General features: G+C 36.1%; 2 protein-coding genes across 4 annotated transcripts; one reads left to right on the top strand and one right to left on the bottom strand.

Annotated features, from left to right (window-relative positions):
- Positions 1-12,881: 12,881 nt before the first annotated feature.
- On the top strand, positions 12,882-37,115 carry XKR6_2 (XK- protein 6). 2 transcript variants are annotated; one of them, XM_035729404.2, is made up of 8 exons: positions 12,882-12,951; positions 14,042-14,183; positions 15,777-16,071; positions 20,386-20,567; positions 23,427-23,635; positions 26,193-26,818; positions 29,059-29,162; positions 29,703-29,959. In XM_035729404.2, exons 2-8 carry the CDS (start codon positions 14,044-14,046, stop codon positions 29,710-29,712), a joined length of 1,566 nt encoding a protein of 521 aa, XP_035586505.1. In that variant the 5' UTR covers positions 12,882-12,951; positions 14,042-14,043; the 3' UTR covers positions 29,713-29,959. The 2 variants fall into 2 exon arrangements, with proteins under 2 accessions (XP_035586505.1, XP_051070852.1); XM_051210832.1 differs by lacking the exon at positions 29,703-29,959 and adding exons at positions 34,866-35,393; positions 35,592-37,115 and having other exon boundaries at positions 12,882-16,071; positions 23,427-26,818.
- On the bottom strand, positions 31,698-56,967 carry KHDRBS2_2 (KH domain-containing, RNA-binding, signal transduction-associated protein 2). Of its 2 annotated transcripts, XM_051210831.1 has the most exons (8): positions 56,648-56,967; positions 56,243-56,613; positions 55,858-56,206; positions 55,560-55,777; positions 40,329-53,735; positions 38,191-38,497; positions 37,307-37,452; positions 31,698-32,721 (listed from the first exon to the last, which is right to left on the bottom strand). In XM_051210831.1, exons 1-4 carry the CDS (start codon positions 56,760-56,762, stop codon positions 55,668-55,670), a joined length of 945 nt encoding a protein of 314 aa, XP_051070851.1. In that variant the 5' UTR covers positions 56,763-56,967; the 3' UTR covers positions 31,698-32,721; positions 37,307-37,452; positions 38,191-38,497; positions 40,329-53,735; positions 55,560-55,667. The 2 variants fall into 2 exon arrangements, with proteins under 2 accessions (XP_051070851.1, XP_051070850.1); XM_051210830.1 differs by having other exon boundaries at positions 38,191-56,206.
- Positions 56,968-57,286: the final 319 nt, after the last annotated feature.

The raw sequence follows: 57,286 nt of genomic DNA, 5'->3' as shown, positions 1-57,286 counted from the left end.
GACTGAACAGACACCCAAGGTAATTCAGTTAAAGACTACGTCCTCACCTTCCTTTCAATTAATGCCCTTCTGGCCAGACAACATCGAAGCCTGGTTCTGCTCCACAGGCCGACTTCAATGAGCACGGCGTGAACGACACACGCGCACAATTCCTCGGAGTAGTCAAGGCACTACTGTGCGAATTCAACAGGTACGTAACACCCAGTATATTTACTAGTGATGTTTCTGAACCACACGAGACACTGAAACGGTCTATCCCTAAACACGGATATCTAACCGATAGACAAAGGTTAGACCAACTCTCCAATAACAGTGACCTGCAACACGGTTCTGCGACAGATATGTTGCAAAGAATGAGAGAGGTGATTGGCCAAAGAACCTTCGATGATGGCCTATTCAGACAACTTTTCTTATCCAAATTTCCACAACAGGCGCAAGCTGCGCTGGTCTCGTTTCAAAACGAGGCCGTAGACGAGTTGGCTGCATCTGCCAACTGCACCTTAGAAGTCATCAAATTTTCTAACGTCAAGGTTTCTTCAGTCAAAAAAGCCTCAAACAACACAGAATGACATAACCGAGTTATGTCATACATTTACACGTTATCTTAAATTTTGTAATGACCGTACATACCCCGCGTAGAAGCACCTCTCTTAGAAATTGCAGAAAACCGACAGGCACTCGTTAACGGCAACCATAACCGGCCAAAAGAGCCTTCAGTTGTACGTCGCAGATGTGATAACGAAAGTTCGCCACCTCTTCGATACTGACGTAGAAGTTAACGATCTTCGCTCAAATTCAAACGATCGGCCTCACGAATCGGTTTGAAACTTATAGGCGGCAAACGGGAAGCCAATCGCCACATATGATAGAAGGTACGCTTACCTTAACGTGGGTTCACGCAAACCCATTCACTGGATTTTTGGTGTTGCAGATGTTTCTATGCCAATCATTGGTATATACCTGCTACAACACCACAATCTACTCATCGATACGCGCAAACGGAGGCTAGTAGACGGAAACACTAATTTGTCTGTTTGCGTAACTTCATTTTCCGGTTGCAAACCCATCCACTATATTTGCCTTGTTGGAAGTACTTCTATGTCAATCATTGTTATAGACCTTCTACAACATCGTAATTCATTCATCATCACGTGCAAATGGATGTTAGTGGATGTCAATATTAAATTACCTATGTACGTGACTTCATTTTCTGTTTCTATATATTACCCCTAGTCACTACTAAGCAAACAAACGCCCCATACTATCCACGGATACTCGACAATCACCCTCAACTGTACCTAATGCGAACAAAATTGCCATGTGTAACCAGTAATGTTGCATACTACATCACAACCACAGGACCAACTGTATTTTCGAAAGCGCGCCGACTGGCTCCCAAAAAATTAAGGTTGGACAAAAACGAATTCGACAAAATGATAGACTTGGGAATTATTCTGCCATCGAATGGCTCATAAGCATCTCCTTCATTTATGCTTTCTAGAATAAAGAGCAACGATTGACGTCCAACTGGTGATTATCAGTGGCTGAATATGAAAACCACACCCGATCGTTACCCATCGCAAAACATCCACGACCTGACAGTTACCCTTGAAGGTAAAACTATTGTATAGAAAATCGATCTGGTTAAAGCATATAACCAAATTTTCATGGCTGTAGACGACATCTCTAAAACTACTATAACTACCCCTTTCAGAATCTAGAAATTTTCGCGTATTCGTTACGATTTAAAAAATGCTGCACAAACTTCACTGAGATCCATCAAAAATATTTTTTGGGGTCTCAACTTCGTACATGAGTATGTAGAGGACTGCTTGATCACGATTTTGGACGGAGAATCTCTTCTCCAACATATAAACCTTGCTTACGAACGACACCAAGAGCACTTTATTCCTATGAACATTTTGTATTCTGTTTGATTTGATTATTTCTAAACAGCTTATTGATGTATAAGTGTTGCGAAGAAATCATTTCGGGTTTCTTCAGATATGTGGTTATACGCATGTTTAAATAACGTTTGCACAATATTCGTCATATTTAAACAAGTTCTGTAAGATACAGAGAAACGTAGAATCGATCTTAGAGTTTGAATGTTTAGATGATAAGAAAAGAAACAAAATGAAATAATCGAACAAAATTTCAAACGTTCACCTTTGAGTTACATTCAGTTAAATAGATATTGGACCTTGTTTGAATAAATCATTGGTAATCACGCTGATATTTCGTTGGTGACACAAACAAGTTTCGGAATGAAACTCATCAGCCAAACTTTTGAGACGGGTTAAAGTTTCACTGCAACGGGGGTTTACCGGAACTGTGTATCCGCATACTTGAATAGCGAATAACAAAGAAATTAAGGAGTACGTTTGTATGAGTTATCCGAACCATAGAATATTCTCTTTATGGAGCAGTTTGTGGGATGATATGATAAAGGGTGGACGCCGAAAAGTAAGAAATACCATTTTTAAGCCGATTGATGAAGACGAGGTTTGGTTAAATGCGTCCGTTACACAGAGGTTCTTAATTGAGTTGTTGACATCTTCGGTGGTAATAGTTGTTGTCAAAATGCCCCGAAACAGCCCTAGTGAATATTTTCTCCAGTATACAGACCTTGTTTTCGAACGACTTCAAAAATACGGCATTAACATAAGCATTCGAAAATTTCAAATCAGAACCGACTCCCTAGATTTTCTCAGATGCATTATTAATGCTTATAGCATCCGTCCCCTAAGAACAGTAGCGACCTTCCTGGATTACCCAGAACCGACCACAATCAAATAACTACGCATGTTTAGTGGCCTAGTAAGTTTCCATCGACAGTTTATATAGAATGACACGTTTCTCATGAGATCTTTAACTGGCCAACTTCGTGGAAAGGCGAAATCCATCATAGAGAAAAAAACATACTCTAAAGTTGAGAAAATTATTGCAAGAGTAGCTAACCTTGCATATCAGGGCACCGAAGCACCCATTAATATTTCAGTAGACACATCCGACTCGACAATTGGAATAGTCTTATATTAATCGGTAAACAACACCTAACAGTCTTTGACATTCTTCTCGAGACGGCCGCAAGACAGTGGGTCGATGTATAGTATTTTCCGAAAAGAACTCATAGCCACGTATTTTGCTGTACTGAAATTTCAAAATTCCGTGGAAGTTTGGAAACTCAATTTGTCTACCTACCACAACACTCCTAACTCCTTCTTATGCTCGTCACAATACAAGAACTGAAACTCTTCCACTCGTGCCACTCGGTATTCGTATGGGGTACGCTGGACACACTACCGCACAAGACGACACTCCGAAATCAGCATTTTTTTCTCATCTATGTAAGTGGATCTAAGTTCGTACAAGAACCGGCTTGAAAACGCCACGCGTTCAGATAAACCTGTTCTGACTCAATCACAGTCAACTGATGTTTCAGCATAGCCTGCCTTGAGAATTAGTATACACACTTTTGTACGCCGCAATTCGTTATGACGACCTCTAGAAATGATATACGAAGTAGTTTATCGTAAACCTAAATACTGTATCATCGACAAAATTGGAAATAAAAATAAGGTCAGAATTGACAGTCTTAAAGCCATGTATTTAAAAGGAAATACTGATAGAGTTAGTTTGTCGCCTATACATTCAAACAACATGAATTTCACGATTACGACAACCCACCCGATTATCATCAATCAGGATAAAATGTCGTTGCTATCTGATAGCCGGCTCAAAATAAGACACTTCGTAAGAGGAATAAGGATCCCGAGACACTAAATCGATTACTGAGGGATGTTAATTGTTTATTCCCATTCCTTTTACGTCCTACAACTGTAAAGTCATGCACTTTTTTTATATCGTTGTGTTAAAAACCAAAAACCGTCATTTATATAGTATGCTTATTTATAAGTTAATGTGTACATTTTTTTTAAAGAAAAACCACGGAAAAAATATTTTATGAGAAAATGCATATGCGCATATATTCGAAGTTTTTCGCGCATGTTTGTCTCTTTACGCAACTTGGAAGAAAAATCGACATACACTTATATTTTCGATTTTTTCTTTCCCACTACAGCTGTTCGAAACAAAAGCTGACGAAGAATACAACGAATCAAAAAATTCTTTTTAACTTTTTTCATTATTATATTGTAACGCATGAATCCTAACACAAAAATAAATAAATAATAATAAGTTCCAGGTCAGTATGTGTTCATACTATGAGTATCTGCAACGTTGTATTTAATGCAAAACACAAAGCAGCAAATATATCCTCGAACTGAATTTCTGTAAGTCACCAAAATCAATTCCAACCCTGTTGGTGTTTTTAGACGTAGCCCAACTGAACACGCTCGGTCACGCATCCACACTAAATCACGAGTGGGTTCGTCATGCTACGAATCCCTTGCAACTACTAGCCACCTTAGATGCTTCGATTGTATAAATTTCACGGGCAAAAAAGTTGTCAAACTCTGGATATCTGTGGCAACGTCAACCCCTGCAACCCAACCTGTTACGCCGTACATCTACGTCCTTTAGTTCGCAATGAGACAAACACAATTGACTCGTTTAGATACCCTCGGAAAGTTGAGACATATCATTTTACCTTGTTCTTACGAGTTATTATTGTTACCAAGCGCCAGACCTCTCTTCTTATGACTGGAACAAGGTATGCTGGAGTCGGAAGGTTCAACTTTATATGAACACGACAGTTTACAGTAAACCAGTCCAGCACCAGAAGTAAAGTCATTAAAAGACTTAGCCATGGCAGAACTCATTGAGAGTGCCAAAAGTTTCACCCAGACTGTCGTTAAAATCCAAACAGATTGTAGAAACAGGAACAGATCTCAAGTGTCCAAACGGTCTGGACAGTTCTGTTGATATCACTGGAAGTTTGGCTCCGAATCAACCAGGTGCAGTCATCCATGTGCCTGGTCTAAGCAATATCCCAAAAATATGGGAAAAGAATAACCCCGATACAGGTCGGGGCTATCGGGGTGTGCATCAACAGTCGATTGTTTTATGTTAGAAACAGAGATTCGGGCTTGAACGTTTGGGTGGATACTGGTGCTCCACTCAGTGCCATTACTCAGAATGAAAAGGAGCTGGGTCGGAAAATGTCCCCAGTTAAACTTCAAGCTGCCAACAAAACTAAAACCGCGACTTCTGGTCAGAAAACACTGACGATATGTTTGGGGCTTGGGAGGCGACTCCACTAGGTGTTCACCACAGTGGGTCCAGGTCTGACTATAATGGGAATGGACGTTTTAGAAAAATATGAATTTTTAGTCAACACTATGAAACGACGTTTAACACTCGGAGAAACATTGAATTACACAAACGCCGATAAAGGTCATGTCGCTGCTCTAAATTTGGTGCTAAATCGCCGGTAACAACTCACGAAATAACCAAATGTAACCAAACCAAACCCCCAACTTTGCAAAAGTGAGCTAAAAGTAAGTCGCACAAACAAAACTGAAGGTGCCGTGTTTTAAGAGTGTTTCCATAGCAAGGTTTATATACTGGAGAAAGAATTCACTAAAGCTGTTTGGGGCATTTTAACAACAACTATTACCACCGAAGATATCAACAACTCATGTTAGAACCTCTGTGCAACAGGCACATTTAACCAAACTTCGTCTTTGTCTAACGGCTCATAAATTATATTTCTTACCGTTAAATCTGTCGAAGCGTCTAGATCACACAATTGGGATACTCACGAAATCAAAGTTCACAAAACAGCAATTTGTCTAAAAGACAGTTTTTTATTGAATAATAGTCACAAACTATTTACAAACCTCATCTTGTGAGGTATCTGCGGCGTTTACCGCTCTGTATGTCTGAAATAAAAAGAACTTTGGTAGTGCAAATAACAGCTGATAGCTGTGTCCAAACTCGACAAAAGTTTATCAACAAGTAAGAACGGAACCAAAAGCAAACAATACGGAAATTGTTGCGTCTAAACAAGGATCAAAAGACAATACAAAGACTGAGGATTGCTGCTACAGGCAATGAAAGTAATTGTAGTGATAAGTACAATAAGTGTTATGGGAATATGTAAACATTTTAGAATATTACACAGCAAACTTGAGTTACGACATACGCGTAGATATTGTCAGAAATACAACTGTTTACTGAATGAGTAGTATGAAACAATACACAGAAGAGTCGATGGGGAGTGAATAACGACAGTTAACGTGAAACTGAGTTGTTCCGGGTCATCGTTAGCCAATACTAGAGATCTATCATTAAGCATTATTTCTTATCCAGTCAACTAAGTGTTAAGTGTCTCATAAGACATGGTTTGTCCACTAGATAGTGCACTCAAAATTCTACGTACACTCCTAATTAATCTTTCCCATATTCTTCCACTTGCGTAGGGGTATTGTAGTGCTGTTCCATGTTCCATCGAATTACTTCTTTGGCCACTCTATTATCCTTCAATTTTGGCAGTTCAAGGCGTGGGACACTGGCAAATTTCAAGACAGCCATTCTATATTTGCCCAGGATGAAACTAAATCTCGTTTCACTTGCGTCCTACTCCAATCTCATATAGATTAAGGCTTCATAACCGCTTTCTGAAGCATCTGAAGACAGATGTAAATATGTTTGTCCTTTACCACGCTATTCAATATTTGAACATCGTGGTATCCTTAGGGCTCTAACATCTGTGATTCCTTCCGACCAAGTTTCCTAGCTTGAGCGTAAGTGATAGAGGTGCTAGAAGCCCAAAAGGGTCATGGAAAGGTGCTCCATATGATAGAATACCTCTCTTAGTGGTCGGACAGTCAGAGAGGTTAACGTCAAGCCGCCACAATGATAGAGGCCATCTTTAAGCGAGTCACTGTTCCTGAAATTCCCACTTTCTTTGCTACGTCACTTAGTAACTATGTCTTTTCCGACCCGTTGTCTAACGAGGCATACATCTCCACGTTTCCTGTAGAGCCATATAATCTAGTAAGTACAAATCCCAAATATGTTCCGTTTGAATAAGCGGAGTCGCAACATGCCCGTTTAATTCCATGGTGTTTTTGTTTGCGACTTTCGACGTCACGCATCATGGGTTGGCGACGGTTTGTCGCTCATTGACTAGGCTTTAAGCAACTAAAACACAGCCTACACTTCTCCAGTATTTCTAGCCTTTTTGTGTAACCCACTGACAGTAAGTGCGGACTGGAAAAGACTTCGTGAGCATTAGGACAGATAGGACAATACATTTTTTCATTACACGACAAGGTATGGACCTTAGCTCGATTAGCTAGTTAATGTCGTCTGAGCTTGGTAGCTTCCGCTTGCCAATTGACTATCAGTATTTGCAACCACCGACACTATCTCTTTTAGAAGCAGTAACAAGTCGTCGAAACTAGTTTCTACCCCCTTCAAAATAGCGTCGACCTCTTTCGTCAATTTAAATTATATGTTTCGTGATAGTCGCTTTACTATTCATTTTATATTGGTGGAACAGTTCAAATCTGCATCTCGTCTCATTTGCGACACGACTACCTTACAATTGTCCACATGTCTTATTAGCCTCTTTAAACCAGCTATGTCGTCCTGATGTAATGACAGACCGTTTGTTAACCCTGTTAACAATTCTTTCACGATGTCATGCGGTCTGCTGCCTATGTGGTATACTGATCGCTTTAATGTAACATTCTCTTTCTGTTAGCGAGAAATAATGTTCGATGGAGTCTTTTCTTATGCCTTCACAATAGCGTATCAAGTGCGTTAGTCATTGAGTATCATCGTTCGCTCGATTAGCAATGTTCACTTTGAATCCTTTCATAAACGTCCACAAGTTTGGAGGATTTGCATCGCGTTTGATAGTTTCAATCTTAGATAAGCTCGCTGTCATGGACAGTGACCTGGTAGTATATGCGTGCGCTATAAGTTCAACCCCACTGCTCATATCTGTATTAGTATGTCAGTGACCAGCTATAACTTCAGGTGTCATGTCTTTGGATCGAGATCCAGACAGCCCAGTAGTCCGACTCACGTTTTTGTGTCTGTCTCATTTCCAACAGCCATTTACAAAGCTGAAGATGCCTAATCTCTAATTTTAATTTTTATGAAAAATTTTGAAATCATGTAAAAGAATTGTATCTACTCTACCTCTTTTATCTTATATTATGCACTTCTATCCTACACTAACTTTTCTCATAGGCTTATGTTTCTCAAGCTCACTTAGGAGTATTTCAAAAGCCGTGCATAAATTGTGGTCACGTCGTAACGTCTCATTCATCTGATATTTTTGCAACTGATCTGCGAAGATATTAAATGATCAACGAAAAATTCGCATATGACAGGTTCGTCTGGTTAAGACGGACGAAATACGGTTCTTTGATCTCCTTGAGCAAAACTGTGAGTATGTTTAAACGTGTTTCTCGGCCTGAAAATTTAAAATGTTTGTTCAGGACTGGTCGGCGACAACATCTAGAGTCTGGGTACAGTGGGTGAATTAGTTCAAAGCATTTGTTCCATGGCTACACTGGTGTTTATACCAAATTCATGAAATCACCATTATTGTCACTTGGCAAAACCTTTCACACATGTATAAATAACAACTCAAATATTTTTTCTGGTATAACTGAATATTTTTTCAGTCTATCTTTCTCTGTAAAATAAACTGATGGTCAGTGTTTTGTTTATGGAATGTTGAGAGCACATCTGAAATCTTAGGGTGCAAAACCAAGACATGAATAATGTTGTCCTGATTGTAATACGTTTTAGACAGATGTCAATTTATGTACTAAAGGATCGTGCAGTGTTCATTGAGTAATGAGTGTTGGAAAAGATAAGAACAGAAGAAAAGTGGAGTCAATAACCAAGCAAACGCACACAGTGCACTTACATTTATTTGGGAAAACAATCGACAGAACTAGGAGCAGATGGTTTAACTTGATACACCTAAGTTTTTATAACAGTGGTGTAAACTAAACGCTTCTTTGTCTCGTGTACATATAACATATTGAAACGCGGCCAAAATTTCGATGATGGAATATGTAGTTGTTTGTTCTATCGTATGAAGAAACAATATCATTCGTTGTAATTATCAACTAAAGGCTTCACACAATTTAATAAGAAATAAATCCCTGTCCACACAACTATGCCATGCTGCTTTTGAAGTTTTTCTCCAGTATTTCCAACGGATTTTGGGAAGTAACCTATGTATCCATTGTTATGGGGTTTCTCGCCAAAACACCTACAAAATCTCCCACTACGAGGAGATTAGAGACAAATATGTATTCAACTTTAACGGTCATATACGTTAAAAGCCATTATGTTAATTAGTTAGATTTGACTGTCATTATTGTGGTTATTACCAATATTACTCGTTGATGTTGAAAAATTATAACCACTTTGTCTTCACTGTGAATCCATGAAATTCAGAGTCAATCATTACAATCGTGTTAATTTATATTCGGTTGGTGATAATTGTGGACAATGGCGTACAAAAACACAGAAGCGAACTAGGTTTGAGAATCCATAGCTCGTCCTGACTTAACGTACCTCTATACCCTTTTTCTCATGTCTGAGTGATTAAGAGGCAGAGAATTTCGTGTATGATCACAAGTTTCGTGTACGAATTTACTGCTTCTGCACGCACTAAAACCATCGTTCCCAATATGCTGTGAAACCGAACTAATATGGTTCGTCCTGTGCGTTAACTGAACCAACATTTCTATGATAGTCGATCTTTGGGGGAAGCTGGCTTGACGACTTAAGTTAGGCGTATAAGAATTAGCTAAAAACCTCTTGGTTTGGTCGAAACTTGTACTAGGACCTTTTAAGTGTGTCATAAGCAGCCGCAATAAGTTTTGTGTATGGTTCATAAAGCCAACTTCGCAACTACAACATTGAGTACCTCGACTGTTAGCAAACTGCCACACAGATCGCTTGTATGTCTTTAGTGAACATGATAGATGAACTACTAGTTGGGATTAGGAATAATAAGCAAAACAGAATAAAAATAATAAGTAACCATTAAAATCAAAATGGATAAAATCAAGTCCCTTTACACAAGTCCATCAGTCTTCAAACGTTGCTGAATGCAACTTATATTCAAGAGTCGTCAACGGAAAACTTAACAAAGAGAATCTCGCCTGTCGGAAATAGGAAAGCCGAGGACACGTTTAATGGAGAACTGACTAGTTACTGGTAGCAAAATATGGCGAACGTTTGTTATGGGTTAGCTTGGGGTAATCTTAAAAAAGCAATGTTTGAAAGGAAACAAAATCGAAAAGTCATTAAGACTCTGTTACCTCTGTTCAAAGGGTTGGTGATAAGAAACTCTTCGTAACAAGCTTTGAAAATGGCGATGAATGAAATGTATCGAACGGTAAGTCCATGAAAGTACTCAGTGATTGTGGGTTGTAATGGACAACAAAACTGATGGAAGTCAAGTAAGTTGATGCATAAGGTTAAACAACTGTTTAGAATACTCGAAAGTGACTGCCTGCAGGAATGTTATCGAAAAAGCCGAGACTGTAATCTTCTGAACTAGGTTATTGGGGCGATGGCTGGTGTACTTGACAGTTACCTAATATCTATCAAAACCTGAGTGGAAGAACAACATGAGGCACAAAAGTGAAAACGGTGACAAGATTAATAGCAAGGCAAGCAGGGTGTCTTTACGAGTTAACTAAAGGGGTCTTTTGGAAATATCGTTCGGTTTTGACACCTACGTTAACGACACGTTTTTACGGTTTCTTCACTCTGGCAGTTTTTAAAAATTTAGGATACCTAATGACGTCAAAATATATTCATGTTTTTAATTCAACAGAAGTTGAACAACAAGATTTGTGATAGCGTTTGATATTAAGATATGTACTGAGGAACGTGAAAAATCTGTATACTGTAGTTGAATACTACTTATTTAGCCAATGCCCTCAACAGTCAGCTTGATTTGTTGCGTCATATTTATTATTAGGCGTGCCGACTGTCCTTATTTATTTTGAAACTGACTTCGCCATTAGAAATGGTGAGTGCAGGATCAGGGTCCTGTCAGTCTTGTAAAAGTACTTTGCAGTTCGAAGGTGCAAAGCACACACAGTTCCTAAGGGAGCTGACTAAGCGAGGATTGTATGGCTTGGATATCATCGCACAATAAGACAATATCATCTGCATAATCAACGCCGAGAACTCTTTCTCCAGACAACAGATCCATACCACCATTACTTACATTCATCAGAGCTGTTTCCAGAATGTCATCGATGGCAAAGTTGAAGAGGAATGGTGAGATTGGGCAACCCTATCTAAGCCCACCGCTCGAATGGAACAATGGAGAAAGGTGGTTGTATGCTCTTACTCTGCCAGAAGTGTTTGCGTATGTGGCTTTCAGGATGTCAAAATCTTCTAAGGCACACCCTTCTTCACTAAACAATCGCAGAGAACAGTCCTATCCAACGAATCGAAGGCAGCCTTGAAATCAAGAAAACCTATAATTGTTGGCCAGTGATACTTTAAGTTGGGTGTCAGCTCGGTTTGATATTTAGTCGCTAGAGAGGCTGCGACCAAGTTAGTGACATCGATCTTTTGGGACGCTGAATTTGTTGGCCAATGAAAAATAATGTAATGATAGTGCAGACCAGGGCCTGATCAGAGTCCAGATAGGTACTCCAAAAGGAGAGGCAGTCTTGTACACAATCACGCCAGCGGTAGCTGATCGCGATGTGATCAATCTGAGTCCAGGCTTGAGATACAGAGGGAGGACGCCAGGTGGCATGTCGGCGATGACTGCGCCGGAAGTAAGTGCTAGCTAGAAACAGGTTGTGGTCTGTGCACAGTTGCAGTAGACGGTCCCCGTTATCTGTCCTTCGACCAACAAGTCCCCATCGGCCACCTAAACGAATCTCTTCTGCGCCTAGACGCCCAAACTCAGCATTCAGATCTCCGGATAGTATTAGAGTATCTGTCGAACACACTTTCTACAGAAGAACTGTTAGCTGGTGGTAGAATTTATCCTTGATTGCATCCGGGCTGCAATCTGTCGGGGCATAGGCGGAGATGACGAAAAGACATCGTTTCTCACACCGACGTCTTACTTCGATGGAAATTTCTAATCGGACAGCACGTAGCTGACAGTTAATGGGAATTCAATCGATTAGTGCTGCCTCAGCTCTAGCGCTTAGTGCGAAACCGACGCCAGCAAGACCAGACGTGGATACTAAAGGGTCCCTTAGGGGGCCACACCCCGAGCCCTTGATCTAAAGTTCCAATCCACAAGAAGGTGGAGCAGCATTGTGAGATGCAGTCCCACGCTAGCCGGTGATCAACAATAGGTTCGTACACCATTCGTTCCCTCAAGACCCTGAAGCCGATGTGCAGCACTCATTTGGAATCAGGGTTTTACAACTCCCCTAAGGTATCGTATATTCACCTTTCGTCCTCTCAAATTCGTAACAACACCCTCGCCGCAAAAAAAACAGTGAGAAGGACTTTACTGTTAGTGGCTGTATACGCGTGGTCATGCAAGATCACTTCGAGAGGGAGGATGATCTCTCTCTATCAACTGTACTGGTTCGGCGGTTAACGAAATCTCGTAACAGATGCATAGAGTTCGTCCAGCTTTTGCCGATTCACAACTCTTGTGATACGCATATTGTCTCCTGCTTATTTCACGACATTTTTATGTAGCTCCGGAACAATCTGTGAATTAGATGGTCTGTGTAGATTGCAACTGTCTGATCGTGTGTTTTAGAAGCATTCGTCGTGTTTAGTAATAACCCGAGGTAGTGCTCAGGGTAGGCGTTCGGTTCAGGTAAAAAGTTGACTAATGTGACTATAGACTTTCATCTATTGAGGCTGTTCAGACATATGTTGTGCAAGCCTGGCCTCTGTCATCTCTGGTCTGTTTTGCTGGCTGACATTGGATTAATTTTGGAGGATATTAGTGGCGCCCAAACTGAGTCTTGACATCAATCTTAGGTTACTAGTGTGAGCTATGTAAATAGAATAGGATTGTAGATTGGAATCCAAAGTATGACCACAATTCATAAACTCAAACGCTAACTAAAACAGCCTTGAATCGGTCGCAATGGAGCAGTTACACTCGTTATTCGTTTTCCAGTGCATATTGAGTCAGATTGCAGAGTAGTCGTTATTCATCGTTTCTCCCGCTTTTTCCAACCATGCCCATATTTAGCTTTACATTATTTTTTATATTGCTTTCTGTACTTTTGTTAATTCTCGATAGGTGCACTTAATCGTAGGGTAGGGACTTTGGCGGATACATATATGTATACCAAGTATACATATACTTGTCTCAGATCTTACGTTTTGGATGACTGAATGATTGAAAATCCCTGTTAAAGAGTAAGGGGCCTTCATTTGTGATAGCTTTAAGTCATTACAGTCATATGCAGTATATACCATCACCATTAGCATTAATTTTAGATTAAAATGAATTAAAGCTAACTTTACTGGCTTAGTTAAAGTCGTTTTTAATCTTGATTTGTATGTAATACAGTACTACCATAGACAGACACCATTAGTGTAGAGCCTGGCACATATATATCTTGGCTAAAGTCATACTACATTAGCACGGCGTGATGGGAGTAATTGAGATCGGAATAGTGTAGCAGCAAATGATAAAAAGACTACAAAGTGTATTTTCAAAAATTTTTAGGAGCTCATGTCTTTTCATCTGATCACCTGAACATAGTCTGGTTCTGTATTACATATTAGTATGCTTTAAATTGTCTATTGTTTGCCAAAGTTGTTATTTTCTCTGCCCATAAAGTAACTAGACGTCTTAAGAGCCACCCATTCAAGCGTTTCATTCTGTCAAAGTTTATCCCATTTTATCACACGACTAGTGAGTATTACTCAGTTATATCGAGCTGCAAACTCTATGCAGTATCAGCGATATATACATACAGATTTTTAAGCAATAAGTCTGCTGTTCATATTTCGAATGACACCTGCCAGTTTTTCAATTTGTGTGCTTAATGAGAAATGTATACTCTTGTGTAACTTCATCTGTTTTTAGTATCCAGAAGTACTTCATTTTTACTATCACATTTCTATCTCCAAGTTATGTTTAGGTTCAATCGAAATGAAAATGGATTGCCCAACCTACATTGTGTGCAACCATCAAAGGTATTGGTTACAAAATGGTCTTGGCAAGCAGTTCCCATGTGGGCTAACTTCCCTGTGCAACATGACGGTCAAACAATGTATGCTTTCACTCCATTTAAAAAAAGTGTTCCAATGGTATTTCGATTATAAAAACAGAAAATACTTGTTTACTTAAAGCAGAAGTAAACTAAGTAAACAGAATCTAAATATAACTACAAATTACACGGCTTATATCAAGGTTCCAAGCAACCAAATAAACCTCTCGACTATTATGCCAGTAGTATTTCCGGCGAAAAAGCTTAATCTTTGACATTGGCATCGCAATTGTAAGCTTTCTAAACCATCTAAGCATCAAATATCTCTTCACTGACTGTAGAATACGTAAATGATGTACAAGTATTTCATTCGCTCTATGATATACCATTCATTTTGTTCCAATTAAGTAAAACAGTCTGCTGATGTGTAGATCGTTGTCCATGTAGCAAGGTGCGCAGATCAATGGAAGTGGTGTTAATCCAGTGAATAATTCTAAGTTTTGGCGTTTCCGTCTACCTTTTCATAATAACTGTAATCCACTTTGTTATGGTGATCTAGATCACAATCGTCTCACTTGCAGTACAGAAACTTTTTTATCTTAGAAGATGGCAACATGAGTATTTGCTGTCGTTAAGTCGGAATCATTCCAAAAATACTTAAGGGATACTTTTTTTATTTTCAGAGTAAATTTTATGAAAGATTCTGGAGAAAAAACTTCAGTTTAAACTCCCTTATCATGTTGAAGTAAAATATAACCTAAGACTATTTTAATCGTCTTACTAAAAATATATTCGAATATAATCGGGAATCGAGGTATTCCTAAAATAAATACACTTTAGTGGATACTTGAATTTTGTATTTGGTCATATGAGTAGTGAAAGATGCACTTTCAGCTTAATCCACAAAGCAATTTACATCACAAACTTGAATCACAGATAATACTGAATGATACTCTAGAAATATTTTGTACCATATCGACGGAAAAGTAAGTGAAACGTTAAAGCACTTTTGCACATCACTACAACTGTACAGTTAGCCAGTCACATGTAACGTAGGACCTGACACAGACGTGCATGTTTCGCTACATTACGTAAATACAGGGTATTCCAGAGTAGTATAAGTAGTAGCAGTATGTGATAACAGAAAAGGGGATCAGAGAAATGACTCGATAAAATAGGGATTCATATGATTGAAATTTTTTTTTAAAGACAATTAGGTAATTTAGGATCTAAACGAAAACGGATGGTAAATGTACTAACGCCATTGTGAACAATTACGAGCCATTTAACCCAGTCTCTAACTATTAGTTGCGATAATCGCACGAAACGCACCCAAACCAGGTTGTATGCAGCTACCTACATAGTTCAGATTAACTGTCAATGATTCCGTGGACTGACGACACATTTGGATACTACAATTGTACTGTTTAAATCATACGTTTATTTCAACTATGTGGTATCCTTATAACGTCACTAACCATTATTAGAGATGTAACCAAAATAGGAAGGTGATACTGATATGTGTCAGGAGTATAAATTTTACTACGGGTTTTTGGAATATCTCCTTTCATTGATATTTTACTTCCGTGTTTAGATACCGACTTTCTTAATTCAGTGTATCAACTAAAACTCATCATTTACATTACATTCCAGCAGTAATCTCATGGGGAATAAGAGCAAAGTGGAATCACTTACTGTTTGTGATATTACAGATGCTTCGATTTCGAAACAAAATTCTTTCGATGAACCATCCAGTTCCTTTGTTACTCCACACTCAAGTGCTCCTCCATTGTCTACTGTTGTTCAGCCTGAGGATGAAATAAGACTAGTTGAGTTTCTTAAAGTTCATGGATTTCGGTGGTATCAAGTTGTGATATTTCTCATTTCTATAATCAGTTACCTCGCAGACATTGCATCCGATGCATACTTGGTTTATACGTATTATATTCAGGTTAGTATGATGTCATTTTAGTCACGTGATTCACTTTCATAAAAGCGTTTTCATCTCATATTTACACCTTTTCTTCTGACAAGTAATTAAACTATTTTCTATACCTTCTTACTGTTGGAAGTGTCTTTCTTTCTACGAACTAATTCTTTGTTCTTGTACTACGTCCTTGCATGCGATCTTTCTTTTATATATTACCACCACCGAATTAACCACTTCTATAAATCCGGTGTTCATCTTGTTGTGCTAATGAGGTATGGCAACTTGGACCGATGCACATATGTGTTTGGTCTTACGTTGTAGCAGACTGCCCTTCTTACTATGGCAGACAATAGTCTAGTGGCGTTAACTTGAGGAAATTTCACCTCATATATGGATCACCAATCTGCTGTCTAGTAGTAGAATCGCGTAGTCGAAATTAGTTGAAAATATTGCTTACCAGAAATACAGTGTTATTTAGATCAGCGTAAAGAAAAATTACGCCTGTGGCTCTTCTAGAGTTACTGCCGGTCCCATGCCCAGGTAAAGTAAGACGGTTGGGCATGGGGTTGGCAGCCCCATCCCGTAGAAAAAAATCCTGCCAAAAAACGTCAACCAGATTAAAAAAATTAAACCTTTGAAACTCTTCTCTAGGGATTGAAGGGAGAATTATGATGCCTCAGGATGAAAGCCGAGATTCTTCTGAAGTCACGAGGCCGATACCTCTTCTAACAACCAGAGCAACATTTTTCACAGGTACATGGAACGTCCGGATAATGTGAGGACCAGCCAGATAACAACGGAAGTGAGGATATACAAATTGGCATTGCTGGAAATCAGCGAAGCCTATTGAACTCAAGCTGGACAGCTAAGGCTAGATACGAGAGAGAGGCTGATGTACTTCATACGCGCAGGGAATTAGTCTGATGCTGTTCAAAGAAGTACGTAGTGTGTGTATAGGATGGGAATCTCACGGATCCAGAATCACCAAAGCATCATGCAAAACAAAGAGAGAGGTCACTACGATGAATGTTATCTAGTGATATGCACCCACCAATAATAGTAACGACGACAATAAAGATCAGTTCTATGAGAGGCTGCAATCAACCATAACGAAGTACTTAAGAAAAGAACCGACTATCCTGATGAGAGACCTAAACACCAAGGTCGGAATGGACAACACCGGATATGAAGATATCAAGAGACGACATGGACTGGGAGAGAGAAAAGAAAATGGCGAGAGATTTGCAAACCTATGTCCATTCAACAACTTGGTTATAGGTGGTACATTATTACTACACAAACGCATACGTAAAGCTACATGGGTCTCACAGGATCACACCACAGCGAACTAGATAGATCATATTTGTATCAATAAAAATTCAGAAGGACAATGGAAGGCGTGAAAACTAGGAGAGGAACTGACATGACTTCAGATCATCACCTGGTTATGTCCAGTATAAAATTGAAGCTAAAGAAACACTGGACAGCTGGGGAAACAGTATTACAAAGGTCCAATACAGCCTTCCTTCTAGATACTAACAAACTGAAAGAATTCGAGATAACTCTCAACAACAGGTTCTACTGAAAGAACATGGAACTACTATGGAGGACAACATCAACGTGTCAGGAGGTGATGGGCCGCAACAAGCATCATCATAAGGAATTGATCTCTATAGAAACACTGGACAAGATCAAAGAAAGGAAAAACAAGAAGACAGCAATCAACAACAGCCGAACACGAGCAGAGAAAGTCAAAGCACAAGCTGAGTACACGGAAGCAAACAAGCAAGTGAAGCAGAGCATTAAAGCTGCCAAGCAGAAATAGGTGGAAGAACTAGCAATGATAACGGGAAAATCTGCTAGAGAAGGAAATATGAGACAGCTATATGACACAACGAAGAAACTAACAGGGAAATATGATAAGCCAGAGAGACCGATCAAGGACAAAAGAGGCAAGACAATCACCGAGATTCAAGAACAGAGGAACAGACGAGTGGAATACTCCAAGAAACTGTTGAATAGACCCGCTTCATTGAATCTACCGGACATCGAAGCAGCACACACAGACCTTCATATAGATGTCACTGCACCAACCGGAGAAATCAAGATGGCCATCAGACAAACCTAGAGCGGGAAAGCCACAGGACCTGACAATATATTAGCTGAAGTCAGATATTGGAGTAACTTCAAACATGTTCCACGTTCTATTCAGGAAGATTTGGGAGGAAGAACAAGTTCCGATGGACTGGGAACAAGGACACCTCATCAAGATTCCAAAGAAAGGAGATCTGAGCAAATGTGAGAACTATAGAGGCACCACACTGCTGTCAGTACCAGGGCAAGTCTAATAGAGTGTTGCTAAAACGGATAAAAGACTCAATAGACGCCCAACATCGAGATCAACAGACTGGATTCCGTAAGGATCGGTTGTGCACAGACCACATTGCCACGCTACGAATCATCGTCGAACAATCTGTTGAGTGGAACTCGTCATTATACATCAACTTCACTGACTATGAGAAGGCGTTTGACAGTGTGGACAGGAGAACCTTATGGAAACTTCAACACTATGGTATACCTGAGAAAATCGTCAATATCATACGGAGTTTATGCGACGGACTACAGTGCAAAGTGCTGCATGGAGTACAGCTAACAGATTCATTCCAAGCGAGGACCGAAGTCAGATAAGGCTGATTACTTTTTCCGTTTCTCTTCCTTTTGATGGTCGACTGGATTATGAAAACCTCGACATCTGAGGGAAAACACGGCATACAATGGACAGCTCAGAACCAATTAGAAGATTCGGACTTCGCAGATAACCTGGCCCTTCTATCCCATACACACGAGCAAATGCAGATGAAGCCAACTAGTGTAGCAGCAGCCTCTGCATCCGTAGGCCTCAACATACACAAAGGAAAAAGCAAGATCCTCAAATACAATACGAAGAGCACCAACCCAATCACACTTGATGGAGAAGCTATGGAAGATGTGGAATCTTTCACGGACGAGGAGGATCTGATGCAGAAGTAAAGGCGAGGATTGGCAAAGCAAGGTCCGCATTCCTACAACTGAAGTACATATGGAACTCAAGACAACTGTCAACTAATATCAAAGTCAGAATCTTCAATACGAACGTCAAGACAGTTCTACTGTATGGAGCTGAAACTTGGAGAACTACCACAACCATCATCAAAAAGGTAGAAGTATTTATAAACAATTGTCTACGTAAGATACTGAATGTCCGTTGGCCGGATACCATCAGCAACAGCCTACTATGTGAGAGAAGAAACCAGCTTCCAGCTGAAGAGGAGATAAGGAAAAGACGTTGGAAGTGGACAGGATATACATTGTGGAAATCACCAAACTGCAATGCGAGGCAAGCCCTAACTTGGAATCCTGAAGGGAAACGGAGAAGTGAAAGGCCGAAGAACACACTGCGTCGGTAACCGGAAGTGGACATGAAAAGGATGAACGGCAACTGGAAAGGATTGTTCAGGACGTGGTTAGATGGAGAGTGCTGGTGGGTGGCCTATGTTCCTTCCTGAGGAGTAACAGGCGTATGTAAGTTAAAGGAAAATAATAATCTCCTAGGTTAAACAGTTTGTGAGTCACTTGGGATTATTATCCAGTTTTGTTTTGCCTGTTGAACCTGTTACTGATGACTTCATCTCCACACGCTGACTTTTCAGTATTAATTGATTGCTAGGTTCAAACTAGTGGAAAGGATGAACAGCAACTGGAAATGATTGTCCAGGACGTGGTTAGGTGGAGACTGCTGGTGGGTGGCCTATGCTCCTATATGAGGAGTAGCAGGAGCAAGTAAGTAAGGAAGATAGGTTGCCGTCAAACCCTACAGCCTTTAGAGTAAACGATTGGCCAAAAACACGTTATAGCACACACGTTTACCGACAAATCGTTAAACTTTCTCAATATGTGAATGAATCAACCAGAAGGTTTAGGATTAACGAGATATATGATGTTTCAGTTACAAACAAACGACTTACAGGTTGGTTTGTGGACATTGCTTTCACAGACGTCAGTTGTCAATTTTATTGATTCTATTTCGATGAATGAACGCGAATTCAATAGTATTTTTAAACTTATCAGAGAAAGTCTGGATATAGATTTTTGATGAACATAAATGTACTAGTAGTTTACCAGATATAGTACTCATATTTATAGCGTTTGGTAGTGTTTCTTTAACTTCTAAATAATGAAGCGCCTTTGTCAGCATCTGAGTTATTCATATAAAATAACCTTTTGTTCAGAAATTTATTTACAAGATATTTTCTATAAACGTTCGATCTAATTTTTGTTTTTTATTTATCAATATAGGAAGATTACTACTGGTCTAGTTTAACAATGATTTTCATGGTTGTTCCCGCTCTCTTGATGTCCAGTTTCAGTCTTGCGTGGTATTTCATTGACTATAAAGTTCGAGTTGATCCTCCGCGCAGCTATCGAGCATGGACGTTTAGACTGTTGTTTCATGGACTCCAGTTGGCCCCACTGGTGAGGTTCGTTTACTTTGAGCCATACTTTCCTTGTTTGTATTTCATTTGATAAAGCGATTGAGTCCATCAGAGACTGACTTTTTAATGTTAAAGAATTGGAGTAAATATGCTATGGTTTATTCACTGTATTCAGGTTATTTATTCTCCGAACCGGAGATTCAGTAATGTCAGTTTAGAGTTGTTTGTATTGGAAGTACTTTATTTTTTGTCGTCAGTTTATGATATGTTCGTTCTAAGTTAGTAATTGTGATGGTTGGCTCTTTCTTGTCTTAGACCTAGCAAGCGAGCTGCTATAACTATCAGTCGTAACTCAAAATCTAAGTAAATGTCAATTCTGGTTCAGTTTTATATTTACTTATCATATGATGTGTAAGATTTACTATACCAAAAATTTAACGTACTGTGGTTGTGTTGTCATTTAGATTACGGTTTTTATTATTTTTATTCTTGTCATTACTTTATTATCTTCCGTATACTTTCTCGTAATAGTTAAAGAACTTTTATCATGGAAATTTGCTCAACGTGAAGATGGTTTTATCACAAACTGAAATAAGTTAAATGACTTTTGAATATCAAGGAATATAGCCTAACTACTACTTCCTATTTTAGAATTCATTTAGTATATAATCAATGATCTTTTGGTCTCAGCAAAAACGGTGTAATTTAGCCATTAAGTTATATTTCAGTGTTTCATATATTAGTTTCCCACGAGAGCTGAACTTCTTAAGTTCAAGCCCGTACAGTTTCGCCGTTTTTCAGACTAGCATAAAACGAATTTCAACTCTTCCTGATTTGTATTGGTTCCATATCTAGTGTCAGTGAGTGACAAATTGACCACAAATTAATAGGTTTTCAGGAACTGTTATTTTTTTGGTTAGGCACCGAAAGTTATTAGGTGACTAGTGATTCTTAGAGACACTGGACAAATCGATGCTAGTTTGTTTAGTGGTTTTTTGTTAGTTCTGCTATGATATAGATAGTTTCTGTTAGTATTTGTTTTGTCAAAATATTTGTCATTTCGGTTTAGTTTACACTACTTTTAGCTACTTCCAAATGCACTGATACGAAAATTTCTCTCTTCCTCTCGAAGTATTCTCATATAACCATGCGTCCAAAGCCCCTGTCATAGAAGGCGTACTCACTGCTTTCCTGTGGTGGGAGTGTCGTGTGTGAAAGTGAGGGGATGAAAAGTGAACATCTGGTGCTCCAACCAGCTTGGTAGGTACAGATGGTTCACTTAGGGAAGTTGTAAAATCTTGATTTAAAATCAATGTGTTAGCGGTATATAGATTGGATTAAAATACGTTCCGTGCAGGATTATGTTATGGCACCCTGATGGGCTATTTTTTATCTAATCATCGCTAGTGGATACTTAGAGAAAACTCTAGAATCTTCTGATGTAAAAACTATAGATATCCCAACGTTTCTCTTATTATGACTCCTACTTCAATCCAACCATTTTATTTGGAATATAATTACGTTTCTGTTCCACTGTGTTCTGATTTTGGGACTTGTAGAGTGAAGTAGTGTCCAAGAGTACTTAACAATAGGAGTAGCTGTGTTTGTAATAAGAGAAATTATAAGTGGCGACGAGGAAAAGGAAAGTGCTCTCAAGATGCCAATATCAGATGACCTGCTCAACCGAATACTATAACAACAGCAAACACAACTTGATGCACAAATGCGATTGTTGGAGACTGTGACGCAACAGCTTAATATCCACTGCTCGATTTTACACGCTATTTCAAGTACTACTTATGATGCGGATTGATGAAATCCAGAATCCTAAGAGAACTGAATAGGATCATCGACTGCTACGAGATGGCATCTAACGTTTTTCAACTTCATTGTAGATTAAACATCTTCGTCAGAGGTTCGAGAAGTGGCTCTCTAAGAAAATCACCATCAACTTGTGCACCCATGGAGCATAGCATTTCATGCACAAACGTTCATTCAAAATCGTATGGTTCTTAAAATTATTGTACACTGCTAATGTGGTGTGGCAACTCGAACTGATGTACGTACGTACGAAGTTCTACGTTGTTACTGACTGACTGACTGACTGATTGTACACTGCATTATCTTTGTATAGCTTGATCTGTGTCGTAATTATTATCTGTATGAAGAATAGTCTAAAGAGAGTTTGAATCTATTTATTGCCTCGCCTAACTCCTCGTTGCCTTTTGAAGTATAAGTACCTTTAATGTGTCCTTTGTCTAATAGTTTGATCATACATGTCAATTTATTTGTTAGGTGTTTTTACTATTGTGTCGATGACTTGTTATTTAGGCAGAGTATCAAATTCTTTATTTAGTTTGATAAAGGTGAGTACTAGCACTTGATTTGTGTTTAGGGTAAGTTGTATTATGTGTCTAATTGTCTTTGTTTCATGCTTGGTAGCTAAGTGTCTTCTAAAGCCGGATTCGGTAAGTGGAAGCCGGTTATCCGTTAATTGAGATGGCCTGTTGCAAACAATACCAGCAAATAGCTTTTCTATTGTATCCAATGAGATGCTACGGTAGTTATTGGTATAGGTCTTTGGTCCTTTATTTCTGTTTATACTAATCACATTTGCATCTAGCCAGTGGTCTGACAATGTTGTGATTTCTCCAAATTTGTTCGTTAATAGTACATTGTTTAGTTTGTTACCCTCATGTGTGATCATTTTGGTTGTTATGATATTGTTGCCAGGGCTTGTATATTTTTTCATCTTTTGTAGACTTTGTTCATATTGTCATTGTTGGTGGAGGGGTCTTGGGCTGTGTTTAGCAACAAGTAGATTGATGTTGAGTCCAATATACGACTAACTTAAGGTATTACAGTGATTATCTCCACTTTTTATGCTTGTTTTTTCACTTCTAGGGCAGCTGATGCTATCTACTACGGTATAGCAAGTCGACAACCCGGGTTAAGTCTTCGTGTAGCTGCACAATATACGCAGTTGATGCTTTATGAAGATGCTGATTGTGCTATGCTTCGTTTGATTGAATGTTTCACTGAATCCGCTCCACAACTTCTGTTACAGTTGTACATTATTTTAACGCAACCATATCCTGCACCTAAATTTCAAAGTATGTTTCTGTCCTAGAATAATGAAGCTAATAATATTTTAAATTGATATCATGAATGGATGAATGTTAGATCACCGTCGAAAACCTGGAAGCACTGGACGGCCGTTTCGTCCTAGTATGGGACTCCTAAACAGTGCGCATCCACGATCCCGCACGCGAGATTCTAACCCAGGACCTCCATTCACACAGTCACTCACGGAAGACAATGGTGGACGGTCGCGCAATATCGTGTATTGGTTGAATTTAGACATGAACACCGTTGGATTGCCGGCTAAGTGGTCTAGAGGTTATGCGTTCGCCCGCGAGACCCGAAGTCCTTGGTTCGAGTTTCTCGTGCGGAGTCATAGATTCGCGCTGTTGAGGAGTCTCATACTAGGACGAAATGGCCGTCTAATGCTTCCATGTTTCTGGTGGTGGTCTAGCAACCATCCATTCATGATATCAATTTAAACTCAACAATCTCCGCAACCCAATATTATTGATATTTCGTAAATTTCTGTGTCATGACCCTGTTAGTTGCTTATAAAAAACTATGTAGAATATGTTGCCTTTCAGTCATAATTCATATTTTATAAACACTTGATTTTACTCATTATATCATTTGCTATATCGCTATGTGTAATAATTATAAAGGTGACAATAAATCATTATGGGAATTTATGTTTAAGACTAATGTGTTTTAATTTGCAGTTTAACGGTTGCCATTAGACCATATTTCTTATATTATTTGTGACTATTGCAAAGAAGAACAGACACACTTGGACGTGATGGCCGTCCACTGCTTCCAGGTTTTCCATGTTGGTCTAACTTAAATCGTTTCATAGTTCAATGAATAATTGTATTATACGATAATAGAGTGTTCTTTATGCTTCGAGAGAATAGTCTTTCATCAGTAGTTATGTGAATTTTTTAAGTCGGGTTAAACTACTTCAAATTCCATTTCGACTTGAAAGTTTCGTTAAACCCATTTTCATAGACTCAAAAATTATCAACACTCGTTTCTTTTATCATGTTTGAGTTACGTTCTATAAACTTCCAAGTACGTTTCTTGCATTTGTTTATAATGTTTACCGTATCGTATTTCCTTGATTTTTATTTGGAACAATTTCTGGATGAGTCTTAGCCATTAGAAGTAGGAAATATGCGTAAATTGTAAGCATTCATGCGTAGGTATCTAAACGATACTGTTTGGCTGTTGCGAAACGGACAAGGGATCGACGTCATTGTCATATTGTGGTGTGCGCTACTTATATACACATAAGTAGTATATAACAATAGGCGGGAATAGAATGTATTTCAGTAGAAGATCGAGAAGGAAAGAACGAGAACGGAAAGCAATTGGTATGAAAATGCAAAACCAACGAAATCTGAGACGACGGAGTGATATTTGCAAAAGAAACAGTCGAGTTTGAGACAATGGATTGATATTTTGAAAATAAAGATTTCCTGTATGGTTCTCAGATTTTAGTGAGATATTCTGCAATTTCGTGTTCAAATAAATTCGGTTGTCCTCACCTGTGTTCTCCTTCACTGCAATATGAAGAGGTGACTTATTGGTTGACATTCAAATTCCAAGCACTTGGTCGCTCTTTCGACCCTCGCTCCACTTACTTTAGGCAGCCAGATAGAATAATTAACCTTCATACATAAAGTGTAGCCCAAAGTTGAGTACGCAAATCTTTACTTGGTAAATGATTCAACTTAGGTGAATATGGTAAGTACATAAATGTTGAATAAATTATGATTTGATGCATACTGGGTATATAACTTTCGTGACGAATAAAAATTAGTAAAATGTAATCAGTTTTATCTAATGAATGTTGGAAATCTTTAAAATTGTTATTTATTTATTTAACAGTTTCAGACCGTCGTTTCGATGTTTTTTACATTGCTGATAATTTTTTCTTTCTGTTTTGTTGCGGGTTGGCACGGCTTAAGAATAGTTATTTTTTAATACGAAGTTTTTCATTGATATCTCTGTTTGTATGTGATAGTATAGTAATTGTTAAAAAGCCCAATGAATTGGTTACCGTTTACAATGAAACAGTTTCACCTATTACTCTTAAGGAACCTCAAGTGGTTTTTTACAACTTTTCCGACCAATTTTCATTTTCGTTTAGTTTGTTTGTTATTTGTTCAATTTTCTAACATTCGAGATTGTAATTGAGAATCCGTTAGTAGTTATCGTTGTTGAACACTCATTTGTTCCTTTAATACATTAGCAAATTTTGCCATTCGTCTATGAAAGAATGTATGTTATTTAAATTTCTGATAAGCCTTCACTAAAAGACCACTATTTTTCTGAACCGCCGTGCGAAGAATTATGTGGCTGTGGATTTTACTGGTAAGAATGTTTGACCAACTACTTTTTTAAAAGGAACTAGAAAGCTACTATTTGTCGGCAACGCGTGAACAGTTAAGTAAGGTTACGGATTAACTTAAAAACTTTTCGTAATGTCTTTTATCAACTATCCTCTATAACTATTTGGTTTTATCAAAGTCTTCTTTATTGTTTTTGAACTTTAATTTATCTTTTTCCCCACGTTTTGACATTTAGTGACTGCACAATTTGTTTCATGTGTGTTTTCATGGCTTTCATTGGCGTGGTCGTTAACCTACTACCAAACTGCTCTACGTAGTTCACGTATTGAAAAAAGAAATATCCAGACCTTAGGTATTATATTCTTCTTTTTCTGGAAGGCTGGAGTGCTAGCATCACGATTACTGGCTCTAGGTATACTTGCCTCTGTTGTCAAGGGATTTTGGTTTGTAGTAGCGCTCGGTATTCATTGGTTGTTGGCTTCTGGTTGGTTAATCACTCGCGGGACGACGTTTTGTTCATCTAATTCACGAGCGTTAGGAGAACTAACCTTTGATTTTGTATTAGGTGCAGTTTATTGTTTTGATGTGGTCAATATTCGTGAAGGACGAAGTCGAATATGGTATGGATCATGTTACTTAATATTTGGCATTGAAAACTCGGTATGTGCGTCATTATGGTGGGTAACACATTCATTTATTAATGCAAGTCTTCCAAAAAGTGTGTTCAAAAATCAACCATCCACGTGGAACACCGTTTTACCTCCATACACTCTTCTTATTATTGTGATATGCAGTTTTTGTATGGGCATAGTGATGATGATCGTTTATTACATTACGTTTCATCCATCGGGAAAGATTGAAGTAGGTTATGAGATTCCGTTTTGAATTATTATTGCTTGTTTTATTAATTAACCTCGCTTTATAATATTTTGAAATATATATAAATCTTCTTTGTCGTACGTTATGGTGGTGCGCTTTTTTGCTTCGTATAACGAGAGATTTTATCGATTATTTAAAAAGTAATTTCACGAAATCATACTGACATAATTCAAATTAGTTGCTTTTTTATGAATGTATGTTCAAACGACTGGATATGGATCTTACTGACTAGTGGTGTTTGTTTATTTGTTAATTGACTCCATGTAAGACTGAATAAGTTAAAAATATAGCGTCATTGAGAATATTAAAGAGATCAAATGTGAAGCAACACTCAAGATCATGGCAATGAAATCGCGATTAAGGTCGTTGGTTCAAATTTCAAGGCACATAAATTCAAGGGGATTAGTCACTAAAGTTCGATTCATATTTCATTTAAATAAGAGAAAAATTGTATGCTATTTACAACCCATTGAATCGTCGAAAAACATCTGCGCTTTCGAACTACACAATGCTTGCTAAAAAACACGGCATGAAATAATGCTGCTTCAGCTTAATTGATGTTAGAACAAACACATTAATCAGTAACACACTATTTTCCATTCTTAGTTGAGAGTGAACAAATTTTTTTTACGTGTAATGTTCTAAAATATGAAAGTATACTGATTTTACCAGTGTAGAGAAGTCTGCTCTAAAATATTGATTAAGTTACCAATATCTTTTGTTGGTATAGGAAGGGTTGAAATATGTTCAGAAAATAGAGTACAGTAAAGAAATCAGCAGGGGAACCGCGACCACAAAAAGCCAATTTTCGATATATAAAATGAGTATATTCAAAAAGAGCATTTTGAAACCGTTCCTAGTCACAATACATTAGCACTTTTTCTTAGAATTCAGAATTACGTTGCATGACGAACTAACATCTATACAGATGACTGATGAGTACATAAGTGACTCCAGTGTTGTCGATACAATCACGGTGATATTTTGCGCAGACATCAATTGATTGACCGTAATATGTCTTCAACAACATGGAAAACATGAGGTTTCTTAAAAAGTCACTTACGGCCATGGAAAGATTGCCAAAGATACTTAAGCTACTGTTTAAATAATACACAGCGGCTTTTTACAGTTTGTAGCCAATCAAAAGACCAATGAGTGAATGACTTATAGTACATTAATAATTGAAAATAAAAAATATTTCTGTTTCTCCATAGACAATGAAATTGCCCAGGTTATTATTTTCGGTTTCGTAATTTGAATTCGCAGTATATTTTATAACGAAATTCATATATATGACTCCTGAGGATCTTTCCTTTAAACCCCCCATCCAGTCATAGATAATCTTTCGAAATCCGCTATACAGCTTCAGTTGTTTCTGTGGTACGGTTGACAAAAGACCTATGTGCACAATACCTGTATTGTGTCGATGCCTACAAAGGCCCTCGTATATTTGCGTGTTAATAGAATGTCGTCGTACCTTCCTTGGTTAACAAAAAATAATAATCCTGCCAACAAATCCTTCTATTTGCGCTTCTCTACTTTAAAAAAAATATCGCTACTACTTGTGCATTGAAAATGATCATTAGAGAGCACACGTTTTACTACGCGATCTTTTTCACGGTCATTTTGGTAAATCTATTTCTCCAGGTTTAAGCCTGATTTTTAAGCTGAAATATTTGTCTGTTATCATCCATCTTGTAATTCTTATATTTACTATTACTATCAATATGTACACATAAGTTAATATGATTACTTACGCAACCTACCGTATTGTTACCATTATCTCACAATTTGCCTTAATTGGTCTAACATTCTCTACATATTTATGTAAACATTACTGTATATTAGACGAAAGGTTGGTGAAGATTGAAAGCACTATTATCTGCTTATATGTCGTGTTCTCATTTGCATGAATCGGTTTTTAATCCTGTCTATGACTTTATCAGATAGCAGCTCGCATTAAAAGACTTTTCAAAATATGTCCAGTAGATTAGCTTTTATAAAGCTGCACTACATTGCGCAATGTTCTAAGGAATCGTATATCAGTTATTCACAGGTTAGTCGATTACATCCAACTGGGTTATTAAATGATTCAAATGCCTGTGTAATGTTGCCGAAAACTAGTTGAAAAAAAAACTGTACAGAAAACAACCAATCCTTGGTGTTACGTTTTGTTCGTTGCTATAAAGAAAATAATCATTTATACTGATTTTCATTTCTAGTTATGCATTCCGTGTGATGAACTGATAATAACTTCAGAACGGCAAGATTCATTAACTGTCGATCCAAATATTCAACTGTCAGAGAAAACTATCCAGTTATCAGTGTAAGTTGAATCAGTAGAAATAAAATTCCAACATTTAAAATTTGTTTTTGCTGTCAAACTAAGATTTTTCAAATCGGAGTTTATCTGACCGTATATCCAGCACACAGAAAAATTAGTCCCATCCCTTCCAGATTGCTATATTGGGGGAAAATAAAAATATGTACTCAAGATAATTTGCTCATTTATTTTATATGTAACACATAGACTTTTCTTTAGTTAACATATGCTGGGAGATACCGAAGAAATGGCCTTAATATACGATCTAAGAACGTAGCTGCACAGAAGGAATAAGTTTATACACCATTTCATCTTTCACGATTATTCAGAATGACCTGATCATCCGATTCTATTTATAATGCACCATATTTCTGCTGGTCTACGCCGTTTTTCTGGTATGATATTCTTGTCATCACTATTCTCTGTGGCTTCAATGAATGTAAGCGTATTTAGATACAAACACAAAATCTTAAGGAAATTCACTTTCTTTAAAATAAACAACGATCTTTCTATTTTTTTAATTGCTTTACGAAAATTCGTTAGGAAATCATAAAACGGAAAGTTTAACAATTTGCAAGAACCATTAACATTCATCAATTTCAACACACAACAATCACTTCCGTCTGCTGGCGAAAAAATGAAGTCAAAGAATTAAAACAACAGGCTTGATGCCATCAATAGATTGGCAATGAAAATTTTTATATAATAGAAATATTAGTTTGCATGTATGACAAAACAGTTGTTCATCAATTTGAGTTTTTTTTTTTTTAAATGAAAATCAATAAAGTATGTCAGAATAAGTGTAGTGCTCCTTAATTTGTTGACGAACCCCCTAACATAGTGTTCCATTGGCAGTTGGTTACTATAGATGATATTATTTCCAACTACTGGGATTAGTTGTACTTGCAAGTAAAAAGGTGCAGATAGACAGGCTTAGCCGCCATACGACATTTAAATGTGATTTCTGGTCCTTCAATAGCAAAAATATCTTATCTATAAAATCCACTTAACAGTTTATCAGATTACTTATGAGATGTTTATCAGTTTTAAAGTCACAGCCGTAATTTCAAGCAAGCTGGTAGGAAGTCGTTTACTCACCAACTACTAAATAGCAGCGCACTTTTAATCTGTATTACTTAGATCCATACCACTGAGACAAACAATGGGTAAATATGATAACGCGTTTATATCGAAATATTTCTCGTTGATGAGACTGAATGAAAAATTTATAAATTACGATGTAATTAGTCTGAACAATATTTAAATTGATAATATGAACAATGTGACTTTCATGTTGAGAAATAATCCGTTCTTTACAGTTTTCCATGGTATATATCAACAACCTCTTGGTTATCGTACATATTCATTCAGAAAACATCTATGGAGCTTCGAACATACTGCAGATTTGCTAAAGAAAATCTGATTAACACTTATTTCAACTCATTAACAAACTAAATGACAAATTTCACAGGAAGATTTCTAGGCTCGCATTATGAACACTAAAACAAATCCTAGCAGATGGACTCATCTACTCAAAAACTTGAATGTCTTTTAGCAAGCTCATCTAAACAGCTTGAGTACCAACTGGAAACCAACATCAGAAAAATTCAATTGACTAAACGTTGTGTTTGGTCAAAAATGCACAAAATGGACATTTAAATGCGGCCAATCATCGCACTGACTGTACCTTCGTGGATCCAGGCAATCACTTGACCTTACCTCCCACAGATTTCGCAGATAACAAATAGGACATTCATATCACTAATGAGTACGTTTCCACCTTTAGTAAATCAAAGGTGGGGAACGATGAAATATCCTTGCGTTTATCCAGTCAGTCAGTCAGTAACAGCGTAGAACTTCGTACGTACGTACATCAGTTCGAGTTGCCACACCACATTAGCACAGAGATGCAGTTGTCGATTCAAATCCCGTAGTGGTAGAGGTAATAAGAGTATAAGCAGTAATCGGGAAGAATTCAGATTAGAATTTGGGAGAACACAGAGAGTGGATGCACCTGCGCCATTGCAAACCATTTTGAGCCATGTCATTCAGGGTCTCTAACCATCGGTTGCTATCATCTTGCAGTCCCCAACCAGGTAGTCTACACCTACCAACATGACTCAGTTCACTTGTCAGTGACTTCATGGACTTATGCCATGTTTTGGTTTGGCCGCCCCTAGCTTTCTTCCAACCTACTCCTATACCACTGAACATCGCACGTCGAGGTAGTCGGTGGTGAAGTTTCACCACTTCATCAATCGACTTGCCATCCTTACCTAGTACCCGTTTCCTAACAACTGTGTTACTTACTCGATGGTCCCATGATATACGAGCAATGTTTCGAAGACACCTATGATCGAATACTGGTAACCTACGGATATCCTCTACTCTTACCGGCCATGTTTCACTGCCATAAAGTAGGACGGAACGAACTGCTGCACAGTAAACACGTCCTTTGGTTGATAGACGGATATCTCGCCTACGCCATAAATGACGCAAGTTGGCAAAAGCTAGTCGAGCCTTCTGTATCCGTGCTGAGATTTCGTCACACACCAAACCACAAGGGCTGATGAGACTTCCAAGATAAGTGAAGCGGTCGACACACTCAACTACTTCACGTTTATCCAGCAAAACAAAAAATCCAAAATTTATGTATGTGTTCATCAACAAAATCATGAACTGAAGACTCAATTATTGTGCTGGTAAGCGGTTCATAAAGGCTAACTTATTAACTGCACTAGCAACAATTTACGAATATGTACAACCTCCACCGTAGTTTTCGAAGAGAAACTTTGACAGGCCTACCACTGAGAAAGATCTATGTGCTGACTGTTATTAGAAAACCAACTGTCTACATAGTATTAAACTCATGAACAAACGCAAATTCAAATGTTGAAACTTGCAACAGCTTCTACCTTAAATACGTAACGTTGTCTGGAAAGACGACAAAAACTCTAAAAATAAATCTGATAAGTCTACCAATTGATCCGATTCCCTAGCCGCCTTTAGTGATTTCAGATTAAATCTAAGTGACAATACAAGAGAAAAGGCGCGAAGTAGGAAAATGCTTTACTCAAATTCCAGGTATGTACAGGAAATCGTGTGCATTTATGTCACTTGGCATAACCTTGTCCAGAAAATTCTAGAAGCACAGTAGCTATATTAGTAGAAAAGTAAATACTCTGTCGAAAAAGAGACGTGGTCTGTCATCGTTCCAGAAGCCTCGAAGAGACTTCTATCCATTGAGCCATGGTATATAAGGTCGGGACCCAGGCGTTCATTAAGAATTATTAATATTTGGGAAACATGCAACCCAATATACATCTAGAAATCAAAGAATCATACTGAAACTGCGATTAGACGGCTGGTACTGATTGATTTAGCATCAGAATATAGTCCAACGAGGTTCTCCCGGTTATATAACAGAACTCGTCCGGATTTACTGAGAGGTCTGTTTAACGACTTCGTTTCATGGTAGATATCAGGTGTGCAAACATCAGATATTTATTCATACATGATTAGCCATAAAAGGTTTGACGAGGAAATTCCGGTGGTTATTTCTCTAGAAATAGTTAAGAAAATGGATATGCTCAATGAACAAACAATGCCTTATCGCGTTCAGTGACAAGGAAACAATTATATGACTGGTGTCGTCAATAAGTTTACAACCAACTACAATGAATATTACAACCCTGATCTTAAATTATGATTAAGGAAGAGAAACAAGTCTAGCATAAGAATCTTTGTATGTATGTAGTGGTGATCTCGACATAATTTGCCTGAAAGTTTATGTAGCAAGACTATCATATACGCAGATTGTGTCTGCTCGCATCGTTACTATATAAAGATAAATACGAAGCACCATAGGAAGTTTGGTAAGATGCATTTTCCCTAAATAAATGGTATTTCAACTGAGCTCCTTGTCCGTGATCTCAATGGTTCACAAAAAATAATTATATTTTTGTTATATCCCAATGAGTTTACCTTATCTATGTATATATAAAGTTTGTTGCAGAAATTCAAAGTGGGATGTTGAGAAATCTATGATTACCACGGTATTTGATCTCGTACCAACCAGCATCATAACTTATTTAGCCATTCAAACCACGAATGACCTACATGTTTGAAGTATTTATACAATGAAGAAGAGTATTATAAAACATATTTAAATGCTATAGATATAAGATTGTAAACAATAAAATGTATGACCAGTGTGTAGATGAATATAGTAAAATGAAATATTACGATATTATAACATGTACTAGAGTTCAGAAAAAAGCCGGAAAAGAGTACTACATAAAAATAATTGGAACAGAGAACGGTCAATAAACTTTTACTTGGAATTCTAGTAAATTTACCAATCAAGTACGAAACTACATAATTATACACAAATTCGAAACCGAACGTGAAAAAATTCAGGGCTGAATATTACATTTTCAAGGGAAGATTCAAGTGAGGGTATAGCTATTTTCAACCAAGCTTAACATTCAATAGCTGGTCAATATAGCTTCTACACAAACTCGGTGATTTATGGATTCTCAAGAAAGCTGCAGGTAATGTGACATCTAGAGGATTATATGAAGATGGAGTTTAGTAAACTTTGCTTCAACTGTGAATGTGGGTGAAGACTATTAATATTAATTGAGTTACAAAACCAGTTATACAAGCAAAGGAGATTCTGAGAGTTAATTGATTCAAATAACGCCATTGCAGTAACTCAATGATCTGAACCCATTTACATTAAATTGCGATAAATAAACAATGCTTATCACAATACACACTTATAGTTATGTAGTCCGTTACATATATTACGAGATCGATCACTTATGGATCTTCAATAATTTTAAAATCAATGAAACTTCTTGTTGTTTCAGTACATTTGTGACAACAGCTGGTAAGTTTTAACGTAAACCAGGTACAAATGAGTATTGCATCAGTATGACTTAGATCAAAAGCTAGCGACTTCATGAACTAATACTATGGTTTGGCCGCTTCTACCTTTTCTCTAACCTTTTACTGCGTTACCAAACATTGGTCATTGAGGTACCCGGACGGTTAGGCTCACATAATACATAATAGAAAAAGTATATTTGTCCTAATGAGAAGAGAATTAGATTTTTGACGTTTCGAGACCTAGTGTGAGCCACTTTAGAGAAAAAAATAAACAAGTTGTTTACAAGTATGTCCTCATGGTTTGTTTATACATATGCGGTTCTAATCCACAATATGGGAAATCTCAATATTTTAAAGTAAACTAACACAATTTTAAATAGTACAAAGTACATAATGGAGAATGTTTTCTTAGTTTGGTCAAAATTAAAATAGGTCGGATCACGTTCATACTGTCACTTCAGTCAAGTCGTTTTTATTCTGTAGGTGATCTAGGTGTGAATTTGTTAGTTGGAAAGAAAATTGCAATATTTGTAATGTAGAAGAAAGGTTAGGAACATTTGTATGTTTGTTACTGGTGTGAAGTTCAAACATAAATGTGTGGATTTATTTGAACAAATGATCTACGCTAAATGGATTGTTTGGCCTTCTTTTGTATGAAGTGAATTATGGTTTACTAGGTATGGAAAATTTCAGGCATTTCAGTTTATTAATAATTGGAAAATCTTTTCGAATTATTTTGATATTAATGTTAATTTTATGGTTGTTAAAAATAACATATACTGCTATTGCTAATTTGATTTTTCATATCTACAGTATTATTTGCAGGTCCTTTCGTGTAGCTTACATGTTCTTTGGCACAATTCACAACTTTATGAGAAGACTCTTCAATATAGAATGGATCACAATCTATAAATCCTAGTCTGTATGGGAGTAATAGGGATTTCGATGCATCTGAAGATGATTAATAGAATGTCACTATATATATTCATACAGTGTAGCTATTACGTAACAAGGTTATACATATTTATATTTCTTTTATCATAAGCTTTCATTTCACCTATTGGCAATTGTTATACAATTTACCATTCTTAATTTATTTCCAATCTATTACTTACAGTCTCGTATACTCACAGCCACTTTTAGCTTGATCTTGTATAACTATTAATTTTCATTTTATAGTGTGATGCGGCCTGGTCTGCTTGTATGTAAACTACGTATGTCTGAAACTTATTATTCATACAGTAGTGGCGAATATTATGTTCTGGACTCGACGGCCAAGGCTAGGCGAAAATCTATTACATCGAAGATTGAAAAGGATTCATAGTTGATTCAAGACCGCTGGTACTGGTTGACGTGTCACTGGTTTAACACAGAGATCACATAATATCTTTGTTGTTCCGTTCGTATTATTTAAACTTGGATTAATTTTGATTTGGTTATTTATTTATTCTATGAAGTGGCTTACACTAAGTCACGAAACGTCAGAAAATCTAATTTTTCTACTCATTGATATATTACAAATATATCATTTATTTATAGCAATCTACCCAATGCTCAATTTACTCAAAATTATCAAGTCAAACCTTGGCGATTTTGTCACGTGGTAACTGACAGGGGCAAAAATGATAACTTTTATTCGAATTCAAGCATCTCGAAGTGTTCTTCATTTTATGGAAATTGTTCATTGTGTAATCTTAGGATTCTTTTTTGGTTTTTCTGTCGCGCCATGACGTTGTGAAATAATCAAAATACCAACTTATGATAGTTTATTCCATTTATTACTATTAAACCAAAGAACATTTTGTTTGTATATTGTGAATAATATATGTAGGAAAATTATTGAATTATAAGATGCTGATAACATTTTTGTTTTTCTTTAATTAACGTAATCTTTGATACCCGTCTAAAACAGTCTAGAACCAAAGAGATTTTTGGATGGAGTGGGAGCTTTCTAAATTGATAAATAAATTCCCAGTTCATATGAAAATTATTTTCAAAAGTGAACCCAGTGAACTAACAGTTTTAGACTGTTCAGATTAAAGGAATTGAAATGGAAAACCAGATCTTATGGTGAGAATATAATTAATAGATGACATTTGAGCGATGCTTAAGTGACCTTGGGAATACCCACCTAATTGCTAAGGTTAGAAGATGGTTATAAGTTGGTGGGAGGAATTAGGGTTTCGAGTTAGCTAAATAGAGTTTTCACCACGAAATGGCATACAACATAATGTGAAAATTCTATCTAACCATATGGACAAATACATCTCGCGCAAAAAGCTAACATGTACTATATTTAATTTCATAGGCTGGTCCATAGATTATAGTCTTGCCCATCTGTCATTTAGCCGTAAGCTTAGAAATTTAAATCGATATAATTATTTCAACTTGCCACATACACTCGATGCAAAACTCTTTTCGGAGTACTTAATCAATGTCACAGATTTCAAATAACTGAAATTCAGTGAAGAAACCGTCTTAGTTGCAGAGTGCAGGTATGTTTAAGATCTAATTATTTACTTCGGAAAACTAAATACTGTAAGAGAAAAAATGTTCAGGTATGTCAAAACGGTAAGAAATTATGTACAGAAATAGACATATCTATACATTTCATATACAGAAGTTAAAATCATTTGAGAGTTGGTTATTTGGCTGTTGTGACTTTTAGCTCGGCAAAACTATCACTTAACTTATTTGCCAATCGGAACACGACTTATACAATCTCAGCACTGTGCCACTCCAATGACGTATCGACCGGTATGTACAACCTAGCGTCCTTATTGATCTTTTTCCGCTTAGTCCTGCCAGTTCAGTCCAGAACACCAATACCAGCTCCCATTATACGAATCATTTATTTCAAACATACTTGGTTTATAAACGAGCCAAACAGAAAACAACACACCACAAAATCAGACCTAAAAGTGGCTGTGATTGTGGAAGATGGTAACTAATAAACTGGGCATAACTTAAGAACAGTTAATCGTATCATTATAGTTTATAGGTCAAAATGAAGCTTATAATAAGAGGAATATAAATATACATAATCTAGCTACCGAACAGTTATACAATCAATCTATATATATATATATATATATATATATATATATATATATATATATATATATATATATATATATATATATATATATATATATATATATATATATATAATATTAGTCCACTAATTGTTCTCAGAAGTTACTAATAAATAAAACTTCACTAGGAAATAACAGTGGTTATAGCGACTGACTTACTATCATCAATATCTCATTTGATAATATAAATTTTTCTAAGTCATTTGTGTCACAGATGATATATCGTATTGAATATTTCAGCAGATAATTAACATACCTCTTTGTGGATGCCAAACTTTCAATTAAATAATTTTATATTGGTTAACCTGAAATAAAAAATTACCATAAATATGTTACTAAAATTTAAAAACAAGTATCAACAATAATTTTCAAGAAAAATACAACAGGATCCAAAAAGAAGGAGGCACTATTCTAATCAGTCACTGAATCCTAGTTTGATTAATTATGCTATAATATGTTATTTATATCAGCGTCATAGAGGAATGACTTTTTAATTACTAAAATGAAGAGAAGTAACATTCATTGATTGGTAATATACAATGATACGATGTCTCTTAGTGATGGCTAGTCACGAGATCTAATTACTAGTTGAAGCCTCTGAGTGATTTTAAATCAAATAAACCCTTGACCAGATGACTGATTTTTCGTGTAATAGCATGCTTATATTAATACCAAAAAGTAACCATGATGAAGCGTTACACGGGATTAGAGGAAATTAATTTGTGGGTCACTCACGTTTCAGTCAATTAGAAGTTTATTATTAGATTCGTGGGTGTCGTAACAGTCAGTGTTGTTTCAATGAATTTCAGACAGGGAAGAAAATAATTTCAATGTGACTGCTACAAAGTCTTAGTCCAGGGATTTTTTTCGAATACCTCCGAAAACCTAACATAGACAGTAGTGTAAAACATTTGAATCATTTAAATCAGAGATGGAACAACCTTGCCAGTTGAAGCGAAAATGAATTTAGCCATTACATTAGATAGAAAATACTGAAATATTTTGAATCAATATACTGACATGTACTATCTAGCGAAACTAACCTGAGTACAATACCGCCACCAGTGTAATTCATCTCCATCCGTCAATTAGATAGGGATAGATAATAATTAGGAAGAATCCTTCTTATCGTATTATACAGTACAGACCCTAGATTTCTACCAGTTAGTTCACATTCGTACATAAAAACACCTGTTGACATCAAAGACGTGGAAAATTATTTTTCTTAGATTGAGAACTAGTTTTTCGATTAATCGTATAATTCAATCGATGTTATATGTTTGAAGAATATATTTAGGCCGTTGTCAGAATGCAGGTCAATTGGTTCCATTTAAAGAGCGTGATTGACTGCTTTATTATAAGAAAACAGAGCAGTAGGAAATTAAAATACGGTCCAAATGCTTTGAATTTTTACAAATGTGAAGACTTATTCATGAGTTCCTTACTTCTGAGCGATCTTGCACGTCACATTGAATGCTATTTGACAGTAAAACATATAAACATGCATGAGATAAAAAATTGCGCGGTTTTTTAAATTAGCACATTTTCACGCTGAAATCAGCTCAATGCTACCCAAAGAGCAGAGACAGAATTGTAAAAAAAATTACTCCAGACGACGATATGTACAGTTTTGATTTATTCCCATTGGCGCATTCCTAACAATGAAGGATGTTGTTTCTATTAAGAGTATGAGCAAGAATACCGAATTTGTTTGCAATTCCTTAGTTCAATACATTTGACTGAAATGTTTCGAATAAGAAATGATAGCTTTTTATTTGTAAGTTAGGGAATAGAAATAAAGAACATTGGAAAATTGCCCGTATAGTAATTTTAGAATAATCTAAATGTTTTTATCATCTGATTTTAAAAAAAATTTAAATATTAATAAATTGGGAATGTATGCTACTTATGTTCTCCGAATACGTATTTGAGGTTATTTTCGACAAGTCGTAGATTATCACCCCATGGTGTTTAGGGAAAGTGAAATATAGTGGGTTAGGTTACTCGATTTTTTGACTATATTCAAAGAACCCAATATTTCAAGTGATTATTCATTCTGTGTAATAAATTCAGTAGAAAGAGGTCTTTTATAATTTCTTGAATGCAGTACATATAAATTGTTAGAAAATGCAGATACTGCATTCAACATCTATGTTCAGAAACTCAAATACTGGTTATTTAGTCATAAAACAGCATTTAGAATTTTTCCTTCACTTTGTCTAGAAATAGTTGAGTATGTCAGGAGATTTCACCACCAAAATCAAATATGATATCGCAGATTACAACAAGATTATCCTGTTATCTGAGAGAAAAAGAGTGGGTAATGAAATCAATCACATGTAAAGTGAATGAAAAATAGACACCAAAATTTATAGTAACGGACATACTAGTTATCCGGAAATGATAAAACACTAGTTTGACAGTCAATACATTAAATTTATTTGGACTTTCAACTTAAGGAAATCGTTAACTGACAAACCAACAGTTTAATGAACCCAAAATTGATTTATTTTGTAGATCTCCATAAATTGTCAAGAAATACAACAATCGATTACTGAATTCATAAAAGACGTGAAAATTTAGTATAAAAAATATATGACTTTACTAAGCAACTTAAGCTTCTGAAGTTACACCTACAGTAAGATATTGTCTACATTGTATTGCGGAATGTACTTGTGACTAATACATTAGATTATTTGGGATTTTTTCCAACCACAAGGACTCCAGTAACCTTTATTTGAGAAAAAGTCCGTGAAACCAATGTATAAAACAGTTCAAAAGAATTGAGCTAAAAAGTACGCAAAATGTTTCTGTTGAATTCATATACATTAAATCTTAAATACCCAGTTATCTGAAAGTTATGAAATATCATACAGAAGAGATGAATTAAGGATTGAGCTGAAGATGATAGAAGTGATGCTATGAAATGTCTTATTGAGTAAAGGGTAAGGTCGAAATCTAACATTTTGGGTGTAATTTATGGGTACAAAATTACACATTCGAAATATCAAACCAGTAATTTACTACTTATTTTAATCACCCTAGTGATGTGTAGCGTGCAGTACATATTTACTCCATCCAGAAAGAGATTATTGACAACAGTTTTTTTTATACGAAGAAACAAATATAGTACAAAAAAATGAAACTGAAAAGCAAACTTAAAAGTTGAATATATACTTACAAATTCAACGACTACGAATCCATTTGAACAATAATAAGTCTACCTAATAAATGGAAGAAAAACTGGGCACTGAAACAAAGATCAATTGTTGTTTAAAAATAAGTCAAAACGCTGGTGTTTAGCAAGAACAAAAACTAAATCACAATAAAAAATAAAATGTAGTAGAGGTAGTCAATTAATAAAGTGACACATGGATTAATAGAACCATAGGGTGACGTCACTTACTAGCGAGAATAAATGCATCAGATTTTTCAGTTCATTTATCCACATGTTACTTGATAAAGCCATAAACATTAAAACGTCTCAATTATTTTTTTAAATACATGTCAATGCAGCACTTAAGGACATTTTTGTTTCACAGTTACCTAGAAACTTCTTTTAGTTGAATGACTGCATGCACATCACAGTTCAATAACGTGGGTGACAGCATACGAATCTATTACATTTTTAGATTTTGGACAGTAATTCTCATATAATCACATGCCGTAAGTTGGATCTTTGCCAAAAAAATGAGAGTGAAATATGAACTTATGGTTCTTTACACGAAAAATCAATGCATCTTACCATATAGGTCAACAGAGACATAAGACTTTAGCTTCTTTTATGATCGTTATTTTCTCACCATGAATTTGAGCGATCGATAACAAATAAAGAAAATTTTAAACTTTATAAGCACTCCACTATTAAACCTAGATTTCATACAATGTCTACGACCAAAACTGATTTATTTTTTTATTCTACTGAAACTTAAATAAAAGATTTTAAAGTGTTTTAGTTAACTATGAACTAAAAGAATTATGAATACCCAAAGTCCTAACCAGTGACACACGTTAGGGAAGCGGATTTATAAGTTTCTGTTTTGCTGGCTAGGTGTACTGGAAGGCTTTGAGTTTATTTCTAACCTATTTATTCTTTTCTCGAGTTCATTGAACTGAGTTACAAGCTTATTGTAAAACAATACTTTGAACTCATTACACAGAAATGAATTTATAAAACGGGAGTTAAGAGAGAAATTTTTTAGCCCTAGTGGAATTATTATGTTGGAATTGCGTTCTCTGAATTAACAGTTGTATTCATAAAGCTTTTGCTCTCTTCTTTGAAATCATCAGTGCGAACTTCAGATAGAACACATAATTCAACCAACGCCTGTCTGAACGCGCAGTGTTGTCCAGCAAAGTAGTAAGGGGTGAGCAGGAAGATATTATCGGTCACACCAAGACGTAACATCAGTCAGTGAAGTCATTAATTATTGGTCTAGCCTGTGAAGGTAGATGCAGACTTCCTGGAAAGTGGGTAGCACAATGCGATAAATCAATGATTGGAACGTCAGCTGTAGTGTTGCACTGAAATCTAGACAGTCAGAAGTAGAAAAAATGTGTTGATATCACAAAAGTTTATTTTCATTAAATACATCCTTAAGCCTAGATGAGATGAATGATTGAATACTATGTAAGCAACAGTATTGCAACACGCAATACATCAGTGAATATACGAATGCATTGACAAACCTAAAACTTGTTACTCGCACATACAAAACTTGAATTTATAAGCTTACAGATGAGTTACTTGGTTGGTTGAAATGTTACTAATAAAGTCTTTGTGATCAGAGAATAAAATAGATTAAAAATGAGTTTTTTTAGAAATAGTCTTCATGCTAAATGAGCCACAATAAAGTGTTAACTGCCCATGTTGTTAAGATCCGAAATTTTGACATTTAAGGTGATGGAAGTAGATTAAAATGCACCGTATATGAAAACGATTCAGTTGAAATTAATTGAACTATAAAGTTTGTTTATATGAAAAAGTACGTGGTCTGTTTATTTTTTTGACTGTTAGCGAATTAGAAGAAACAAGCTTTAGCGAGACACAATTACAACAGCTAGTTATATTACCGACATCTTGACGTAAATTTTGATTGCTTTTAAAATATATAAACTTTTCTCGCTATATTTATGACTACATAAACGAAAATGTTGATGCATTGAGTAAAATACAATTTTATACAACCAGTAGTATGAATCCAACCTTGAATATCCAATCAAAATGCGCATAATTACTCGAAATGACGCGACAATCAGAAATTTTGAGTTAATAGCGAGGAAGGCATGGTACAGTGATAGATATATTTCATAAACTCTAATCAAGTGATAACCTTTAATAATAGAGATGTTATTTAAAAAATGCTTTTTTTCATTGTGATTAGCAACTTTATATCTACATTAAAATCCTACGGGTCCTTATTTCGCACTTCAGTAGACATCTATGACCGTTCGTTTCACACATTTTTCATCAACTTATATTTACTATTCTGATTTACGACTAAATTTGTTTCAATTAAAATAAGTTTGCTTGAAGATGACAATCGACTGATATTGCAGTATTAGGGATATACATGTTTAGCACTAGAGATTCTCAAGTCTTTTGAGAAAATTAAAAGTGCAGAACGGAATATAGAAGAAGCTTTTATGAATCCCAAACCAAGTTTTTAACATTGTTTAGCTAATTAAAACCTGAAGATAAGGTTAATTTATGAACGCAAGAAAAGTATGGACTGTCATACAAATATACTAGCGATAAGGAGCGATAGGTGGGAACAAAATATACTCTCGTATTAAAGCCTGAAACAGTAGGCTTATAGGTAGGTTAGTTTGAATATCAAAATTATTGGAGCCGGTCATTTGAAGATGTCAGGACTCTTCAAGAGACTAGTTGGTCTGGTTAGAAAAAAAACTTGCATAAAAGAAATCCAAAAAGTCAATAAGCAAAACAACCAAACTCTAACATTCATATTTGCAAGTGTTCGGTGAAAACGTTTAAATAAATTCGACGGGATATAAACATTCGTATTTTAAATTTACGTAAAAGTTAGATAATAAGGAAACTAGAAAACAGATAATTTTTAAGGACAAACTGATGAAAACGTTAACCAAATATAACGTAAGGTGAGATAAGTACATAAAATAAGTCCTGTTGATTCAACTCATTGAATAACTCAATTTTTGAATTTTTAGTAGGATTTACATTGGATGTTTCTACCTACAATATTTCAACCCTTATACAATAAAAAACAATTGAAATAATATCAGGTTTAAATTTTAGAAATATTTTGTAAATAGGATTCAAATAATCAATAACAAAGAAAATGAACAGATCTTTGAAACTATTACTTCCTTAAAACTAAAGTTGTTCGAAAAGATAATATTCTGGGAAATCAGCAATCACTTTATATAAAACAGTAAACCTTCAATAGCAGGCGACCCAATGAAACTAAGAAGAAAATTATAAACCTGTTAAAACTTTGGTCAGGTTCTAGTGAATTCTTGTCATAGCGTAAATATTGGTTAAATCAGAAAAGCTTTAATTTAAATCATCGTATGTTTAGAAATCATTTTCAATACCAATCATAGTGCATGTCAATTTAAGTATTTTACATTTTAGCAGTTGACAAACAAACAGTGCACACCAATACTATACAGCCTTGCATCTGGATATGACCTTGAAAACCAATAGATCTACTTTCAACGAGTATAACTTGAAAAAGTACGCACATTAATATATTGGTGGTTTTGCTATAAAATGAAAATCTAAATATTTCTGAACCATAGATTCCCTTTGACCATAAATTTCAAATAATTTACAAGATTGTATTAAGAAAATAAAATCCGATATGTAGATGAAATAACGATTCCTCGAGAAGATAAATTTCAAGCGTTAAGCTTTTATAAATATGTGACATGAAAGTGTGATCAGTTTTTGGTTTCCATTGCAGTCTAAAAGACAAGGAGGAATTTCCAGCAACAATATAATCTCGAACAATGAATCATACCGTAATATTTAGTAAATACTGACATGACTGAAATTAAAACAGACACTGAAAAGAACTCGAAAACTTTCCAAGATTTAAGATATAAGCAGTGATTACATTTGCATGTTTGCGTATGGATTATAAAAGTCAGTCTTCATTAATTTTTTTAAAAATATCAGGATCAGAAACAGTAAGACAGTCTTAATGTAGTTAAAACAAACACATAACCAGCTCTTTTTGTGCATGTCCAACAGTTGCACCACAAATAGAGAGTATCAGCACATTTCATTACCTAGTAAGAAATGTGATTATCTCTTTGAGACGTTTAGGATAATATATTAAATGATTTAGGCTTATGTACTCAACTACCTCACATTATATGAAAAAATTGTACCTAAGAATATATAAACATGTGAATTACTGTTACGAAATGCTAACTAAGCTCGGCATACAATTAATTATATTTCAAAACATGCTCAATTAGCATGATTTAGATGTACTCAATGTTTTGAGACAGCGCACTTTTAATGAACGCACTACCCATTCAATGTCATTTGCCAAAGGTAAGTAGTTTTTCAAACTTTCCCGATTAGCATTTGAAACTGGAAGAACGGCTTAAAAACTTTAACGCTAGCTATTAGATACTTATCATGGTTCATTTATTCAGTTTTATAATGATAGTAGATACACAATTTTACTTAACACAAAACATTGGTACAAAGGGGCTACAAATATATAAGCGCCATAATGAAAATGAGGTTGTGAAGAAAAGGATAGACGAGTACAATAAAAAGACAAAAATGAATAGAAATCAGTGTGAGATTCAAAATAACTATTATAATATGGGAGAAGCAGTTTGGTTAAGCAAAATGCAACGAAAACAGATAATCTCAGTCAAAGACGTTTCTCACAATTGTATGAGTAATACGCATCAAAGGGTGGATAGATACCATTATTGTTATTACTATATAGTCTGTGTGCGGGACAGGTAACTGTCTGGGCCACTCACCGAGCCTTAGATCTTACGAAAAAGCGATAGGAAATTTAGTTTTAATTCGGTTTAGTAAACACAAAAATCTAGACTGTCAGAAGACCAGTTTTCTGTTGAAAAGTTATTGAAGCAGTAAAACGACTAGGCGCTAACCTCGACCATAAGGTTTTTGAATATTCAAAGCGCCCAACTTGTACAAAGGACGGAAATGGGGTTGTTCTATAGGCATACACAACTAAGGATGATTGGTTTATCATATCTTTACGGTCATGAATTACTAACTAGAAAAAGGTTAACGATAAAGCTAAATTCAAACGGTGCAAACACATATTTACACTGGGAATAGTATTTGTACATAGGGCAACAATGAGTAGAATCTGAAGAGGACATCGAAAAAACCTGGAAACGCAAGAAATTCAATCAGTAGCTACATTTGACAGTTATTTTATACTTCGAGAAAAAGTGGATAAAATATGCTGCATACACACGCATAACATGAATAGTGAAGTTTAACTTCAACAGTTATGTGAACAAAGCTGCACCATATCCAATGAAAAATGACCACGGTAAAATAAATCCTAGAAACTGTAACGACTGTAGTGCGATATATCAAATGCGACCCTCACTACTATCCGGAAAGCTATTTATGAATTTATTAGTTGCACAATGTATAAAAAGCTAATAACATAGGGATAAGAGTTTATACAAATGTATATCGTAACTTATTCGTGATTTCAACTTGAGTATATCTCATATAAAGACCATATTCAACAACGGTTGGAGAACAAAAACTATGTAAAACAGTAGGCAACGGGATATTCAAGCACTTAGAAACTAACTGATATACATAACGACCTTGATTTTTATTTGTGATTGACACCATAACAATACTAATATAAAGTAACAACTAACAAACATTTTTAGATAACAGACATCGTTTAGTGCGAAATTTTTTAATGAAATAGCTCAAAAAAGATGAATTATTACCGTCAGTGTTGCAACATAGAAAACCTTAAAATGAAACTAGTTTCTCTATAAGCAAACATGATAAACATGGTAGGGGCTCCGCTTTTCATGATGTAAAAAAATGAAAGGAGAGATATAACAGAAAAACTTGTCGACTATTTCCTAGTTCAAGAAAAATATTTTTTGACAAAGGGCAATAAGAAATAAATGTTAAATATTGATAAATCATGTACTGTTCATAGAATTAGTCCTGTGAGGAGAAAGAGAAGACCCGTAATTACTAACTAAATCTCTTGATTTCGACGTGATCAGAGCTGATAGATAAGAACATCAAACATAAATTTTACAAAGGTTTTCATTGAACGGATTTGATGTGACCAACCTGATATCACTAAGTGGATATCCAAAATTGAAAATCGAAATTGAGATTTCATCTTCGATCTCATCTCACTTGCCAAATAACATGGAAGAACAAAAGACATACTGTTGTAGCGCTTTGCATCACAACCTGAGGGATAAAAGGTAACGAAATTTGAGTGGTGTGCCATAAATTCACGTTATGAAAAAGTGACCTGTGTAGAGTTCGTGGAGAACTGATGTCAAAATCATCATATAGCCATTACTTAATTAGTTTAAGCCCGGACCGACAAAAGTCTCGTATTTTTACGTGGTATATATCAGCTGCAACACGTTAGGTATAGACGACAGTCTAGTTCCTCAACGAGCACATCACTATTTAGATAGTAACAGTATCACTGCGTCGTTGAAACAGCAGCTCAATTTATTTTCACACATAAAGATTGGTACAAAGGGGTACCAAATACGGATGATCAATTTAACTGAAAAGTAAAAATATTTCTCTACCTTAATCATCTAATAAGAATAGAGAGGTGAATCCTTTATCAAGATCTGTAGTTCTATTTTAGGACTATTTTTAAATCAAACAAAGGAGAATTATAGTTCAATTTACGTCTATCTACAGTATTTTTAGTGGCCAGATAATCAAAGGTAAGACTCTTCTGATGGTAGGCAACAGTTGTAAACTGCCTGAGTAGTAATGTAGTAGGGCTTAGTGACAACCCTTATGTCGTCTTTAATGCAGACGACAAGAATTAGAGGTTATTTTACCAGAAATTAAAATTAGCCCGCTGGGTGTAAACAAGAATAAAATGATTCTATTTAACATGCACATTTGAAGTGCAGATCTGGTGTGTACCTAAGAGGTAAAAATGGTTATTCGGTAGTTATTTCAGAAGTATATCCATCATATAAGGGAAAAGTAATAATCAAATTTTACCGTCGTTGTTTAACTACCTTTATTGTTTCCCAGGGAAATTACGAGAATGTCGACCGTCTTTTAAGAAATGATGTCATAAGACATTCTTTTTAATTTATTAGTACACAAATTTTTAGGTCAGGAAGTGACTTAAGTTATTTGCATACCAAGTCAACTCCGAAGTCCGTTTTACCATGAAAACTCACGACGGCCTGTATGTGAGAAATCTATTGCAGAGTACTGCATTTCGATGCTGTTCCCGGTAATATATGAATTATAGTGTGCGATAGTGAAGAAAAAAAGATTAAACGATTAGCAATTGTTAATTTCCTGAGTCCTTACATTTTTCTAAACATCCAACAATGTTAGTATATTAACATTGATGCCTGACTTGTAAACTGAGAGTGATATTAATCTGCGATCCCGGAATGGTACTCACAGGATGGTATTTAGACAAAAAATCCTGATGATTGAACTAATGAATTCCATGCCATTGACATTACCACAAATTTAGAGTAGTCGAACTATAGAAAGGCACCTTATGGAACAAAGTCAAAAGTGTTATGAATATTTAGAAAAATTAAGATGGTTCGTTGGAATAAGTAATCATCTACCAAATAATCTAATATCGCTGAAAACAGGTTGCAAATTTACATGTTTGAGAATGCTGGTTATTTTTCTCTTCAAACGACGGAGACAAACTCCTGACTGGTAAACAGTAGGACTGTCTTTACATATCTAGTCACCAAATTATGGGACCATACTCAAATTCTAATTTGTTTTTTCAGAGAGACAGTCAGTACTTCTAGCTCTCGCACAACAGATGTGACTTGACGTTGACCACAAAAGTTACTTTAGATTACTGCATTAAAATAATACTATCAGGTTAAAGCAAACGGAGTCAGAAATGAAAAGGTTGTCCAAACAGATATTTAAAACTTTAATAAAAAGCCCTGTTACGTAACGCGATACTACAAAAATATACAATTATTTGTAATATGACTTATATCAACTACATGTGACTAGAACAGTAGTTCATGGCAAACAGCAGACCACATACTCTACATGACGATAAAAGAACTCAAAATAAAAAAGGTGAAATTCTGAAAATAAACGGGTTGACTCTATTGATAAATGAACAATTTTTGGTTAGAAACCACATTATTTTATTGTATTTTATCTTATGAAGCAAATAAATCAGTTGTAATTGATACAGATAGACTATAATAAATCTATACAAAGAGGAAAAACAAAACACATTGAGTGGAGAAAGTTAAAAAGGTAATTTGAAATAATAAAATGTGTTGGTGAGAACAAGGTAACATTTAACTCTTGGACAATCGATGCTAGTCAAAAAAGAAATTGAGCATTTACTGATTCAGACTCAATATAGGCAGTAACTCCCAAACAATGCTGGAATGAGAAAAACATATTCAGTTTTCGGATTTACAATTTAAATGAACAAAAGGGGTTGGAAAAATACCGACATATAAACTAAAGAAGAGTTGTGTAAATCAATTGTTTGTAAATGCGGATGATAGGAGACATTTTCTTGGAAAATATTTTGGTCATATGGTAACAAATATAAAAATGCAACGAATTGTTTCTTACTGGGTGCTTGGACATTTGAAGACATTCAGCATTCCCAACGGCGACAAGGATCAAACAAATTTGTAAGCATTATTCTGGTTATTTTCTCGTATATTCAGATTCGGCAAACTCAAGTGTGTAACTGATTACTGCAATCTCACCAGATGAAAATACAAGCTAATTTAATGAAATTATTTTATTATTTATTCATTTAAACTCAGACCAACATCTGATTCACTAAGATTGTTACGGTGTGATTACCTGCTACTTTAAAAACTCGATCTCATCGTTTTGCAAAAGTACTTTCTGACAAATACGCAAGTTTGAACAACTTCCCCGACAGCACCGAAGTGCACTGACGTTGGACATAAGGCCGATTGCTTAGCAGGATACGAAATAGTAAGAAGCATAGTACTTCTCGAGTCCTCCTACTCTTGGATAATAATAATTTACAATAGCTAACTAAAGGAAAGTTAAACAATTCACATGGTTTGAAATATTAAATTATATGATTGAAAACCGGAGCGAACGTATTCACTCCAGATCTTTCTGTAAATAAATAACACTTCAGATCTGTCAAATAATTTATTTTCAGCATTCTTAAGTTAAATTTTTGCATAGTATTTTAACTCTCAGTTTCTTTTTCTTGTTGTGTTTACATGAATTAACAACTGAAGCTGTTGGGTATTAGTGTCAGTTCTTACATTTTGACTGATTGATACATTTTTGTGCTATATAGCTAGGTATTGGACTCGGTCACGCCAAAACTAATCCAGTTAAACGTTGACAATTCAAGAACACTTTAGATTAAGTTGTCAATAAATGTGAATGGTATGTGCACATTCAGTAAAGCCCGAGTTACCTTTGCTAAAGTTAAGTTTTTCTTCATCTAATGAATTGATAGTATTTTCAGGTGGTACAGACAAAGCAGCACCTTCGATCTTCAGAAATTAAACTTCCAAACGAAAGTAAACCCAAGTTTGTTCAAATGAATGACTGAGACCACGTCAAGCGTAGTTTGATGATATTTGGAATCCAAATCCAGTATGAAGTCTTACATGATACATAGCTAAAATACTTTTTCTACAAAGAACATTTGCTTTGATTGCAACCACAGGTCATCTCATCATGAAAAAAAACTAATCGCTACAAACACTCACTGAACAGATCCCCATAGTAATATATCTAAACACAAACTTGGGGTATGTGTAAAATATAAGTGTGGGATTTCTGTGATATCACTGTAGATCTCGAAGAACTATGCATAATTATCGCGTCCATGAAGGTTTTTACTGAGAAAAATCGGATTTTACTATATCAGACCATTGATGATGTTATTAAACTAAAACAATAACGAAAGAAACATAAGACTGATATCGAATAATTATGAATATGACAGTCTTCTCTGAGCTAACTTATATATGCAGACCCACGAACACGTTGCAGAACGCAGCTGAAATGGTGGCATATATAGTTAAAGAAATTACGCTACGCAGTTATGGAGAAGAAAACCTATAGCAATCCCTTATAGAAAGTAATTTTTTAGTCATTGGGTAAAAGTAATGGGTTGGTACGAAGTTATCAACTAGAACAGGGAACTGAGTTGTTTGTCATAATTTCTTAACTAGTAGTGTTTACAAGGAAATTTTAGCTACGTTCAGTTTTGTGTGCACTCACCTAAACTTAACAGAAGCACAAGTAGAGTCACTTTTTCATGAGGTTATTTTGCATTATCAATCGAGAACGGTTTTGTAAAATTACTAATAATAATCTACTAATGTTAATTAGAAAGTGTTCTTTAAAATGGAGTGATATGTATCAAGAATGCTTAAACTAACAACTCTATCGTCGTTTTTTCCCTGGAAATTGTGATAATTTTATTAGGACACAAACCGTACGTTAATTAAATACGGGAATAAAATTTATCGTGTAAGTCTAAGAATTTGTCCGTCTCACTCTACAAATTGTGGATTTCACGAAATTAGAGATGCAATACCATGAATGCACTCCAACCATTGTAAAGAAAAGATGAGATCGCTTCTAAAACATAGATACTAAGCTATCTTAGTCGCAGTTATGAATCTAAATAGATGAATATTCAAGCACGTGACATCCAGCTAAAGCTTAACGTATATTATGATACTGACTACCACTTATTTTAAATTGTTACTGTTACGAGCCTTGAACGAGAAATGAAGTGCAAGAAAATGCTAATATAATTGATTTGAGACTGGATGTTAAGTTGGGTAGTATGGACTTCTGGGTAGCCAAATGAATGAAAAATCAAATTTCATCATATTGCTCTGTACATTTCAATTAGCAACATTTCGACAGTAATTATCTGGCCTTTTGTGTCAGCTTACGCTACGGACAGATTATGGCGAATTTAGTAAACTAGTGCGACAAAATCGTAGAAGACTTAAAGAATGATTTTGCAGGTGTACAGACAAAGACTAGGAAAAAAACCATTAAGAAACTTTATTTTGGACCTTTTTTGTCCAGCAGATAGGAAGTATATGTTTAGTTTGAAACTGAGCTTAAATCTTAAAATACTTCCTTCCAAATGAATTTTGTATCAATCACGAAAAAGAACTTAACCACCTACAAAAAAGCTTTGACGAGGGTTTGTTTATGTAAATATCTGGGTTAGAGGTAAAATCTTATTGGAATTTACAAGCTGTGCTTATGCGCTGGTTGACAACCAAGGCCATTTGTGAAGGTGAAAAGTATAAACAAGACAGACTTGACAGATCTGAAGTCCGTAAGTAAATGTTGGTCATCAAACTAATTGCTACCTTACTTTAAGAGTACACTCACAGTTACATATTTGTGTACCTGTCTTCGAGACACTAGTGATACAACCTGCTTGAGCAAACCAAAATAGATGGGAGATTAACAAGCAGGGCAAAGGAGCAGCATTTTGAATATTTATCACTAAGTAAATATTAATACATCAGATAGTGAAATTATGGTGGACAAACGTAAAATGCCGGTAGACTTCCAAATAATTTCTCAATGTCAGACTAACAAAAAACGTGAGAGTCAGAGTGGAAATCCTAGTTTTCTTGAACTCTTGGTTTGCTTTCTAGATTTTTATATATGGCGCTTGAGTAAGAGGTAATTACTAGCAGTAGAAAAACTGCATTAACTACGCTAATGAACACTGCAAGTGGATTGAATTGATGAACAGGACTTAAGCGTATGGCATTCAAAAACAATGGTATTTTAATCGTTGAGTAAATCTCTTAGTTTTGGATGTTCTAACAAATCAGTGTCAATCGTTTTTGTTTCAACTGAGTCGTATTTAGCACTAAAAGGGGCAAGAGGTCTTCGTATATGTACACCTTCTGTGTACGAAGATTTGGCAAGTTCTTTGTTTTAGTATTCAGTAACTGTCGCTCGGAAGCATATTGCGAATGATAACAGGAAAAATGTGATGACAAGTCTTGTTGACACACAAATTGATGTTTACATCACTGAACTAATCTCAATTACGTCCACAGTAACCAAGTATGTCATCAGAGTACCAGGAAGAAAATCAGCTGTTTAGACAAAAATTAAACGTAAAAGTAGAAAGTCGATGACAGTCGTTGAGATATAAACACTCCCAAAAGCACATCTTGAAATATTACTGTAGGAAAAAGTTGATTGTCTAGAAACCAGATGTCTTAAATAAGACACAGAACATTCACTATTGGAATGGGTGATCTTAAGAAAGCGATATAGCATGCCCCAGTAACTGAGAGCAATAGTCCAATAAAGTCAAATCAGAAGAACGTAAATACTAACTACATGGATGTTTAGTCTTCTACTAGTCTGATTATATGGGACTCAAAAAAGTAGCAGCATTTATAGTCGACAAAACATCATGCTCGTGAATCTGCTATCCAGTATGTACTGGAAGCAGTGTTAAATGAATCAAGTTTGGCAAGCCAGTTGGTAAAACTCCATCGAGATTTCAGGAACTGTTGAGTAGCACGAAGAACAGGTATACTACTAAATAGTGTACACAATGTTCATGACTAGAACTCGTATATCCACCTAAACCTGCTGCTTGATGTATGTACAAAAAAAGGGGCCTTCATTCAGTTAGACTTCAGTTTGGTGGGGAAAAATCTTGAAAAACCAAGGTTTTCAAGTAGTTATGCCCTGGAAGCCTATACTTCCAAGTTATTTTTCAATGATAGGTATGAGACCTAACGCGAGCGATTCCACGGGTCACGACGTCTGTGGACTCTACATTTAGAATCACGGTATATATTTCTGTACTGGTAGGGTCATTATTCGTACTATATTGTACTTTAGACTTAATATATATGATGTTCAACGAACCCATTTCTTTCCATCCAAATATTTTGGTTACCCAAGATCGATTCAATGGTCTAAAATCTAGTAAATCGCCGGGTCGTGGTTGAATACACCCACATTGCCATATTCCTCTCGACCACTGGCAGAACTAACCAATACGTTGCTCTTCTGAACTCAATTTCCGAGTGATTGTGAGTGTTGAAGCTAGATGGACTAATAAGCATGGAACTAACGACTAACTACAAAATTGCCAGTCTAACTGGCAGTGGTTGGTACTACAAAAAAATACTCAGGAATAATTTGCTCATATACGTAGAATCATTAAGTTTTAACACCAGATTAACAAGGAATTCGTAATTTAGACCCACTTGACTAACCTGATCACTGAGAGGACTGAACAGCTCACTGTGCCTGTGGACCCAATATTCCTAGATCTTGCCAAACCATCCGACGTGTACAGAAGCTTACCAACTTCAGAATAACATGTACAGCAAAAGATGGGATAAGAAACTTCCTTTTCATAAAAGATTGAGAGTAAATGGAACAGTATCTGAATGGAAAAACGTGCTTCAAGGTAATACTTAAGGTACCCAATTATTTCCACTGTCAATGAACTACGAAAACTGATTAAGCCATCGCGCCTTTGTTGAATATATAAAGATTTACAGACTAATGAACAATGATGATAATTACCCTGATCGTCTATCAGATTTAGATAGATTATGAGTTTATTATAAACTCGGGGCCCAAAGATTTGATATAACTTACAATCGCAACAGCAAAAAGCCTACGAGCAATTGTATATCATGATTACGAAACAGTTGCACACTACGATGAAGTAGCTAGTAGTTTTTGCGTGCTACGATTAGTCCAGTACTTCCAAATATTTCGTTCCATTTATGTGAGAACACTTAGACTACTGCACTGAAGCAGCTAGCCCATATCCTATTACGGATGCTGACATTTAAGTGTATTCAATAGGTGGGCATGAATGTGGTAACTGATTTTTCAAACTACCATAACGAGCGACTAAAACTACCTTATTTTTTAATCGCAAAACGTAAGGTTTAGACAATATGTATCTTTAATAATGATCTGAAGGTTAACATCTTTTTATTCTTTCTAGGACGAATCATCGAGGTCAAAATGTGTAACAACCGCGACCGAACGCAGAGTGGGAACCTGTATTTTCCACCGAGTGGTAAATAATTGGAATGCCCTACCTGAACTGAAATTAGGTCAATCGGTGAAGAAACTGGACCTCCGTAGGAATAATTATGCAAACATGAACAAACGTCACTTGACATTCTTTAATACTGAGCTACCAATAAGACCTGATAAAACCACCCAGAATGGAATTTGAGGGTTCATTTTACGAGTTAGTTATTCTTGATATGAGTGCTAAAATCTGATCATTAACCGAGTTTGTAATAAAAAATACTATGAAACAAACTAGACGATTCAGTACTACTTGTAAGTAGTTTAGGAACATTTGTATACTAGCTAGCACTATAACGAAACAGCTAGTACATTACAAAACTAACTTTTGAAACTAATTAACTGACTGCGCAAGTCACAGTAGTACCAGTGGGGACTTTGTGTACTTTGAAGTGTGATACAACTAACGGAATAGTGGTTGATAATCCAGCAACCACTGTCCGCACTGCATTTACATGGCGATGTGATTAAGCGAAGGAAATTGGGTTTGAATCAGCAGCGTATACAAAGCCTTTCATGTTAATCAACATTAAACCAGATTACCGAGACCCAAGCAAGAAAATCTACGGAGGATCTCTGACGCATGAACTATCGAGAAACGCATAAATGCAACAAGACTTTATGAAAGTCAGTGAAACATAAAATTTACTTATTTACAGCAGAGTAGATATTACGACTTAACCTTACAAGTTGGAGATGGATGGGAAATTAGTTTTATGTATTAAAATTGGCATTGTATGGATATTTCCAGATACTGACAGTCTGCACTTTACCGGTCCTGTTAAAATAAGGAAACGACGATCTCAAAATTTAGTTGAGTTAAAAACATGTAATTCCACGGGTATTATTCCAATTAACTTTACTACTCATTGAGGCAAGATATAATCACACGCATGACAGTATTAAAGTTAGCTAACAAACCTATTTCAAGTAAAAAAGGCGAAGTATCCATAATTAGGATATTGACAGAGGTATTATGGTATTTATTTAGTGAATTTAACAAGTTTAATTTTATCATTACATATTTAGACAGTACTACAGACAAGCAGTTAGATAATTTAAGCAAATTTTTTTTACCGAGTTTAGTGGTATTTGATTGGCGAAGACAAACATGAAATGCACCTCTGGCTTCATTGTCATTATTGATTATTTTTGATGACGGAGCCTCATGGTCAAATTAGTTATTTACCCGAAATTATTGTGATCATTATTGATTCCTGGACGCGCGTAGGGATGGCCTCGGCCTCGTCCGCGAGGTTCTGGGATGCTGACTTTTCCCCAAGTGTCGTCTTGTCCTAGATTAAAAATTTAGACCTCAATTAAACCCGCAAAGAGCTGCACAAAATAGGGGAAAAAGCGAAGCTACCCGACCTACCATAGTTCGTTCCGAAATCTTCAAAAACATGGGAATTGAACTCATTCTGCTCATACAGAGTTATTGGAGGGTAGGCAACGGTATTCACATCATTAGCAAACACCTCGGAAGCAACAGGAACTGGTGGTTGGATAGCAACACCGTTCTTGGCAACACCTCTGCCTATCCAAGGCTTACCTCGACCACGGAAAGGAAGCTGCACTGGAGGTGCAGCGAAGGGAGCTTGAAGTGGTGGTGGTGGCGGACCGCGCAAAGGGGGACGGATATTTCTGACGGAAACATTCCTTCCGGCCACGGGCAAAGGCTGATTTTGCTGGACCCACTGTTGAGCTGTGGGTTCTGTTTGCTCCTATAACCGTACATAACTTTGAAAACATCAACTCACTGGTAGCATGATTTTCCTTACTTCCGCTAATGCATGGGCTAACCGATAACATGATTCCGAGGGTGGACCTAAACTATCAACTTGAAGGTGCAGCTTTTGCTTGAGGTGCTGATATTTCGGATCACCATTGGAAAGGAGCTGCTTTTCCTTAGCGTCATCTCTTAGACTGCCAGCACCTAAGATCGCCATTTTTGTTTTGGTGGTTTCTTGCACTGCTCTCAGTGTCTGACCTCCCGGACCAAGAAGTTTCCCAACGAAATTAATAGCAGGATATTGTGCCTGAGGAATTTCTATTTTTGCCCTCACTTTTACAGGTTTGTTGCTGACCAAGTCAAATGAGTCCGCAATGCCGCCACGCAGACGGAAGAGTTCTGAAAAAAATCAGTCTTTGGAAGCAAATCATACCATTTTCTGCCAAAGAGTACAAAGCAGGAAATGCACTGCTATCCAAGTTTTGTAGTTCACGCACTAAAGCTTCAACCGTCGCCGACTGTTCTGGTCGCAGTTCGCCAATCTTCATTTCTGATGAAAATACTTTACTATGGCCGACCTTCAAAGTGTTAAACAACGGGTACGATGTCCAATAATGTCGCTACACATAGGCATGATACAACATTTGTCTCTGATATCGTGTGGTGACATCAAATGTCTGATACATGAGTCAGCCTTGTGGAAAATAAGTTTGCTGCGGAAAGGCTGACGCGGAAAGACTAATTAGATCATCTTATATCTGCGCTGAGTGAAAGGGTCTTCATATAAATGGTTTTGAAACCTCGTTGTGTGGCAGGAGTTTTTCAAAGCTCCAAGGTCAATGTTCCTTCTGATAAACAGAGCATTGGCTAATATGGAAAAATGAGATGTGTCGACAACGTCAAAGACCGGGAGGGTCATTCAAACAGCGATGGAATTTTGAAGATTCAACCAGGCGGTGACTGGAACATCACTTGGATAAAAAAGAGATTAGCTTCAATAAACACAATGCTGTATTCCGGTCATGAAAAATTTGTTCAGAATAAAAAGGAGTTACACTAATTCTGCCCTAAA

Source organism: Schistosoma haematobium, chromosome ZW (assembly GCF_000699445.3).
Source record: "Schistosoma haematobium chromosome ZW, whole genome shotgun sequence".
In the NCBI taxonomy this organism is placed as follows: domain Eukaryota; kingdom Metazoa; phylum Platyhelminthes; class Trematoda; order Strigeidida; family Schistosomatidae; genus Schistosoma; species Schistosoma haematobium.
This window is presented reverse-complemented; position numbering and strand designations above follow the sequence as displayed.

Coding starts and splice junctions, on each gene's coding strand:
- XKR6_2 (XM_035729404.2), top strand. CDS start 14,044: ATGTTTAGGTTCAATCGAAATGAAAATGGATTGCCCAACCTACATTGT. Junction 20,568..23,426: donor CAGTTGGCCCCACTGGTGAG/GTTCGTTTACTT, acceptor TTTCACTTCTAG/GGCAGCTGATGCTATCTACT. Junction 26,819..29,058: donor ATCCATCGGGAAAGATTGAA/GTAGGTTATGAG, acceptor TTTCATTTCTAG/TTATGCATTCCGTGTGATGA.
- KHDRBS2_2 (XM_051210831.1), bottom strand. CDS start 56,762: ATGAAGATTGGCGAACTGCGACCAGAACAGTCGGCGACGGTTGAAGCT. Junction 56,614..56,647: donor GTACTCTTTGGCAGAAAATG/GTATGATTTGCT, acceptor GATTTTTTTCAG/AACTCTTCCGTCTGCGTGGC. Junction 55,778..55,857: donor AGATTTCGGAACGAACTATG/GTAGGTCGGGTA, acceptor TTTTTAATCTAG/GACAAGACGACACTTGGGGA.